The following is a 72,089-nucleotide window of genomic DNA, read 5'->3' on the forward strand; positions in this document are numbered from 1 at the left end:
TGGATACATGTAGTTGGAACTCTAAATCAAACACGGTTTGTGCTAGCTCTTTGAAACTTGACACAATAAAGTAGTTCCAAGTTCTATCTCTATGGTTTGTTTCCTATTAATGTAGCCCTAAGCAGAGACTGGCGCAAATCACTTTCATAAAAATGGGTTGCGAAGATTACAAAAAACTACGAGTTTCCTGAAATCTCAGCACACATTTTTTCACCCAATCTTGATGACACTTTCAGGTAATGATCAGTACCCCAATCCCACTTCCCTCACCAAATTTTGTTCTTCTATGTTAAACCATTCGTTGGCCGTAACAGTTTTAATTTTTAGGTTTCACTCTGTTTTCTCCTATATAGATACATGTTGTTGGAAATGTAAATCAAACACGGTTTGTGCTAGCTCTTTGAAACTTGACACAATAAAGTAGTTCCAAGTTCTATCTCTATGGTTTGTTTCCTATTGATGTAGCCCTAAGCAGAGACTGGCGCAAATCACTTTCATGGTAAGGGGTTGCCAATCTTCCAAGAAACTACGATTTTCTGAAATCTCAACACACATTTTTTCACCCAATCTTGATGACACTTTCAGGTAATGATCAGTACCCAAATCCCACTTTGCTCTCCATATTTAATTCTTCTAGGTTAAACCGTTCGTTGGCAGTAACAGTTTTAATTTTAGGTTTCACTCTGTTTTATCCAATATGGATACATGTATTTGGAACTCTAAATCAAAGACGGTTTGTGCTAGTTCTTTGAAACTTGACACAATAAAGTAGTTCCAAGTTCTATCTCTATGGTTTTTTTTTCTATTCCTGTAGCCCTAAGCAGAGACAGGCGCAAATGACTTACATGGAAAGGGGTTGCCAAGCTTCCAAAAAACTACGAGTTTCCTGAAATCTTAGCACACATTTTTTCACCCAATCTTGATGACACTTTCAGGTCAAGATCAGTACCCCAATCCCACTTGGCTCACCAAATTTCGTTCTTCTAGGTTCAACCGTTCGTTGGCAGTAACAGTTTGAATTTTTAGTTTTCACTCTGTTTTCTCCTATATGGATACATGTAGTTGGAACTCTAAATCAAACACGGTTTGTGCTAGCTCTTTAAAATTGACACAAGAAAGTAGTTCCAAGTTTTGTGTCTATGGTTTGTTTCCTATTGATGTAGCCCTAAGCACAGTCTGGCGCAAATCACTTTCAGGAAAGGGGTTGCCAAGCTTCCAAAAAACTACGAGTTTCCTGAAACCTCAGCTTACATTTTTTCACCCAATCTTCATGTCACTTTCAGGAAATGATCAGTACCGCAATCCCACTTGGCTCACCAAATTTCGTTCTTCTAGGTTAAACCGTTCGTTGGCAGTAAAAGTTTAATTTTTAGGTTTCACTCTCTTTTCTCCTATATGGATACATGTAGTTGGAACTCTAAATCAAAGACTTTTTATGCTAGCTCTTTGAAACTTGACACAATAAAGTAGTTCCACGTTCTATCTCTATGGTTTGTTTCCTATTGATGTAGCCTAAGGAGAGACTGGCGCAAATCCCTTTCGTGGATAGGGGTTGCCAAGCTTCCAAAAAACTACCAGTTTCCTTAAATCTCAGCACCCATTTTTTCACCCAATTTGATGACACTTTCAGGTAATGATCAGTACCCCAATCCCACTTGGCTCACCAAATTCCATTCTTCTAGGTTAAACCGTTCGTTGGCAGTAACAGTCTTAATTTTTATGTTTCACCGTTTTCTCCTTATGGATACATGTAGTTGGAACTCTAAATCAAACACGGTTTCTGCTAGCTCTTTGAAACTTGACACAATAAAGTAGTTCCATGTTCTATCTCTATGGTTTGTTTCCTATTGATGTAGCCCTAAGCAGAGACTGGCACAAATCACTTTCATGGAAAGGGGTTGCCAATCTTCCAAGAAACTACGAGTTTCCTGAAATCTCAGCACACATTTTTTTCACCCAATCTTGATGACACTTTCAGGTAATGATCAGTACCCCAATCCCACTTGGCTCACCAAATTTCGTTCTTCTAGGTTAAACCGTTCGTTTCCAGTAACAGTTTTAATTTTTAGGTTTCACTCTGTTTTCTCCTATATGGATACATGTAGTTGGAACTCTAAATCATACACGGTTTGTGTTAGCTTTTTGAAATTGACACAAGAAAGTAGTTCCAAGTTCTATATCTACGGATTGTTTCCTATTGATGTAGCCCTAAGCAGAGACTGGCGCAAATCACTTTCATGGAAAGGGGTTGCCAATCTTACAAGAAACTACGAGTTTCCTGAAATCTCAGCACACATTTTTTCACCCAATCTTGATGACACTTTCAGGTAATGATCAGTACCCCAATCCCACTTGGCTCTCCATATTTAATTCTTCTAGGTTAAACCGTTCGTTGGCAGTAACAGTGTTAATTTTTAGGTTTCACTCTGTTTTATCCAATATGGATACATGTATTTGGAACTCTAAATCAAAGACGGTTTGTGCTAGTTCTTTGAAACTTGACACAATAAAGTAGTTCCAAGTTCTATCTCTATGGTTTTTTCCTATTCCTGTAGCCCTAAGCAGAGACAGGCGCAAATGACTTACATGGAAAGGGGTTGCCAAGCTTCCAAAAAACTACGAGTTTCCTGAAATCTTAGCACACATTTTTTCACCCAATCTTGATGACACTTTCAGGTCAAGATCAGTACCCCAATCCCACTTGGCTCACCAAATTTCGTTCTTCTAGGTTCAACCGTTCGTTGGCAGTAACAGTTTGAATTTTTAGGTTTCACTCTGTTTTCTCCTATATGGATACATGTAGTTGGAACTCTAAATCAAACACGGTTTGTGCTAGCTCTTTAAAATTGACACAAGAATGTAGTTCCAAGTTTTGTGTCTATGGTTTGTTTCCTATTGATGTAGCCCTAAGCACAGTCTGGCGCAAATCACTTTCATGGAAAGGGGTTGCCAAGCTTCCAAAAAACTACGAGTTTCCTGAAATCTCAGCTTACATTTTTTCACCCAATCTTCATGTCACTTTCAGGAAATGATCAGTACCGCAATCCCACTTGGCTCACCAAATTTCGTTCTGCTAGGTTAAACCGTTCGTTGGCAGTAACAGTTTTAATTTTTAGGTTTCACTCTCTTTTCTCCTATATGGATACATGTAGTTAGAACTCTAAATCAAAGACTTTTTGTGCTAGCTCTTTCAACTTGACACAATAAAGTAGTTCCACGTTCTATCTCTATGGTTTGTTTCCTATTGATGTAGCCTAAGGAGAGACTGGCGCAAATCCCTTTCGTGGATAGGGGTTGCCAAGCTTCAAAAAAACTACCAGTTTCCTTAAATCTCAGCACCCATTTTTTCACCCAATTTGATGACACTTTCAGGTAATGATCAGTACCCCAATCCCACTTGGCTCACCAAATTTCGTTCTTCTAGGTTAAACCGTTCTTTTCCAGTAACAGTTTTAATTTTTAGGTTGCACTCTGTATTCTCCTATATGGATACATGTAGTTGGAACTCTAAATCATACACGGTTTGTGTTAGCTCTTTGAAATTGACACAAGAAAGTAGTTCCAAGTTCTATATCTATGGATTGTTTCCTATTGATGTAGCCCTAAGCAGAGACTGGCGCAAATCACTTTCATGGAAAGGGGTTGCCAAGGTTAAAAAAAACCACGAGTTTCCTGAAATCTCAGCACACATTTTTTCACCGAATCTTGATGACACTTTCAGGTAAAGATAAGTACCCCAATCCCGCTTGGCTCTCCAAATTTCGTACTTCTAGTTTAAATCGTTCCTTGGCATTAACAGTTTAAATTTTTAGGTTTCACTCTGTTTTCTCCTATATGGATACATGTAGTTGGAACTCTAAATCAAAGACGGTTTGTGCTAGCTCTTTCAAACTTGACAGAATAAATTAGTTCCAAGTTTTATCTCTATGGTTTGTTTCCTATTGATGTAGCCCTAAGCAGAGACTGGCACAAATCACTTTCATGGAAAGGGGTTGCCAAGCTTCCAAAAAACTACGAGTTTCCTGAAATCTCAGCACACATTTTTTCACCCAATCTTGATGACACTTTCAGGTAATGATCAGTACCCAATCCCACTTGGCTCACCAAATTTCGTTCTTCTAGTTTAAACCGTTTGTAGGCAGTAACAGTTTTAATTTTTAGGTTTCACTCTGTTTTCTCCTATATGGATACATGTATTTGGAACTCTAAATCAAACACGGTTTCTGCTAGCTCTTTGAAAGTTGACACAATAAAGTAGTTCCAAGTTCTATCTCTATGCTTTTTTTCCTATTGATGTAGCCCTTAGCAAAGACTGACGCAAATCACTTTCATGGAAAGGGGTTGGCAAGCTTCCAAAAAACTACGAGTTTCCTGAAATCTCAGCACACATTTTTTCACCCAATCTTGATGACACTTTCAGTTAATGATCAGTACCCCAGTCCCACTTGATTCACCAAATTTCGTTCTTCTAGTTTAAACCGTTCAGTTGCAGTAACAGTTTTAATTTTTAGATTTCACTCTGTTTTCTCCTATATGGATACATGTAGTTGGAACTCTAAATCAAACACGATTTGTGCTAGCTCTTTGAAACTTGACACAATAAAGTAGTTCCAAGTTCTATCGCTATGGTTTGTTTCCTATTGATGTAGCCCTAAGCAGAGACTGGCGCAAATCACTTTCATGGAAAGGGGTTGGCAAGCTTCCAAAAACTTACGAGTTTCCTGAAATATCAGCACACATTTTTTCAACCAATCTTGATGACACTTTCAGGTAATGATCAGTACCACAATCCCACTGGGCTCACCAAATTTCGTTCTTCTAGGTTAAACCGTTCGTTGGCAGTAACAGTTTTAATTTTTAGGTTTCACTCTGTTTTCTCCTATATGGATACATGTAGTTGGAACTATAAATCAAAGACGGTTTGTGCTAGCTCTTTTTAACTTGACACAATAAAGTAGTTCCTAGTTCTATCTCTATGGTTTGTTTCCTATTGATGTAGCCCTATGCAGAGACTGGCGGAAATCACTTTCATGGAAAGGGGTTGCCAAGCTTCCAAAAAACTAGGAGTTTTCTGAAATCTCAGCATACATTTTTTCACACAATTTTGATGACACTTTCAGGAAATGATCAGTACCCCAATCCCACTTGGCTCACCAAATTTCGTTCTTCTAGGTTACACCGTTCGTTGGCAGTAACAGTTTTAATTTTTTAGGTTTCACTCTGTTTTCTCCTATATGGATACATGTAGTTGGAAGTCTAAAACAAAGACGGTTTGTGCTAGCTCTTTGAAACTTGACACAAGAAAGTAGTTCCAAGTTCTATCTCTATGCTTTGTTTCCTATTGATGTAGCCCTAAGCAGAGACTGGCGCAAATCACTTTCATGGAAAGGGGTTGCCAAGCTTCCCAAAACTTTCGAGTTTCCTGAAATATCAGCACACATTTTTTCAACCAATCTTGATGACACTTTCAGGTAATGATCAGTACCACAATCCCACTGGGCTCACCAAATTTCGTTCTTCTAGGTTAAAAGGTTCGTTGGCAGTAACAGTTTTAATTTTTAGGTTTCACTCTGTTTTCTCCTATATGGATACATGTAGTTGGAACTATAAATCAAAGACGGTTTGTGCTAGCTCTTTTTAACTTGACACAATAAAGTAGTTCCTAGTTCTATCTCTATGGTTTGTTTCCTATTGATGTAGCCCTATGCAGAGACTGGCGCGAATCACTTTCATGGAAAGGGGTTGCCAAGCTTCCAAAAAACTAGGAGTTTCCTGAAATCTCAGCATACATTTTTTCACACAATTTTGATGACACTTTCAGGAAATGATCAGTACCCCAATCCCACTTGGCTCACCAAATTTCGTTCTTCTAGGTTACACCGTTCGTTGGCAGTAACAGTTTTAATTTTTTAGGTTTCACTCTGTTTTCTCCTATATGGATACATGTAGTTGGAAGTCTAAAACAAAGACGGTTTGTGCTAGCGCTTTGAAACTTGACACAAGAAAGTAGTTCCAAGTTCTATCTCTATGGTTTGTTTCCTATTGCTGTATCCCTAAGCAGAGACTGGCGCAAAATACTTTCATGGATAAGTGTTGCCAAGCTTCCAAAAAACTACGAGTTTCCTGAAATCTCAGCGCACATTTTTTCACCCAATCTTGATGACAGTTTCGGGTAATGATCAGTACCCCAATCCCACTTGGCTCACCAAATTTTGTTCTTCTAGGTTAAACCGTTCGTTGGCAGTAACAGTTTTAATTTTTAGGTTTCACTCTGTTTTCTCCTATATGGATACATGTAGTTGGAACTCTAAATCAATGACAGTTTGTGCTAGCTCTTTGAAACTTGACACAATAAAGTAGTTCCAAGTTCTATATTGATGATTTGTTTCCTATTGATGTAGCCCTAAGCAGAGACTGGCACAAATCTCTTCCATGGAAAGGGGTTGCCAAGCTTCCAAAAATCTACGAGTTTCCTGAAATCTCAGCACACATTTTTTCACCCAATCTTGATGACACTTTCAGTTAATGATAAGTACCCCAGTCCCACTTGACTCACCAAATTTCGTTCTTCTAGTTTAAACCATTCAGTTGCAGTAACAGTTTTAATTTTTAGATTTCACTCTGTTTTCTCCTATATGGATACATGTAGTTGGAACTCTAAATCAAACACGATTTGTGCTAGCTCTTTGAAACTTGTCACAATAAAGTAGTTCCAAGTTTTATCACTATGGTTTGTTTCCTATTGATGTAGCCCTAAGCAGAGACTGGCGCAAATCACTTTCATGGAAAGGGGTTGGCAAGCTTCCAAAAACTTACGAGTTTCCTGAAATATCAGCACACATTTTTTCAACCAATCTTGATGACACTTTCAGGTAATGATCAGTACCACAATCCCACTGGGCTCACCTAATTTCGTTCTTCTAGGTTAAACCGTTCGTTGGCAGTAACAGTTTTAATTTTTAGGTTTCACTCTGTTTTCTCCTATATGGATACATGTAGTTGGAACTATAAATCAAAGACGGTTTGTGCTAGCTCTTTTTAACTTGACACAATAAAGTAGTTCCTAGTTCTATCTCTATGGTTTGTTTCCTATTGATGTAGCCCTATGCAGAGACTGGCGGAAATCACTTTCATGGAAAGGGGTTGCCAAGCTTCCAAAAAACTAGGAGTTTTCTGAAATCTCAGCATACATTTTTTCACCCAATCTTGATGACACTTTCCGGTAATGATCTGTACCCCAATCCCACTTGGCTTACCAAATTTATTTCTTCTAGGTTAAACCGTTCATTGGCAGTAACAGTTTTAATTTTTAGGTTTCACTCTGTTTTCTCCTATATGGATACATGTAGTTGGAAGTCTAAAACAAAGATGGTTTGTGCTAGCTCTTTGAAACTTGACACAAGAAAGTAGTTCCAAGTTCTATCTCTATGCTTTGTTTCCTATTGATGTAGCCCTAAGCAGAGACTGGCGCAAATCACTTTCATGGAAATGGGTTGCCAAGCTTCCAAAAAACTACGAGTTTCCTCAGTTCTCAGCACACATTTTTTCACCCAATCTTGATGACACTTTCCGGTAATGATCAGGACCCCAATCCCACTTGGCTCACCAAATTTCTTTCTTCTAGGTTAAACCGTTCGTTTGCAGTAACAGTTTTAATTTTAAGATTTTACCCTGTTTTCTCCTATATGGATACATGTATTTGGAACTCTAAATCAAACACAATTTGTGCTAGCTGTTTGAAACTTGACACAATAAATTAGTTCCAAGTTCTATCTCTATGGATTGTTTCCTATTGATGTAGCCCTAAGCAGAGACTGGCGCAAATCACTTTCATGGAAAGGGGTTGCCAAGCTTCCAAAAAACTACGAGTTTCCTGAAATCTCAGCACACATTTTTTCAGCCAATCTTGATGACACTTTTTGGTAATGATCAGTACCCCAATCCAAGTTGGCTCACCAAATTCCGTTCTTCTAGGTTAAACCGTTCGTGGCAGTAAAAGTTTTCATTTTTAGATTTCACTCTGTTTTCTCCTATATGGATACATGCAGTTGGAACTCTAAATCAAACACGGTTTGTGCTAGCTCTTTGAAACTTGACACAAGAAAGTAGTTCCAAGTTCTATCTCTATGGTTTGTTTCCTATTGCTGTATCCCTAAGCAGAGACTGGCGCAAAATACTTTCATGGAAAAGTGTTGCCAAGCTTCCAAAAAACTACGAGTTTCCTGAAATCTGAGCACACATTTTTTCACCCAATCTTGATGACACTTTCAGGTAATTATCAGTACCCCAGTCCCACTTGGCTCTCCAAGTTTCGTTCTTCTAGGTTAAACGGTTCGTTGGCAGTAACAGTTTAAATTTTTAGGTTTCTCTATGTTTTCTCCTATATGGATACATGTAGTTGGAACTCTAAATCAAAGACGGTTTGTACTAGCTCTTTGAAACTTAACACAATAAAGTAGTTCCAAGTTCTATCTCTATGGTTTGTTTCCTATTGATGTAGCCCTAAGCAGAGACTGGCACAAATCACTTTCATTGAAAGGGGTTGGCAAGCTTTCAAAAACCTACGAGTTTCCTGAAATCTCAGCACATATTTTTTCAACCAATCTTGATGACACTTTCAGGTAATGATCAGTACCCCAATCCCACTGGGCTCACCAAATTTCGTTCTTCTAGGTTAAACCGTTCATTGGCAGTAACAGTTTTAATTTTTAGGTTTCACTCTGTTTTCTCCTATATGGATACATGTTTTGGAAGTCTAAATCAAAGACGGTTTGTGCTAGCTCTTTGAAACTTGACAAAAGAAATCAGTTCCAAGTTCTATCTCTATGGTTTGTTTCCTATTGATGTATGTTGAATTCGATCCCCCACTCACTGTCTTGACAGGGTCACAGTGAGAAAAAGTGTTGGCAAAGCCGCTCTCCCACTGTCTTGACAGGGTCACAGTGAGGATGAATGCTGGCAAAGCCACACTGGTTGGTGGGTAGCCGAAACCATGAGACCCTTTTTTATGTAATTGGGACTTTGCATTTTCATGCTTATGTTTCTCACAGGAGGCATGAGTATGTTAAATGCCAAACAATTAAATTTCAGATGGCTAGAACAGAACAGGTAGTTCATGCCTTGGAAGCTGTTCTGCTACCCACCCCTCAGCATATCAAGGACAAAATAAAAGGCTATTCTTCTATCTTAGTACATTGTGGACAAACCTAATAACAGACAACAATCATCCTCTGAAAAACAAACTCTTTGAGAACTAGCGTACCTTCACTGAGAAACAAATTCTTTGAGAACTAGTGTACCTTGACTGAGAAACAAAAGAAACTCTCTGAGAAAGCAGCTCAACCAGTTTTATGAGAATAAATTTAGGAATTAATTAAAATAGCTTTATAAGACACAGTTTTAGAATAATGTTAAAAATATTATTTAGATTCTTAAGTTTAGAAATTATTAAGTCTTTAGTTATATAGGTTTCTGATATACTTTAAGGATGATTCATAAACTTTAGGACATTTTAAATATAAGATTTAAAGGGACTTTTTTAGATGGGAATTTTAGATTAAAAATAAAGTGCAGGTGTACTTTAGGTTAATGATTAATTAGGAGACTTAGAGTCTGGTTACGTAGCTTGACGTTAGTTAATAAGGAAATAACATCTTGGGAAAAATAGTAAATCTTGGGAAAATCTGAAGGATGTAAATTGGTGACATGTTTTATTGATGAATCTGTACTTTGATGATTGTATGGCTGGGGGTCATATCCTGGAAGAATGTAGATCGGTGTGCTCTCAATCATGGTTAAGGAAATGTCATATCTTGGCAAAGTTTTAAGTTATATAATCAATGACGTATTGTGAATCTATAATGATGAGAAAAATTGTAATAAAAAGGGGACCCAGAGAAAAGCTGCTTTAGCTCTCTCTCTGAAGATTGCTTAAAGGGAACGACTCCTGTCTCATCATTTCGCCGACGCCACTCCTCCTTCGGGACTCCCTGGACCCCGCCGGGGCTGGCCCCCGGCAATTGGCGCCCGAGCCAGGGACCTGAAGTTAATCCCCTCGGCACCTGAAGGTGAGCCCCCTGGGCACCTGAAGGTAAGCCCCCTCGGCACCTAAAAGGTAAGCCCCCTCGGCATTTGCCCCCTTGTTTTCGGAGTGGATAGGACATTACCCATGGGTTTCACGAGCCCCCTGTTAGTAGAACAGGTGAGAGTGGGTAATTAGGTAAAAGAAAAATGGGAAGTACAGAATCCAAGGAACGAGGATTATTCATTGATATTGTTAAACATATGCTTAGAAAAAAAGGAGTTCAGGTTCCCACTTCACAATTACAGAGGTTTTTTTCATTTTATTCAGGAATGTTGTCCTTGGTTCCCAGAAGAGGGAACCCTAGATCTAAAAACATGGATGAAAATAGGAGAAGCTTTAAGAGCATTTTACTCTAATTATGGACCAGAAAATATGCCTGTAGATACTATAGCATTATGGAATCTCTTAAAAGATATGTTAGATCCAACTCAAGAAGCTGAAATCCTAAATAAGATTAACTTAACTGTCCCTACTGAAGAAACTCCCCTAAGGAAGGACTCTAGAAGTGAAACTTATGTCCTAAAAAAAGATGAGGAAGAGGATCAGTCTTGTTTAGAAAATAAAGATAATTTAGAAGAAGCAACTACTAAATATTATAATGAAGAATTCTTTGCCCCCATAAGTACACATTCTTGTGGATCTTCTACCAAAAATAAATTGGGTCCCAAAATGAAAAATACTTTACCACCTCCTCCACGGAATGTAGGATTTAAAGGAGCTATGAAAGAGGCTCTACAATCTGGAGATTTAAGTTTTACTTTCCCTATCACTTTTGATTCAAATGATGAAAATTATATGCCTCAATGGGAGCCCCTTCCTTTAAAACTTTTAAAAGAATTAAAACAGTCTGTTCATGATTATGGGCCCACTTCTCCTTATACTTTACAGATAGTAGAAATTATTGCCACTAGATGGATGACTCCATATGATTGGTTTGCTACTGCAAGATCTTGTCTCCCTGGAGGAACATTCTTATTATGGAAAACAGATTATGAAGATAGAGCTAAAGAACGCTCTCGATATAATAAATCTATAAATAGTGAAGTCACTCTTGATATGTTAATGGGAGAAAATGATTGGGCTCAACCAAGTGATCAATTACATCTGCTTCATCCTGCCTTGATCCAGTGCTCAGATTTAGCAGTTAATGCTTGGAGACAATTAGAAAATAAAGGAGTTAAAACTTCTGGCTTAAGTACTATAAAACAAAAGCCTGAAGAACCTTTTGAGGAATTCTTGTCTCGATTAAAAGAATCAGTGGAAAAAATTATAACAAATAATGAAGCTGCACAAATTATAATTAAACAATTAGCTTTTGAAAATGCAAATACTACATGTCAGACACTCCTAAGACCTATTAGAAAGACAGGAAATTTATCTGATTTTGTTAAGGTTTGTGCTGATGTATCACCCTCATATTTGCAAGGTGTAGCCATAGCTGCAGCATTACGGGGACAAACAAATTCTCAGTTTTTTAAAGGGCTTCAAAACAGAGAACAAAATAAAGAAAATCAAAGCTGTTTTTCTTGTGGACAGACAGGTCATTTTAGTAAAGTTTGTCCCAATAAAAATTCTCAAAATAAAGGAAACATAGCTTCTAATCAGATACCTAGACCCAAAACTTTATGCCCACGTTGCAATAAGGGTTTTCACTGGGCAAAGGACTGTCGCTCTAAATTTCATAAAGATGGGAGACTTTTGGAGGATGGACCAATGCCTCAAAAATTTCCACAAATGAATGCCAATCCATTGCCGGGAAACTGGTAATGGGGCCCTCCTCAGGCCCCTTAAATAATAGAGGTCATCAACAATCTTTTTCAACAGGATATGCTATAAGGGCTTTATTAAGAGCCACACCAGGTTCAGCAGGATTAGATTTGACATCTTCAGAATCAGTAGTTATTCCCTCAGATTCTTCTGTTCTAGCTATACCTACTAAAATTTATGGACCTTTACCTAAAGGAACTTTTGGTCTTATTCTAGGAAGAAGCTCTGCTTCCCTACAGGGAGTCAGAGTTATTCCTGAAGTTGTTGATTCTGATTTTATTGGAGAAATTAAGATTTTAATAGAACCCTCATCTCAGAAGACTTTGATTATTCATAAAGGACAAAAAATTGCTCAAATTTTGCTACTCCCATATTTATCTATCGGAAACCGAGCTATTTCAAATAAACAAAGACAAACAAAAGGATTTGGCTCTAGTGATATGACATTTTGGGTTCAAAAAATTCAAAATTCTCGTCCTATGAAAAAATTAGAGATTCAAGGAAAAATAATTGATGGTTTATTAGATACAGGAGCAGATGTAACTTGTATAGCTGGAAAAGATTGGCCTTCAACCTGGCCTACAACAGTAACTCCCTCAACACTTATGGGGCTTGGAACTGCTACTAATGTAGCAAAAAGCACTCAAATACTTAAATGGGCTGATGACAAAAATTCAGGAACTTTTCAGCCATATGTTATTCCTTCTCTTCCTTTTACTTTATGGGGCCGAGATATAATGCTTAAAATGGGAGTTTCTCTCTGTACTGCTCTTGTAGAAGAAGCTCAACAGGATTTTTAATTGGGGCCATTGTTGAAACAGCAGATAAAATAACTTGAAAAAATGATGAGCCTGTATGGATAGAACAATGGCCCTTAACAACAGAAAAATTACAGGCTGTAGACTTGTTGGTTAAGGAACAACTTAATCTAAAACACATAGAACCTTCTAATAGTCCATGGAACACTCCTATATTTGTTATTAAAAAGAAATCAGGTAAATGGAGATTATTACAAGATTTAAGAGCTATAAATGCTACCATGGAGGATATGGGTTCCTTACAACCAGGACTCCCCTCTCCAGTAGCTGTCCCTAAAGGATTTCATGTTATGGTAATAGACTTACAAGATTGCTTTTTTACTATTCCATTACATCCTGATGATCGCAAAAGGTTTGCTTTCAGCCTTCCCTCTGTAAATTTAAAACGGCCATATCAACGTTTTCAATGGAAGGTGTTACCTCAAGGTATGAAAAATAGTCCTACTCTCTGTCAAAAATATGTTACATTAGCAATACAACCAATAAGAGATAAATATAAAGATGCCTATATCATTCATTATATGGATGATATATTAATTGCTCATAAAGATGTCCAGTTGCTTCATCATATATTATTAATGCTGACACAGTCTTTACAAAATTTTGGTCTAATCATTGCCCCAGATAAAATTCAGCAATCACCTCCTTACAATTATTTGGGTAGAATTATAAATACTCAAACTGTTTCCCATCAAAATTTAAAATTACGGATTGATCATTTACAAACTTTAAATGATTTTCAAAAACTTTTAGGAGATATTAATTGGATTCGTCCTTTTTTAAAACTTACTACTGCAGATCTTAAACCCTTATTTGATATTTTAAAAGGAGACTCTAACCCACGTTCTTCTCGTATTTTGACACAAGAAGCTAAATTGGCTTTAAATAAGGTAGAAGAAGCTATTAATAAACAACAATTGCAAAGAGTTGATTATACTCAAACTTGGAATTTTCTTATTTTACCTACTCCTCATACACCCACAGGAGTATTATGGCAGTCAGGTCCTTTAGAATGGATTCATATGCCAGTTACTTCTAAAAAGGTTATTTGCTCATACCCTACCATGATTACTTTATTAATAATAAAAGGAAGACATAGAAGTAAAGAGTTATTTGGAAAAGAAATGCATAATTTGGTGATTCCTTATTCCAGAGATCAATTAAATACACTTATGGAACATTCTGAAGATTGGCAAATAGCTTTACAGGGATATTGTGGTCATATTAAATTTCATCTGCCATCTCACCCTTTGTTATATTTAGTTAAAAATAACCCTGTTATTTTTCCAAAATTATTTTCTTCTGAACCTTTACCTCAACCAGCAGCTTTGGTTTTCACTGATGGATCCTCAAATGGACTAGCATCTTTAGTTATTAATGATAAAACCTATGTTCAACAGACAGAAGAAACCTCTGCTCAGAGAGCAGAAATAATAGCTGTAATTATGGCTTTTACCCAATTAAAAGATCAAATGTTTAACTTATATACTGATTCTCAGTATATTGTGAAAATTTTTCCTCATATAGAAACAGCTTCTCTTCCTCAACATAAGACTACAATTTTTCATCATTTAAATTCTTTACAAAAGTTAATTTTAGATAGACAACATTCTTATTTTATAGGACATATTCGAGGACATTCTAACTTACCAGGAAAATTGTCACAAGGCAATGCACTGGCAGATTCATTAACCAGACCCCAAATTCTTACTGTTCAGGAAGCTACAGCTAGTCATGCTTTACATCATCAAAATGCTTCTGCCCTTCGACAACAATTTCATATCCCTAGGGAATCAGCTAGAACTATTGTCAAAAATTGTCAAACCTGTCCATCATTATTGCCAACTCTACCCATGGGAGTTAATCCTCGTGGTTTAAGACCTAATGATTTATGGCAAATGGATGTTACTCATATTCCTTCATTTGTAAAATTAAGTTATGTTCATGTTGTTGTTGATACTTTTTCTCATGTGATTATTGCCTCAGCAAGAACTGGAGAAACATACAAAGACGTAGTGCAACACTTGTTTATTTGTTTCTCATATTTGGGAGTGCCTAAAACATTAAAAACAGATAATGCACCAGCTTACACTTCAAATGCTTTTAAAAAATTTTGTGATATGTTTAAAATTTCTCATTCTACAGGAATTCCTTATAATCCTCAAGGACAAGCTATAGTTGAGAGAGCTCATCAAACATTGAAAGCTCAAATTACTAAACTTCAAGAAGGAGAATATAAATATAGTTCTCCTCATCATGTTTTACAACATGCTTTGTTTGTGATTAATTATCTTAATTGTGGTTATAAAGGAGTATCTCCCATGTTAAGACATTGGGAAAATGAAAAAATATCAGCAAAACCCTTGGTAAAATGGAAAGATCTTTTGACAGGTAAATGGAAAGGACCTGATGTATTACTAACTTGTGGGCGAGGATATGCTTGTGTCTTCCCACAGGACGCTGATTCCCCCATTTGGATTCCTGACAGACTGATTCGACCCTATGTCCAGCCTCCGGACCAGAAAGCGGAACAGATCGTGCCCTCCGAGTCTCCGACACGCCTCACCATTGACCACGGTTCCTGAGGAAGATTTGATGACTACCTTGATTCCATCTTTCTCCCGAATGAGCTTTGATGACCCTCAATCCTTGTTCAGACGATCATCTTCTACAAGATTTGCAGAATTACCAACTTGGGGACAATTAAAACAATTGACTCATCAAGCTCGAGAACTTATCTCTACTCAGTCAAACCCCTGCACTCCTGAAAAAATGTTTGTTGCTATGCTAGCTATCCTTGCCTGTCAGGTAGCCAATGTGTCTTCTGAATATTATTGGGCATATTATCCTGATCCACCTTTATTTCATCTCACTACTTGGGGAAAAGGAAATATTAAGGTATTTACCAATAATACTAATCTCCTGGGGGGTGAATCTAATTCTTTTATTACTCCTATATCAACTCATAATTTTAATTTTAAGGGTCATAGTCATTTACCTCCTCTGTGTTTTAGTTATAATATTACTCCAATTGTGGGCTGCATACCACTTAATTATAGAATTTTTATGACATTTTCTCCAAATGAGGAAAATGATATAATGGATCCTTGGATGCTTTCTATTTTAACTTTAGATTTTCCCGATTTTAAACAAAATTTGCCATCAGTAAAGCCCCCTCCTACGTTTCAAGATTGTGAAGAACCTGATCGTTCACGGGTATAAATAGATAGACAATTTGGATTTCCAATGTGGCATACATGTATGTTTATTAAAGGAGGATTTAAAATCTTTCCAAAAATTCTTATTTTCCAATATATAATTTTTTTATTTCTAAATCTGAATATGAGCCTCCTAAAATTTTATCATCACCTTCATGGAATACTCCTCAAATACGAATTATTAGGAGCGTTCCACTTGAACCCACAGATAAATGGTTCACAGATGGATGGATTGCCCCTTTATATTTTACTAAAATTAAACAACATTATCAGATTTATACAGAACTTTATAGATTATTGGCTTCTTTAGACATAATATATATGAGTAGGCCTTCTTTAATATCTGAGAGTCATTTTGTTACAGCTTGTGTAGGATCTCCTTATGCAATATTACTTAAAAATCAAGGAACACTAAAGATTTCAAAATTAGAAGATGAAACTTATGATGTTGTTTGTAAAGGTTGTACGTTAACAAATTGTATTAATTCTAGCATATCAACATCCAATCATATTTTAATTGTACATCAACCTTCTTATGTTATGTTGCCTGTTAAATTAGATTCTATTTGGTATGATGATCCTGGGTTACAAACATTAGATTTAGTTAATCAAGCCTTAATTAGACCTAAACGTTTTATAGCTACCTTAATTTTAGGAATTTCAGCATTAATTGGTATAATAGGGTCCATAGTTGCTTCCACCACTGCATTAGTTAAAGAAGTTCATACTGCTCATCATGTAAATCAGTTGTCAAAAAATATTTCTACTGCACTTATGATTCAGGAACATATAGATAGGAAGTTAGAAGCTAGAGTTAATGCTTTAGAAGAGGCTGTCCTTTACATTGGTAATCAAATTCAAAACATAAAAACTCGAATGACAACTAGATGTCATTCTCAATATAAATGGATTTGTGTTACTCCTCACACATATAACTATTCTAAAGAAACATGGTCTCAGATACAATGTCATTTACGAGGGTTATGGAAAAACACTAATTTAACTCTAGATATAGATGAATTACAGGAAAAAATTAAAGACATTAGCCAGACACATATTTCAGAAACAACCATTCCAGAATTAGCTAACACTTTTGTTTCCAAATTAAATTCTTTAGTCTCCAACAAAACTTTATTTTCCATTTTAATTAATAGTGGTTTAAGTATTTTAATTATTCTTGTCCTTATTTCTGTCCTTCCACTCCTGTTCAGATTGCTGAGTCGTGGAATTCGTTCAGCCCATCTGGAACTAAAGTTACTTCATTTAAAAAATAAAAGAGGGGGAATTGGTGAAGGCGATCCCCCACTCACTGTCTTGACAGGGTCACAGTGAGAAAAAGTGTTGGCAAAGCCGCTCTCCCACTGTCTTGACAGGGTCACAGTGAGGATGAATGCTGGCAAAGCCACACTGGTTGGTGGGTAGCCGAAACCATGAGACCCTTTTTTATGTAATTGGGACTTTGCATTTTCATGCTTATGTTTCTCACAGGAGGCATGAGTATGTTAAATGTCAAACAATTAAATTTCAGATGGCTAGAACAGAACAGGTAGTCCATGCCTTGGAAGCTGTTCTGCTACCCATCCCTCAGCATATCAAGGACAAAATAAAAGGCTATTCTTCTATCTTAGTACATTGTGGACAAACCTAATAACAGACAACAATCATCCTCTGAAAAACAAACTCTTTGAGAACTAGCGTACCTTGACTGAGAAACAAATTCTTTGAGAACTAGTGTACCTTGACTGAGAAACAAAAGAAACTCTCTGAGAAAGCAGCTCAACCAGTTTTATGAGAATAAATTTAGGAATTAATTAAAATAGCTTTATAAGACACAGTTTTAGAATAATGTTAAAAATATTATTTAGATTCTTAAGTTTAGAAATTATTAAGTCTTTAGTTATATAGGTTTCTGATATACTTTAAGGATGATTCATAAACATTAGGACATTTTAAATATAAGATTTAAAGGGACTTTTTTAGATGGGAATTTTAGATTAAAAATAAAGTGCAGGTGTACTTTAGGTTAATGATTAATTAGGAGACTTAGAGTCTGGTTACATAGCTTGACGTTAGTTAATAAGGAAATAACATCTTGGGAAAAATAGTAAATCTTGGGAAAATCTGAAGGATGTAAATTGGTGACATGTTTTATTGATGAATCTGTACTTTGATGATTGTATGGCTGGGGGTCATATCCTGGAAGAATGTAGATCCGTGTGCTCTCAATCAAGGTTAAGGAAATGTCATGTCTTGGCAAAGTTTTAAGTTATATAATCAATGACGTATTGTGAAACTATAATGATGAGAAAAATTGTAATAAAAATGGGACCCAGAGAAAAGCTTCTTTAGCTCTCTCTCTGAAGATTGCTCAAAGCAAATGACTCCTGTCTCATCATTTCGCCGACGCCACTCCTCCTTCGGGACTCCCTGGAACCCGCCGGGGATGGACCCCAGCAGATGTAGCCATAAGGAGAGATTGGCGCAAATCACTTACATGGAAAGGGGTTGCCAAGCTTCCAAAAAACTACGAGTTTCCTGAAACCTCAGCATACATTTTTTCAACCAATCTTGATGACAGTTTCAGGTAACGATCAGTAGCCCAATCCCACTTGGCTCACCAAATTTTGTTCTTCTAGTTTAAACCGTTTGTAGGCAGTAACAGTTTTAATTTTTTAGGTTTCACTCTGTTTTCTCCTATATGGATACATGTAGTTGGAACTCTAAATCAAATACGGTTTGTGCTAGCTCTTTGAAACTTGACACAATAAATTAGTTCCAAGTTCTATCTCTATGGTTTGTTTCCTATTGATGTAGCCCTAAGCAGAGACTGGCGCAAATCACTTTCATGGAAAGAAGTTGCCAAGCTTCCAAAAAACTACGAGTTTCCTGAAATCTCAGCACACATTTTTTCACCCAATCTTGATGACACTTTCATGTAATGATCAGTACCCCAGTCCCACTTGTCTCACCAAATTTCGTTCTTCTAGGTTAAACCGTTCGTTGGCAGTAACAGTTTTAATTTTTAGGTTTCACTCTGTTTTCTCCTATATGGAAACATGTAGTTGGAACTCTAAAACAAACACGGTTTGTGCTAGCTCTTTGAAACTTGACACAATAAAGTAGTTCCAAGTTCTATCTCTATGGTTTCTTTCCTATTGATGTATCCCTAAGCAGAGACTGGCGCAAATCACTTTCGTGGAAAGGGATTGCCAAGCTTCCAATAACTACGAGTTTCATGAAATCTCAGCACACATTTTTTCACCCAATCTTGATGACACTTTCAGGTAATGATCAGTACCTCAATCCCACTTGGCTCATCAAATTTCATTCTTCTAGGTTAAACCGTTCGTTGGCAGTAACAGTTTTAAATTTTAGGTTTCACTCTGTTTTCTCCAATATGGATACATGTAGTTGGAACTCTAAATCAAAGATGGTTTGGGTTAGCTCTTTGAAACATGACACAATAAATTAGTTCCAAGTTCTATCTCTATGGTTTTTTTCCTATTGATGTAGCCCTAAGCAGAGACTGGCGCAAATCACTTTCATGGAAAGGGGTTGCCAAGCTTCCAATAACTATGAGTTTCCTGAAATCTCAGCACACATTTTTTCACCCAATCTTGATGACACTTTCAGGTAATGATCAGTACCCAAATCCCACTTGGCTCACCAAATTTCGTTCTTCTAGGTTAAAACATTCATTTGCAGTAACAGTTTTAAATTTTAGGTTTCACTCTGTTTTCTCCTATATGGATACAGGTTGTTGGAACGCTAAATCAAACACGATTTGTGCTATTTCTTTGAAACTTGACACAATAAAGTAGTTCCAAGTTCTATCTCTATGGTTTGTTTCCTATTGATGTAGCCCTAAGCAGAGACTGGCGCAAATCTCTTTCATGGAAAGGGGTTGCCAAGCATCCAAAAACCTATGAGTTTCCTGAAACCTCAGCACACATTTTTTCAACCAATCTTGATGACACTTTCTGGTAATGATCAGTACCCCAATCCCACTTGGCTAACCAAATTTCGTTCTTCTAGGTTAAACCGTTCGTTGGCAGTAACAGTTTTAATTTTTAGGTTTCACTCTGTTTTCTCCTATATGGATACATGTAGTTGGAACACTAAATCAAACACGGTTTGTGCTAGCTCTTTGAAACTTGACACAATAAAGTAGTTCCAAGTTCTATCTCTATGGTTTGTTTCGTATTTATGTAGCCCTAAGCAGAGACTGGCGCAAATCACTTTCATGGAAAGGGGTTGCCAAGCTTCCTAAAAACTACGAGTTTCCTGAAATCTCAGCACACATTTTTTCAACCAATCTTGATTACACTTTCTGGTAATGATCAATACCCCAATCCCAGTTGGCTCACGAAATTTTATTCTTCTAGGTTAAACCGTTCATTGGCAGTAACAGTTTTAATTTTTAGGTTTCACTCTGTTTTCTCCTATATGGATACATGTAGTTGGAACTCTAAATCAATCACAGTTTGTGCTAGCCCTTTGAAACTTGACACAATAAAGTACTTCCAAGATCTATCTCTATGGTTTTTATCCTATTGATGTAGCCCTAGGCAGAGACAGGCACAAATCACTTTCATGGAAAGGGGTTGGCAAGCTTCCAAAAAACTACGAGTTTACTGAAATCTCAGCACACATTTTTTCACCCAATCTTGATGACACTTTCAGGTAATTATCAGTACTTCAGTCGAACTTGGCTCACCAAATTTCGTTCTTCTAGGTTAAACCATTCGTTGGCATTAACAGTTTTAATTTTTACGTTTCACTCTGTTTTCTCCTATATGGATACATGCAGTTGGAACTCTAAATAAAACACGGTTTGTGCTAGCTCTTTGAAACTTGACACAATAAAGTAGTTCCAAGTTCTATCTCTATGGTTTGTTTCTTATTGATGTAGCCCTAAGCAGAGACTGGCGCAAATCACATTCATTATAAGGGGTTGCCAAGCTTCCAAAAAACTACGAGTTTCTTCAATTCTCAGGACACATTTTTTCACCCAATCTTGATGACACTTTCCAGTAATGATCAGTACCCCAATCCAACTGGGCTCACCAAATTTCGTTCTTCTAGTTTAAACCATTCATTGGCAGTAACAGTTTTAATTTTTTGGTTTCACTCTGTTTTCTCCTATGTGGATACATGTAGTTGGAACTCTAAATCAAAGACGGTTTGTGCTAGCTCTTTGAAACTTGACACAATAAAATCGTTCCAAGTTCTATCTCTATTGTTTGTTTCCTATTGATGTAGCCCTAAGCAGAGACTGGCGCAAATCACTTTCATGGAAAGAGGTTTCCAAACTTTCAAAAAACTACGAGTTTCCTGAAATCTCAGCACACCTTTTTTCAGCCAATCTTGATGACACTTTTCGGTAATGATCAGTACCCCAATCCCACTTGGCTCACCAAATTTCGTTCTTCTAGGTTAAACGGTTCGTTGGCCGTAACAGTTTTAATTTTTTGTTTTCACTGTTTTCTCCTATATGGATACATGTAGTTGGAACTCTAAATCAAACACAGTTTGTGCTAGCCCTTTGAAACTTGACATAATAAAGTAGTTCCAAGATCTATCTCTATTGTTTTTATCCTATTGATGTAGCCCTAAGAAGAGACAGGCATAAATCACTTTCATGGAAAGGGGTTGCCATGCTTCCAAAAAACTACGAGTTTCCTGAAATCTCAGCACACATTTTTTCACCCAATCTTGATGACACTTTCAGGTAATGATCAGTATGCCAATCCCACTTGGCTTACCAATTTTCGTTCTTCTAGATTAAACCCTTCATTGGCAGTAACAGTTTTAATTTTTAGGTTTCACTCTGTTTTCTCCTATATGGATACATGTAGTTGGAACTATAAATCAAACACGGTTTGTGCTAGCTCTTTGAAACTTGACACAATAAAGTAGTTCCAAGTTCTATCTCTATGGTTTGTTTCCTATTGATGTAGCCCTAAGCAGAGACTGGCGCAAATCACTTTCATGGAAAGGGGTTGTCAAACTTCCAAAAAACTACGAGTTTCCTGAAATCTCAGCACACATTTTTTCAACCAATCTTGATGACACTTTCCAGTAATGATCAGTACACCAATCCCACTTGGCTCACCAAATTTCGTTCTTCTAGGTTAAACCGTTCATTGGCAGTAACAGTTTTAATTTTTAGGTTTCACTCTGTTTTCTCCTATATAAATACATGTCGTTGGAACTCTAAATCATAGACAGTTTGTGCTCGCTCTTTGAAACTTGACACAAGAAATTAGTTCCAAGTTCTATCTCTATGGTTTTTTTCCTATTGATGTAGCCCTAAGCAGAGACTGGCACAAATCACTTTCATGGAAAGGGGTTGCCAAGTTTCCAAAAAACTACGAGTTTCCTGAAATCTCAGCACACTTTTTTTCACCCAATCTTGATGACACTTTCAAGTAATGATCTATACCCCAATCTCACTTGGCTAACCAAATTTCGTTCTTCTAGGTTAAACCGTTCTTTGGCAGTAACAGTTTTAATTTTTAGGTTTCACTCTGTTTTCTCCTATATGTATACATGTAGTTGGAACTCTAAATCATAGACGGTTTGTGCTAGCTCTTTGAAACTTGACACAATAAAGTAGTTCCAAGTTCTATCTCTATGGTTTCTTTCCTATTGATGTAGCCCTAAGCAGAGACTGGCGCAAATCACTTCCATGGAAAGGGGTTACCAAGCTTCCAATAACTACGAGTTTCCTGAAATCTCAGCACACATTTTTTCACCCAATCTTGATGACACTTTCAGGTAATGATCAGTACCCCAATCCCACTTGTCTCACCAAATTTCATTCTTCTAGGTTAAACCGTTCGTTGGCAGTAAGAGTTTTAATTTTTAGGTTTCACTCTGTTTTCCTCTATATGGATACATGTAGTTGGAACTCTAAATCAAAGACGGTTTGTACTAGCTATTTGAAACTTGACACAGTAAAGTAGTTCCAAGTTTTATCTCTATGGTTTGTTTCCTATTGATGTAGCCCTAAGCAGAGACTGGCGCCAATCACTTTCTTGGAAAAGGGTTGCCAAGCTTCCAAAAAACAACGAATTTCATGAAATCTCAGCACACTTTTTTTCAACCAATCTTGATGACACTTTCAAGTAATGATCAGTACCCCAATCCCACTTGGCTCACCAAATTTCGTTCTTCTAGATTAAACCGTTCATTGGCAGTAACAGTTTAAATTTTTAGGTTTCACTCTGTTTTCTCCTATATGGATACATGTAGTTGAAACTCTAAATCAAACACGGTTTGTGCTAGCTCTTTGAAACTTGACACAATAAAGAAGTGCCAAGTTCTATCTCTATGCTTTCTTTCCTATTGATATAGCCCTAAGCAGAGACTGGCGCAAATCACTTTCATGGAAAGGGGTTGCCAAGCTTCCAAAAAACTACGAGTTTCCTGAAATCTCAGCACACATTTTTTCAACCAATCTTGATGACACTTTCCAGTAATGATCAGTACACCAATCCCACTTGGCTCACCAAATTTCGTTCTTCTAGGTTAAACCGTTCATTGGCAGTAACAGTTTTAATTTTTAGGTTTCACTCTGTTTTCTCCTATATGGATACATGTAGTTGGAACTCTAAATCAAACACGGTTTGTGCTAGGTCTTTGAAACTTGACACAATAAAGTAGTTCCAAGTTCTATCTCTATGGTTTGTTTCCTATTGATGTAGCCCTAAGCAGAGACTGGCGCAAATCACTTTCAAGGAAAGGGGTTGCCAAGCTTCCAAAAAACTACGAGTTTCCTGAAATCTCAGCACACATTTTTTCAACCAATTTTGATGACACTTTCCGGTAATGATCAGTACCCCAATCCAACTTGGCTCACCAAATTTCGTTCTTCTAGGTTAAACCGTTCATTGGCAGTAACAGTTTTAATTTTTAGGTTTCACTCTGTTTTCCTCTATATGGATACATGTAGTTGGAATTCTAAATCAAAGACGGTTTGTGCTAGCTCTTTGAAACTTGACACAATAAAGTAGTTCCAAGTTCTATCTCTATGGTTTCTTTCCTATTGATGTAGCCCTAAGCAGAGACAGGCGCAAATCACTTTCATGGAAAGGGGTTGCCAAGCTTCCAATAACTACGAGTTTCCTGAAATCTCAGCACACATTTTTTCACCCAATCTTGATGACACTTTCCAGTAATGATCAGTACACCAATCCCACTTGGCTCACCAAATTTCGTTCTTCTAGGTTAAACCGTTCATTGGCAGTAACAGTTTTAATTTTTAGGTTTCACTCTGTTTTCTCCTATATGTATACATGTAGTTGGAACTCTAAATCATAGACGGTTTGTGCTAGCTCTTTGAAACTTGACACAATAAATTAGTTCCAAGTTCTATCTCTATGGTTTTTTTTCCTATTGATGTAGCCCTAAGCAGAGACTGGCGCCAATCACTTTCATGGAAAGGGGTTGCCAAGCTTCCAAAAAACTACGAGATTCCTGAAATCTCAGCACACTTTTTTTCACCCAATCTTGATGACACTTTCAAGTAATGATCAGTACGCCGATCCCACTTGGCTCACCAAATTTCGTTCTTCTAGATTAAACCGTTCATTGGCAGTAACAGTTATAATTTTTAGGTTTCACTCTGTTTTCTCCTATATGGATACATGTAGTTGGAACTCTAAATTATACACGGTTTGTGCTAGCTCTTTGAAACTTGACACAATAAAGTAGTGCCAAGTTCTATCTCTATGCTTTCTTTCCTATTGATATAGCCCTAAGCAGAGACTGGCACAAATCACTTTCAAGTAAAGGGGTTGCCAAGCTTCCAAAAAACTACGAGTTTCCTGAAATCTCAGCACACATTTTTTCAACCAATCTTGATGACACTTTCCGGTAATGATCAGTACCCCAATCCCACTTGGCTCACCAAATTTCGTTCTTCTAGGTTAAACCGTTCATTGGCAGTAACAGTTTTAATTTTTAGGTTTCACTCTGTTTTCCTCTATATGGATACATGTAGTTGGAATTCTAAATCAAAGACGGTTTGTGCTAGCTCTTTGAAATTGACACAGTAAAGTAGTTCCAAGTTCTATCTCTGTGGTTTCTTTCCTATTGAAGTAGCCCTAAGCAGAGACTGGCGCCAATCACTTTCATGGAAAGGGGTTGCCAAGCTTCCAATAACTACGAGTTTCCTGAAATCTCAGCACACATTTTTTCACCCAATCTTGATGACACTTTCAGGTAATGATCAGTACCCCAATCCCACTTGGCTCACTAAATTTCATTCTTCTAGGTTAAACCGTTCGTTGGCAGTAAGAGTTTTAATTTTTAGGTTTCACTCTGTTTTCTCCTCTATGGATACATGTAGTTGGAACTCTAAATCAAACACGGTTTGTGCTAGCTCTTTGAAACTTGACACAATAAAGTAGTTCCAAGTTCTATCTCTATGGTTTGTTTCGTATTTATGTAGCCCTATGCAGAGACTGGCGCAAATCACTTTCATGGAAAGGGTTTACCAAGCTTCCAAAAAACTTCGAGTTTCCTGAAATCTCAGCACACATTTTTTCAACCAATCTTGATGACACTTTCCGGTAATGATCAGTACCCCAATCCCACTTGGCTCACGAAATTTCGTTCTTCTAGGTTAAACCGTTCGTTGGCATTAACTGTTTTAATTTTTAGGTTTCACTCTGTTTTCTCCTATATGGATACATGCATTTGGAACTCTAAATCAAAGACGGTTTGTGCTAGCTCTTTGAAACTTGACACAATAAAGTAGTTCCAAGTTCTATCTCTATGGTTTGTTTCCTATTGATGTAGCCCTAAGCAGAGACTGGCGCATATCACTTTCAAAGAAAGGGGTTGCCAAGCTTCCAAAAAACTACGAGTTTCCTGAAATCTCAGCACACATTTTTTCAACCAAACTTGACGAAACTTTCCGGTAATGATCAGTACCCCAATCCCACTTGGCTCACCAAATTTCATTCTTCTAGGTTAAACCGTTCATTGGCAGTAACAGTTTTAATTTTTAGGTTTCACTCTGCTTTCCTCTATATGGATACATGTAGTTGGAATTCTAAATCAAAGACGGTTTGTGCTAGCTCTTTGAAACTTGACACAATAAAGTAGTTCCAAATTCTATCTCTGTGGTTTCTTTCCTATTGATGTAGCCCTAAGCAGAGACTGGCGCCAATCACTTTCATGGAAAGGGGTTGCCAAGCTTCCAAAAAATTACGAGTTTCCTGAAATCTCAGCACACATTTTTTCAACCAATCTTGATGACACTTTCCAGTAATGATCAGTACCCCAATCCCACTTGGCTCACCAAATTTCGTTCTTCTAGGTTAAACCGTTCATTGGCAGTAACAGTTTTAATTTTTAGGTTTCACTCTGTTTTCTCCTATATGTATACATGTAGTTAGAACTCTAAATCATAGACGGTTTGTGCTAGCTCTTTGAAACTTGACACAATAAATTAGTTCCAAGTTCTATCTCTATGGTTTCTTTCCTATTGATGTAGCCCTAAGCAGAGACTGGCGCAAATCACTTTCATGGAAAGGTGTTGCCAAGCTTCCAATAACTACGAGTTTCCTGAAATCTCAGCACACATTTTTTCACCCAATCTTGATGACACTTTCAGGTAATGATCACTAACCCAATCCCACTTGGCTCACCAAATTTCGTTCTTCTAGGTTAAACCGTTCGTTGGCAGTAAGAGTTTTAATTTTTAGGTTTCACTCTGTTTTCTCCTATATGGATACATGTAGTTGGAACTCTAAATCAAACACGGTTTGTGCTAGCTCATTGAAACTTGACACAATAAAGTAGTTCCAACTTCTATCTCTATCTTTTGTTTTCTATTGATGTAGCCCTAAGCAGAGACTGGCGCAAATCACTTTCATGGAAAGGGGTTGCCAAGCTTCCAAAAAACTACGAGTTTTTTGAAATCTCAGCACACATTTTTTCAACCAATCTTGATGACACTTTCCAGTAATGATCAGTACACCAATCCCACTTGGCTCACCAAATTTCGTTCTTCTAGGTTAAACCGTTCATTGGCAGTAACAGTTTTAATTTTTAGGTTTCACTCTGTTTTCCTCTATATGGATACATGTAGTTGGAACTCTAAATCAAAGACGGTTTGTGCTAGCTCTTTGAAACTTGACACAGTAAAGTAGTTCCAAGATCTATCTCTATGGTTTGTTTCCTATTGATGTAGCACTAAGCAGAGACTGGCACCAATCACTTTCTTGGAAAAGGGTTGCCAAGCTTCCAAAAAACTACAAATTTCATGAAATCTCAGCACACTTTTTTTTACCCAATATTGATGACACTTTCAAGTAATGATCAGTACCCCAATCCCACTTGGCTCATCAAATTTCGTTCTTCTAGATTAAACCGTTCATTGGCAGTAACAGTTTAAATTTTAAGTTTCACTCTGTTTTCTCCTATATGGATACATGTAGTTGGAACTCTAAATCAAACAGTGTTTGTGCTAGCTCTTTGAAACTTGACACAATAAAGTAGTTCCAAGTTCTATCTCTATGCTTTCTTTCCTATTGATATAGCCCTAAGCAGAGACTGGCGCAAATCACTTTCATGGAAAGGGGTGGCCAAGCTTCCAAAAAACTACGAGTTTCCTGAAATCTCAGCACACATTTTTTCAACCAATCTTGATGACACTTTCCAATAATGATCAGTACACCAATCCCACTTGGCTCACCAAATTTCGTTCTTCTAGGTTAAACCGTTCATTGGCAGTAACAGTTTTAATTTTTAGGTTTCACTCTGTTTTCTCCTATATGGATACATGTAGTTGGAACTCTAAATCAAACACGGTTTGTGCTAGCTCTTTGAAACTTGACACAATAAAGTAGTTCCAAGTTCTATCTGTATGGTTTTTTTCCTATTGATGTAGCCCAAAGCAGAGACTGGCGCCAATCACTTTCATGGAAAGGGGTTGCCAAGCTTCCAAAAAACTACGAGTTTCCTGAAATCTCAGCACACATTTTTTCAACCAATCTTGATGACACTTTCCAGTAATGATCAGTACACCAATACCACTTGGCTCACCAAATTTCGTTCTTCTAGGTTAAACCGTTCATTGGCAGTAACAGTTTTAATTTTTAGGTTTCACTCTGTTTTCTCCTATATGTATACATGTAGTTGGAACTCTAAATCATAGACGGTTTGTGCTAGCTCTTTGAAACTTGACACAATACATTAGTTCCAAGTTCTATCTCTATGGTTTTTTTCCTATTGATGTAGCCCTAAGCAGAGACTCTCACAAATCACTTTCATGGAAAGGGGTTGCCAAGCTTCCAAAAAACTACGAGTTTCCTGAAATCTCAGCACACTTTTTTTCACCCAATCTTGATGACACTTTCAAGTAATGATCAATACCCCAATCTCACTTGGCTCACCAAATTTCGTTCTTCGAGGTTAAACCGTTCGTTGGCATTAACAGTTTTAATTTTTAGGTTTCACTCTGTTTTCTCCTATATGGATACATGTGTTTGGAACTCTAAATCAAACACGGTTTGTGCTAGCTCCTTGAAACTTGACACAATAAAGTAGTTCCAAGTTCTATCTCTATGGTTTGTTTCCTATTGATGTAGCCCTAAGCAGAGACTGGCGCAAATCACTTTCAAGAAAAGGGGTTGCCAAGCTTCCAAAAAACTACGAGTTTCCTGAAATCTCAGCACACATTTTTTCAACCAATCTTGATGACACTTTCCGGTAATGATCAGTACCCCAATCCCACTTGGCTCACCAAATTTCGTTCTTCTAGGTTAAACCGTTCATTGGCAGTAACAGTTTTAATTTTTAGGTTTCACTCTGTTTTCTCCTATATGTATACATGTAGTTGGAACTCTAAATCATAGACGGTTTGTGCTAGCTCTTTGAAACTTGACACAATAAATTAGTACCAAGTTCTATCTCTATGGTTTTTTTCCTATTGATGTAGCCCTAAGCAGAGACTGGCACAAATCACTTTCAAGGAAAGAGGTTGCCAAGCTTCCAAAAAACTACAAGTTTCCTGAAATCTCAGCACACTTTTTTTCACCCAATCTTGATGACACTTTCAAGTAATGATCAATACCCCAATCCCACTTGGCTCACCAAATTTCGTTCTTCTAGGTTAAACCGTTCGTTGGCATTAACAGTTTTAATTTTTAGGTTTCACTCTGTTTTCTAATATATGGATACATGTATTTGGAACTCTAAATCAAACACGGTTTGTGCTAGCTCTTTGAAACTTGACACAATAAAGTAGTTCCAAGTTCTATCTCTGTGGTTTGTTTCCTATTGATGTAGCCCTAAGCAGAGACTGGCGCAAATCACTTTCAAGGAAAGGGGTTGCCAAGCTTCCAAAAAATTACGAGTTTCCTGAAATCTCAGCACACATTTTTTCAACCAATCTTGATGACACTTTCTGGTAATGATCAGTACCCCAATCCCACTTGGCTCACCAAATTTCGTTCTTCTAGGTTAAACCGTTCATTGGCAGTAACAGTTTTAATTTTTAGGTTTCACTGTGTTTTCCTCTATATGGATACATGTAGTTGGAATTCTAAATCAAAGATGGTTTGTGCTAGCTCTTTGAAACTTGACACAATAAAGTAGTTCCAAGTTCTATCTCTATGGTTTCTTTCCTATTGATGTAGCCCTAAGCAGAGACTGGCGCAAATCACTTTCATGAAAAGGGGTTACCAAGCTTCCAATAACTACGAGTTTCCTGAAATCTAAGCACACATTTTTTCACCCTATCTTGATGACACTTTCAGGTAATGATCAGTACCCCAATCCCACTTGGCTCACCAAATTTCATTCTTCTAGGTTAAACCGTTCGTTGGCAGTAAGAGTTTTAATTTTTAGGTTTCACTCTGTTTTCTCCTATATGGATACATGTAGTTGGAACTCTAAATCAAACACGGTTTGTGCTAGCTCTTTGAAACTTGACACAATAAAGTAGTGCCAAGTTCTATCTCTATGCTTTCTTTCCTATTGATATAGCCCTAAGCAGAGACTGGCACAAATCACTTTCATGGAAAGGGGTTGCCAAGCTTCCAAAAAACTACGAGTTTCCTGAAATCTCAGCACACATTTTTTCAACCAATCTTGATGACACTTTCCAGTAATGATCAGTACACCAATCCCACTTGGCTCACCAAATTTCGTTCTTCTAGGTTAAACCGTTCATTGGCAGTAACAGTTTTAATTTTTAGGTTTCACTCTGTTTTCTCCTATATGTATACATGTAGTTGGAACTCTAAATCATAGACGGTTTGTGCTAGCTCTTTGAAACTTGACACAATAAATTAGTTCCAAGTTCTATCTCTATATTTTTTTTTCCTATTGATGTAGCCCTAAGCAGAGACTGGCACAAATCACTTTCATGGAAAGGGGTTGCCAAACTTCCAAAAAACTACGAGTTTCCAGAAATCTCAGCACACTTTTTTTCACCCAATCTTGATGACACTTTCAAGTAATGATCAATACCCCAATCTCACGTGGCTCACCAAATTTCGTTCTTCGAGGTTAAACCGTTCGTTGGCATTAACAGTTTTAATTTTTAGGTTTCACTCTGTTTTCTCCTATATGGATACATGTATTTGGAACTCTAAATCAAACACAATTTGTGCTAGCTCCTTGAAACTTGACACAATAAAGTAGTTCCAAGTTCTATCTCTATGGTTTGTTTCCTATTGATGTAGCCCTAAGCAGAGACTGGCACAAATCACTTTCATGGAAAGGGGTTGCCAAGCTTCCAAAAAACTACGAGTTTCCTGAAATCTCAGCACACATTTTTTCAACCAATCTTGATGACACTTTCCGGTAATGATCAGTACCCCAATCCCACTTGGCTCACCAAATTTCATTCTTCTAGGTTAAACCGTTCATTGGCAGTAACAGTTTTAATTTTTAGGTTTCACTCTGTTTTCTCCTATATGTATACATGTAGTTGGAACTCTAAATCATACACGGTTTGTGCTAGCTCTTTGAAACTTGACACAATAAATTAGTTCCAAGTTCTATCTCTATGGTTTTTTTCCTATTGATGTAGCCCTAAGCAGAGACTGGCACAAATCACTTTCATGGAAAGGGGTTGCCAAGCTTCCAAAAAATTACGAGTTTCCTGAAATCTCAGCACACTTTTTTTCACCCAATCTTGATGACACTTTCAAGTAATGATCAATACCCCAATCCCACTTGGCTCACCAAATTTCATTCTTCTAGGTTAAACCGTTCGTTGGCATTAACAGTTTTAATTTTTAGGTTTCACTCTGTTTTCTCCTATATGGATACATGCATTTGCAACTCTAAATCAAACACGGTTTGTGCTAGCTCTTTGAAACTTGACACAATAAAGTAGTTCCAAGTTCTATCTCTGTGGTTTGTTTCCTATTGATGTAGCCCTAAGCAGAGACTGGCGCAAATCACTTTCAAGGAAAGGGGTTGCCGAGCTTCCAAAAAACTACGAGTTTCCTGAAATCTCAGCACACATTTTTTCAACCAATCTTGATGACACTTTCCGGTAATGATCAGTACCCCAATCCCACTTGGCTCACCAAATTTCGTTCTTCTAGGTTAAACCGTTCATTGGCAGTAACAGTTTAAATTTTTAGGTTTCACTGTGTTTTCCTCTATATGGATACATGTAGTTGGAATTCTAAATCAAAGACGGTTTGTGCTAGCTCTTTGAAACTTGACACAATAGAGTAGTTCCAAGTTCTATCTCTATGGTTTCTTTCCTATTGATTTAGCCCTAAGCAGAGACTGGCGCAAATCACTTTCATGGAAAGGTGTTGCCAAGCTTCCAATAACTACGAGTTTCCTGAAATCTCAGCACACATTTTTTCACCCAATCTTGATGACACTTTCAGGTAATGATCACTAACCCAATCCCACTTGGCTCACCAAATTTGATTCTTCTAGGTTAAACTGTTCATTGGCAGTAACAGTTTAAATTTTTAGGTTTCACTCTGTTTTCTCGTATATGGATACATATAGTTGCAACTCTAAATCAAAGACGGTGTGTACTAGCTCTTTGAATCTTGACACAATAAATAGTTCCAAATTCTATCTCTATGGTTTTTTTCCTATTGATGTAGCCCTAAGCAGAGACTGGCGCAAATCACTTTCATGGAAATGGGTTGCCAAGCTTCCAAAAAACTACGAGTTTCCTGAAATCTCAGCACACATTTTTTCAACCAATCTTGATGACACTTTCCGGTAATGATCAGTACCCCAATCCCAGTTGGCTCACGAAATTTCATTCTTCTAGGTTAAACCGTTCATTGGCAGTAACAGTTTTAATTTTTAGGTTTCACTCTGTTTTCCTCTATATGGATACATGTAGTTGGAACTCTAAATCAAAGACGGTTTGTGCTAGCTCTTTGAAACTTGACACAGTAAATAGTTCCAAGATCTATCTCTATGGTTTGTTTCCTATTGTTGTAGCCCTAAGCAGAGACTGGCACCAATCACTTTCTTGGAAAGGGGTGGCCAAGCTTCCAAGAAACTACGAGTTTCCTGAAATCTCAGCACACATTTTTTCAACCAATCTTGATGACACTTTCCAGTAATGATCAGTACACCAATCCCACTTGGCTCACCAAATTTCGTTCTTCTAGGTGAAATCGTTCGTTGGCATTAATAGTTTTAATTTTTAGGTTTCACTCTGTTTTCTCCTATATGGATACATGTAGTTGGAACTCTAAATCAAACACGGTTTGTGCTAGCTCTTTGAAACTTGACACAATAAAGTAGTCCAAGTTCTATCTCTATGCTTTCTTTCCTATTGATGTAGCCCTAAGCAGAGACTGGCGCAAATCACTTTCATGGAAAGGGGTTGCAAAGCTTCCAAAAAACTACGAGTTTCCTGAAATCTCAGCACACATTTTTTCAACCAATCTTGATGACACTTTCCAGTAATGATCAGTACACCAATCCCACTTGGCTCACCAAATTTCGTTCTTCTAGGTTAAACCGTTCAATGGCAGTAACAGTTTTAATTTTTAGGTTTCACTCTGTTTTCTCCTATATGTATACATGTAGTTGGAACTCTAAATCATACACGGTTTGTGCTAGCTCTTTGAAACTTGACACAATAAATTAGTTCCAAGTGCTATCTCTATGTTTTTTTTCCTATTGATGTAGCCCTAAGAAGAGACAGGCACAAATCACTTTCATGGAAAGGGGTTGCCAAGCTTCCAAAAAACTACGAGTTTCCTGAAATCTCAGCACACTTTTTTTCACCCAATCTTGATGACACTTTCAAGTAATGATCAATACCCCAATCTCACTTGGCTCACCAAATTTCATTCTTCGAAGTTAAACCGTTCGTTGGCATTAACAGTTTTAATTTTTAGGTTTCACTCTGTTTTCTCCTATATGGATACATGTATTTGGAACTCTAAATCAAACACGGTTTGTGCTAGCTCCTTGAAACTTGACACAATAAAGTAGTTCCAAGTTCTATCTCTATGGTTTGTTTCCTATTGATGTAGCCCTAAGCAGAGACTGGCGCAAATCACTTTCAAGGAAAGGGGTTGCCAAGCTTCCAAAAAACTACGAGTTTCCTGAAATCTCAGCACACATTTTTTCAACCAATCTTGATGACACTTTCCGGTAATGATCAGTACCCCAATCCCACTTGGCTCACCAAATTTCGTTCTTCTAGGTTAAACCGTTCATTGGCAGTAACAGTTTTAATTTTTAGGTTTCACTCTGTTTTCTCCTATATGTATACATGTAGTTGGAACTCTAAATCATAGACGGTTTGTGCTAGCTCTTTGAAACTTGACACAATAAATTAGTTCCAAGTTCTATCTCTATGGTTTTTTTCCTATTGATGTAGCCCTAAGCAGAGACTGGCACAAATCACTTTCATGGAAAGGGGTTGCCAAGCTTCCAAAAACCTACGAGTTTCCTGAAATCTCAGCACACTTTTTTTCACCCAATCTTGATGATACTTTCAAGTAATGATCAATACCCCAATCCCACTTGGCTCACCAAATTTCGTTCTTCTAGGTTAAATCGTTCGTTGGCATTAACAGTTTTAATTTTTAGGTTTCACTCTGTTTTCTCCTATATGGATACATGTATTTGGAACTCTAAATCAAACACGGTTTGTGCTAGCTCCTTGAAACTTGACACAATAAAGTAGTTCCAAGTTCTATCTCCATGGTTTGTTTCCTATTGATGTAGCCCTAAGCAGAGACTGGCGCAAATCACTTTCAAGGAAAGGGTTTGCCAAGCTTCCAAAAAACTACGAGTTTCCTGAAATCTCAGCACACATTTTTTCAACCAATCTTGATGACACTTTCCGGTAATGATCAGTACCCCAATCCCACTTGGCTCACCAAATTTCGTTCTTCTAGGTTAAACCGTTCATTGGCAGTAACAGTTTTAATTTTTAGGTTTCACTCTGTTTTCTCCTATATGTATACATGTAGTTGGAACTCTAAATCATAGACGGTTTGTGCTAGCTCTTTGAAACTTGACACAATAAATTAGTTCCAAGTTCTATCTCTATGGTTTTTTTCCTATTGATGTAGCCCTAAGCAGAGACTGGCACAAATCACTTTCAATGAAAGGGGTTGCCAAGCTTCCAAAAAACTACGAGTTTCCTGAAATCTCAGCACACATTTTTTCAACCAATCTTGATGACACTTTCCGGTAATGATCAGTACCCCAATCCCACTTGGCTCACCAAATTTCGTTCTTCTAGGTTAAACCGTTCATTGGCAGTAACAGTTTTAATTTTTAGGTTTCACTGTGTTTTCCTCTATATGGATACATGTAGTTGGAATTCTAAATCAAAGACGGTTTGTGCTAGCTCTTTGAAACTTGACACAATAAAGTAGTTCCAAGTTCTATCTCTATGGTTTCTTTCCTATTGATGTAGCCCTAAGCAGAGACAGGCGCAAATCACTTTCATGGAAAGGGGTTGCCAAGCTTCCAATAACTACGAGTTTCCTGAAATCTCAGCACACATTTTTTCACCCAATCTTGATGACACTTTCAGGTAATGATCACTACCCCAATCCCACTTGGCTCACCAAATTTCATTCTTCTAGGTTAAACCGTTCCTTGGCAGTAACAGTTTTAATTTTTAGGTTTCACTCTGTTTTCTCCTATATGGATACATGTAGTTGGAACTCTGAATCAAACACGGTTTGTGCTAGCTCTTTGAAACTTGACACAATAAAGTAGTGCCAAGTTCTATCTCTATGCTTTCTTTCCTATTGATATAGCCCTAAGCAGAGACTGGTGCTAATCACTTTCATGGAAAGGGGTTGCCAAGCTTCCAAAAAACTACGAGTTTCCTGAAATCTCAGCACACATTTTTTCAACCAATCTTGATGACACTTTCCAATAATGATCAGTACACCAATCCCACTTGGCTCACCAAATTTCGTTCTTCTAGGTTAAACCGTTCATTGGCAGTAACAGTTTTAATTTTTAGGTTTCACTCTGTTTTCTCCTATATGTATACATGTAGTTGGAACTCTAAATCATAGACGGTTTGTGCTAGCTCTTTGCAACTTGACACAATAAATTAGTTCCAAGTTCTATCTCTATGGTTTTTTTTCCTATTGATGTAGCCCTAAGCAGAGACTGGCACAAATCACTTTCATGGAAAGGGGATGCCAAGCTTCCAAAAAACTACGAGTTTCCTGAAATCTCAGCACACATTTTTTCAACCAATCTTGATGATTCTTTCCGGTAATGATAAGTACCCCAATCCCAGTTGGGTCACGAAATTTCGTTCTTCTAGGTTAAACCGTTCATTGGCAGTAACAGTTTTAATTTTTAGGTTTCACTCTGTTTTCCTCTATATGGATACATGTATTTGGAACTCTAAATAAAAGACGGTTTGTGCTAGCTATTTGAAACTTGACACAGTAAAGTAGTTCTAAGTTCTATCTCTATGGTTTGTTTCCTATTGATGTAGCCCTAAGCAGAGACTGGTGCCAATCACTTTCATGGAAAGGGGTTGCCAAGCTTCCAAAAAAATTACGAGTTTCCTGAAATGTCAGCACACTTTTTTTCACCCAATCTTGATGACACTTTCAAGTAAAGATCAGTACCACGATCCAACTTGGCTCACCAAATTTCATTCTTCTAGATTAAACCGTTCATTGGCAGTAACAGTTTTAATTTTTAGGTTTCACTCTGTTTTCTCCTATATGGATACATGTATTTGGAACTCTAAATCAAACACGGTTTGTGCTAGCTCTTTGAAACTTGACACAATAAAGTAGTGCCAAGTTCTATCTCTATGCTTTCTTTCCTATTGATATAGCCCTAAGCAGAGACTGGCGCAAATCACTTTCATGGAAAGGGGTTGCAAAGCTTCCAAAAACTACGAGTTTCCTGAAATCTCAGCACACATTTTTTCAACCAATCTTAATGACACTTTCCAGTAATGATCAGTACACCAATCCCACTTGGCTCACCAAATTTCGTTCTTCTAGGTTAAGCCGTTCATTGGCAGTAACAGTTTTAATTTTTAGGTTTCACTCTGTTTTCTCCTATATGTATACATGTAGTTGGAACTCTAAATCATAGACGGTTTGTGCTAGCTCTTTGAAACTTGACACAATAAATTAGTTCCAAGTTCTATCTCTATATTTTTTTTTCCTATTGATGTAGCCCTAAGCAGAGACTGGCACAAATCACTTTCATGGAAAGGGGTTGCCAAGCTTCCAAAAAACTACGAGTTTCCTGAAATCTCAGCACACTTTTATTCACCCAATCTTGATGACACTTTCAAGTAATGATCAATACCCCAATCTCACGTGGCTCACCAAATTTCGTTCTTCGAGGTTAAACCGTTCGTTGGCATTAACAGTTTTAATTTTTAGGTTTCACTCTGTTTTCTCCTATATGGATACATGTATTTGGAACTCTAAATCAAACACAATTTGTGCTAGCTCCTTGAAACTTGACACAATAAAGTAGTTCCAAGTTCTATCTCTATGGTTTGTTTCCTATTGATGTAGCCCTAAGCAGAGACTGGCACAAATCACTTTCATGGAAAGGGGTTGCCAAGCTTCCAAAAAATTACGAGTTTCCTGAAATCTCAGCACACATTTTTTCAACCAATCTTGATGACACTTTCCGGTAATGATCAGTACCCCAATCCCACTTGGCTCACCAAATTTCGTTCTTCTAGGTTAAACCGTTCATTGGCAGTAACAGTTTTAATTTTTAGGTTTCACTGTGTTTTCCTCTATATGGATACATGTAGTTGGAATTCTAAATCAAAGACGGTTAGTGCTAGCTCTTTGAAACTTGACACAATAAAGTATTCCAAGTTCTATCTCTATGGTTTCTTTCCTATTGATGTAGCCCTATGCAGAGACAGGCGCAAATCACTTTCATGGAAAGGGGTTGCCAAGCTTCCAATAACTACGAGTTTCCTGAAATCTCAGCACACATTTTTTCACCCAATCTTGATGACACTTTCAGGTAATGATCACTACCCCAATCCCACGTGGCTCACCAAATTTCATTCTTCTAGGTTAAACCGTTCCTTGGCAGTAACAGTTTTAATTTTTAGGTTTCACTCTGTTTTCTCCTATATGGATACATGTAGTTGGAACTCTGAATCAAACACGGTTTGTGCTACCTCTTTGAAACTTGACACAATAAAGTAGTGCCAAGTTCTATCTCTATGCTTTCTTTCCTATTGATATAGCCCTAAGCAGAGACTGGTGCTAATCACTTTCATGGAAAGGGGTTGCCAAGCTTCCAAAAAACTACGAGTTTCCTGAAATCTCAGCACACATTTTTTCAACCAATCTTGATGACACTTTCCAGTAATGATCAGTACACCAATCCCACTTGGCTCACCAAATTTCGTTCTTCTAGGTTAAACCGTTCATTGGCAGTAACAGTTTTAATTTTTAGGTTTCACTCTGTTTTCTCCTATATGTATACATGTAGTTGGAACTCTAAATCATAGACGGTTTGTGCTAGCTCTTTGAAACTTGACACAATAAATTAGTTCCAAGTTCTATCTCTATGGTTTTTTTTCCTATTGATGTAGCCCTAAGCAGAGACTGGCACAAATCACTTTCATGGAAAGGGGATGCCAAGCTTCCAAAAAACTACGAGTTTCCTGAAATCTCAGCACACATTTTTTCAACCAATCTTGATGATACTTTCCGGTAATGATAAGTACCCCAATCCCAGTTGGGTCACGAAATTTCGTTCTTCTAGGTTAAACCGTTCATTGGCAGTAACAGTTTTAATTTTTAGGTTTCACTCTGTTTTCCTCTATATGGATACATGTAGTTGGAACTCTAAATAAAAGACGGTTTGTGCTAGCTATTTGAAACTTGACACAGTAAAGTAGTTCTAAGTTCTATCTCTATGGTTTGTTTCCTATTGATGTAGCCCTAAGCAGAGACTGGTGCCAATCACTTTCATGGAAAGGGGTTGCCAAGCTTCCAAAAAAATTACGAGTTTCCTGAAATCTCAGCACACTTTTTTTCACCCAATCTTGATGACACTTTCAAGTAATGATCAATACCCCAATCTCACTTGGCTCACCAAATTTCGTTCTTCGAGGTTTACCCGTTCGTTGGCATTAACAGTTTTAATTTTTAGGTTTCACTCTGTTTTCTCCTATATGGATACATGTATTTGGAACTCTAAATCAAACACGGTTTGTGCTAGCTCTTTGAAACTTGACACAATAAAGTAGTTCCAAGTTGTATCTCTATGGTTTGTTTCCTATTGATGTAGCCCTAAGCAGAGACTGGCGCAAATCACTTTCAAGGAAAGGGGTTGCCAAGCTTCCAAAAAACTACGAGTTTCCTGAAATCTCAGCACACATTTTTTCAACCAATCTTGATGACACTTTCCGGTAATGATCAGTACCCCAATCCCACTTGGCTCACCAAATTTCGTTCTTCTAGGTTAAACCGTTCATTGGCCGTAACAGTTTTAATTTTTAGGTTTCATTCTGTTTTCTCCTATATGGATACATGTAGTTGGAACTCTAAATTATACACGGTTTGTGCTAGCTCTTTGAAACTTGACACAATAAAGTAGTGCCAAGTTCTATCTCTATGCTTTCTTTCCTATTGATATAGCCCTAAGCAGAGACTGGCACCTATCACTTTCAAGAAAAGGGGTTGCCAAGCTTCCAAAAAACTACGAGTTTCCTGAAATCTCAGCACACATTTTTTCAACCAATCTTGATGACACTTTCCGGTAATGATCAGTACCCCAATCCCACTTGGCTCACCAAATTTCGTTCTTCTAGGTTAAACCGTTCATTGGCAGTAACGGTTTTAATTTTTAGGTTTCACTCTGTTTTCCTCTATATGGATACATGTAGTTGGAATTCTAAATCAAAGACGGTTTGTGCTAGCTCTTTCAAATTGACACAGTAAAGTAGTTAAAAGTTCTATCTCTGTGGTTTCTTTCCTATTGATGTAGCCCTAAGCAGAGACTGGCGCCAATCACTTTCATGGAAAGGGGTTGCCAAGCTTCCAATAACTACGAGTTTCCTGAAATCTCAGCACACATTTTTTCACCCAATCTTGATGACACTTTCAGGTAATGATCAGTACCCCAATCCCAATTGGCTCACCAAATTTCATTCTTCTAGGTTAAACCGTTCGTTGGCAGTAAGAGTTTTAATTTTTAGGTTTCACTCTGTTTTCTCCTATATGGATACATGTAGTTGGAACTCTAAATCAAACACGGTTTGTGCTAGCTCTTTGAAACTTGACACAATAAAGTAGTTCCAAGTTCTATCTCTATGGTTTGTTTCGTATTTATGTAGCCCTAAGCAGAGACTGGCGAAATCACTTTCATGGAAAGGGGTTGCCAAGCTTCCAAAAAACTACGAGTTTCCTGAAATCTCAGCACACATTTTTTCAACCGATCTTGATGACACTTTCCGGTAATGATCAGTACCCCAATCCCACTTGGCTCACCAAATTTCGTTCTTCTAGGTTAAACCGTTCATTGGCAGTAACGGTTTTAATTTTTAGGTTTCACTCTGTTTTCCTCTATATGGATACATGTAGTTGGAACTCTAAATCAAAGACGGTTTGTGCTAGCTATTTGAAACTTGACACAGTAAAGTAGTTATAAGTTCTATCTCTATGGTTTGTTTCCTATTGATGTAGCCCTAAGCAGAGATTGGTGCCAATCACTTTCATGGAAAGGGGTTGCCAAGCTTCCAAAAAACTACGAGTTTCCTGAAATCTCAGCACACTTTTTTTCACCCAATCTTCATGACACTTTCAAGTAATGATCAGTACCCCGATCCCACGTGGCTCACCAAATTTCGTTCTTCTAGATTAAACCGTTCATTGGCAGAAACAGTTTTAATTTTTAGGTTTCACTCTGTTTTCTCCTATATGGATACATGTATTTGGAACTCTAAATCAAACACGGTTTGTGCTAGCTCTTTGAAACTTGACACAATAAAGTAGTGCCAAGTTCTATCTCTATGCTTTCTTTCCTATTGATATAGCCCTAAGCAGAGACTGGCGCAAATCACTTTCATGGAAAGGGGTTGCCAAGCTTCCAAAAACTACGAGTTTCCTGAAATCTCAGCACACATTTTTTCAACTAATCTTGATGACACTTTCCAGTAATGATCAGTACACCAATCCCACTTGGCTCACCAAATTTCGTTCTTCTAGGTTAAACTGTTCATTGGCAGTAACAGTTTTAATTTTTAGGTTTCACTCTGTTTTCTCCTATATGTATACATGTAGTTGGAACTCTAAATCATAGACGGTTTGTGCTAGCTCTTTGAAACTTGACACAATAAATTAGTTCCAAGTTCTATCTCTATGGTTTTTTTCCTATTGATGTAGCCCTAAGCAGAGACTGGCACAAATCACTTTCATGGAAAGGGGTTGCCAAGCTTCCAAAAAACTACGAGTTTCCTGAAATCTCAGCACACTTTTTTTCACCCAATCTTGATGACACTTTCAAGTAATGATCAATACCCCAATCCCACTTGGCTCACCAAATTTCGTTCTTCTAGGTTAAATCGTTCGTTGGCATTAACAGTTTTAATTTTTAGGTTTCACTCTGTTTTCTCCTATATGGATACATGTATTTGGAACTCTAAATCAAACACGGTTTGTGCTAGCTCCTTGAAACTTGACACAATAAAGTAGTTCCAAGTTCTATCTCTATGGTTTGTTTCCTATTGATGTAGCCCTAAGCAGAGACTGGCGCAAATCACTTTCAAGGAAAGGGGTTGCCAAGCTTCCAAAAAACTACGAGTTTCCTGAAATCTCAGCACACATTTTTTCAACCAATCTTGATGACACTTTCCGGTAATGATCAGTACCCCAATCCCACTTGGCTCACCAAATTTCGTTCTTCTAGGTTAAACCGTTCATTGGCAGTAACAGTTTTAATTTTTAGGTTTCACTCTGTTTTCTCCTATATGTATACATGTAGTTGGAACTCTAAATCATAGACGGTTTGTGCTAGCTCTTTGAAACTTGACACAATAAATTAGTTCCAAGTTCTATCTCTATGGTTTTTTTCCTATTGATGTAGCCCTAAGCAGAGACTGGCACAAATCACTTTCAAGGAAAGGGGTTGCCAAGCTTACAAAAAACTACGAGTTTCCTGAAATCTCAGCACACATTTTTTCAACCAATCTTGATGACACTTTCCGGTAATGATCAGTACCCCAATCCCACTTGGCTCACCAAATTTCGTTCTTCTAGGTTAAACCGTTCATTGGCAGTAACAGTTTTAATTTTTAGGTTTCACTGTGTTTTCCTCTATATGGATACATGTAGTTGGAATTCTAAATCAAAGACGGTTAGTGCTAGCTCTTTGAAACTTGACACAATAAAGTAGTTCCAAGTTCTATCTCTATGGTTTCTTTCCTATTGATGTAGCCCTATGCAGAGACAGGCGCAAATCACTTTCATGGAAAGGGGTTGCCAAGCTTCCAATAACTACGAGTTTCCTGAAATCTCAGCACACATTTTTTCACCCAATCTTGATGACACTTTCAGGTAATGATCACTACCCCAATCCCACGTGGCTCACCAAATTTCATTCTTCTAGGTTAAACCGTTCCTTGGCAGTAACAGTTTTAATTTTTAGGTTTCACTCTGTTTTCTCCTATATGGATACATGTAGTTGGAACTCTGAATCAAACACGGTTTGTGCTAGCTCTTTGAAACTTGACACAATAAAGTAGTGCCAAGTTCTATCTCTATGCTTTCTTTCCTATTGATATAGCCCTAAGCAGAGACTGGTGCTAATCACTTTCATGGAAAGGGGTTGCCAAGCTTCCAAAAAACTACGAGTTTCCTGAAATCTCAGCACACATTTTTTCAACCAATCTTGATGACACTTTCCAGTAATGATCAGTACACCAATCCCACTTGGCTCACCAAATTTCGTTCTTCTAGGTTAAACCGTTCATTGGCAGTAACAGTTTTAATTTTTAGGTTTCACTCTGTTTTCTCCTATATGTATACATGTAGTTGGAACTCTAAATCATAGACGGTTTGTGCTAGCTCTTTGAAACTTGACACAATAAATTAGTTCCAAGTTCTATCTCTATGGTTTTTTTTCCTATTGATGTAGCCCTAAGCAGAGACTGGCACAAATCACTTTCATGGAAAGGGGATGCCAAGCTTCCAAAAAACTACGAGTTTCCTGAAATCTCAGCACACATTTTTTCAACCAATCTTGATGATACTTTCCGGTAATGATAAGTATCCCAATCCCAGTTGGGTCACGAAATTTCGTTCTTCTAGGTTAAACCGTTCATTGGCAGTAACAGTTTTAATTTTTAGGTTTCACTCTGTTTTCCTCTATATGGATACATGTAGTTGGAACTCTAAATAAAAGACGGTTTGTGCTAGCTATTTGAAACTTGACACAGTAAAGTAGTTCTAAGTTCTATCTCTATGGTTTGTTTCCTATTGATGTAGCCCTAAGCAGAGACTGGTGCCAATCACTTTCATGGAAAGGGGTTGCCAAGCTTCCAAAAAAATTACGAGTTTCCTGAAATCTCAGCACACTTTTTTTCACCCAATCTTGATGACACTTTCAAGTAATGATCAATACCCCAATCTCACTTGGCTCACCAAATTTCGTTCTTCGAGGTTTACCCGTTCGTTGGCATTAACAGTTTTAATTTTTAGGTTTCACTCTGTTTTCTCCTATATGGATACATGTATTTGGAACTCTAAATCAAACACGGTTTGTGCTAGCTCTTTGAAACTTGACACAATAAAGTAGTTCCAAGTTGTATCTCTATGGTTTGTTTCCTATTGATGTAGCCCTAAGCAGAGACTGGCGCAAATCACTTTCAAGGAAAGGGGTTGCCAAGCTTCCAAAAAACTACGAGTTTCCTGAAATCTCAGCACACATTTTTTCAACCAATCTTGATGACACTTTCCGGTAATGATCAGTACCCCAATCCCACTTGGCTCACCAAATTTCGTTCTTCTAGGTTAAACCGTTCATTGGCCGTAACAGTTTTAATTTTTAGGTTTCATTCTGTTTTCTCCTATATGGATACATGTAGTTGGAACTCTAAATTATACACGGTTTGTGCTAGCTCTTTGAAACTTGACACAATAAAGTAGTGCCAAGTTCTATCTCTATGCTTTCTTTCCTATTGATATAGCCCTAAGCAGAGACTGGCACCTATCACTTTCAAGAAAAGGGGTTGCCAAGCTTCCAAAAAACTACGAGTTTCCTGAAATCTCAGCACACATTTTTTCAACCAATCTTGATGACACTTTCCGGTAATGATCAGTACCCCAATCCCACTTGGCTCACCAAATTTCGTTCTTCTAGGTTAAACCGTTCATTGGCAGTAACGGTTTTAATTTTTAGGTTTCACTCTGTTTTCCTCTATATGGATACATGTAGTTGGAATTCTAAATCAAAGACGGTTTGTGCTAGCTCTTTCAAATTGACACAGTAAAGTAGTTAAAAGTTCTATCTCTGTGGTTTCTTTCCTATTGATGTAGCCCTAAGCAGAGACTGGCGCCAATCACTTTCATGGAAAGGGGTTGCCAAGCTTCCAATAACTACGAGTTTCCTGAAATCTCAGCACACATTTTTTCACCCAATCTTGATGACACTTTCAGGTAATGATCAGTACCCCAATCCCAATTGGCTCACCAAATTTCATTCTTCTAGGTTAAACCGTTCGTTGGCAGTAAGAGTTTTAATTTTTAGGTTTCACTCTGTTTTCTCCTATATGGATACATGTAGTTGGAACTCTAAATCAAACACGGTTTGTGCTAGCTCTTTGAAACTTGACACAATAAAGTAGTTCCAAGTTCTATCTCTATGGTTTGTTTCGTATTTATGTAGCCCTAAGCAGAGACTGGCGAAATCACTTTCATGGAAAGGGGTTGCCAAGCTTCCAAAAAACTACGAGTTTCCTGAAATCTCAGCACACATTTTTTCAACCGATCTTGATGACACTTTCCGGTAATGATCAGTACCCCAATCCCACTTGGCTCACCAAATTTCGTTCTTCTAGGTTAAACCGTTCATTGGCAGTAACGGTTTTAATTTTTAGGTTTCACTCTGTTTTCCTCTATATGGATACATGTAGTTGGAACTCTAAATCAAAGACGGTTTGTGCTAGCTATTTGAAACTTGACACAGTAAAGTAGTTATAAGTTCTATCTCTATGGTTTGTTTCCTATTGATGTAGCCCTAAGCAGAGATTGGTGCCAATCACTTTCATGGAAAGGGGTTGCCAAGCTTCCAAAAAACTACGAGTTTCCTGAAATCTCAGCACACTTTTTTTCACCCAATCTTCATGACACTTTCAAGTAATGATCAGTACCCCGATCCCACGTGGCTCACCAAATTTCGTTCTTCTAGATTAAACCGTTCATTGGCAGAAACAGTTTTAATTTTTAGGTTTCACTCTGTTTTCTCCTATATGGATACATGTATTTGGAACTCTAAATCAAACACGGTTTGTGCTAGCTCTTTGAAACTTGACACAATAAAGTAGTGCCAAGTTCTATCTCTATGCTTTCTTTCCTATTGATATAGCCCTAAGCAGAGACTTGCGCAAATCACTTTCATGGAAAGGGGTTGCCAAGCTTCCAAAAACTACGAGTTTCCTGAAATCTCAGCACACATTTTTTCAACCAATCTTGATGACACTTTCCAGTAATGATCAGTACACCAATCCCACTTGGCTCACCAAATTTCGTTCTTCTAGGTTAAACCGTTCATTGGCAGTAACAGTTTTAATTTTTAGGTTTCACTCTGTTTTCTCCTATATGTATACATGTAGTTGGAACTCTAAATCATAGACGGTTTGTGCTAGCTCTTTGAAACTTGACACAATAAATTAGTTCCAAGTTCTATCTCTAAGGTTTTTTTCCTATTGATGTAGCCCTAAGCAGAGACTGGCACAAATCACTTTCATGGAAAGGGGTTGCCAAGCTTCCAAAAAACTACGAGTTTCCTGAAATCTCAGCACACATTTTTTCAACCAATCTTGATGACACTTTCCGGTAATGATCAGTACCCCAATCCCACTTGGCTCACCAAATTTCGTTCTTCTAGGTTAAACCGTTCATTGGCCGTAACAGTTTTAATTTTTAGGTTTCATTCTGTTTTCTCCTATATGGATACATGTAGTTGGAACTCTAAATTATACACGGTTTGTGCTAGCTCTTTGAAACTTGACACAATAAAGTAGTGCCAAGTTCTATCTCTATGCTTTCTTTCCTATTGATATAGCCCTAAGCAGAGACTGGCACCTATCACTTTCAAGAAAAGGGGTTGCCAAGCTTCCAAAAAACTACGAGTTTCCTGAAATCTCAGCACACATTTTTTCAACCAATCTTGATGACACTTTCCGGTAATGATCAGTACCCCAATCCCACTTGGCTCACCAAATTTCGTTCTTCTAGGTTAAACCGTTCATTGGCAGTAACGGTTTTAATTTTTAGGTTTCACTCTGTTTTCCTCTATATGGATACATGTAGTTGGAATTCTAAATCAAAGACGGTTTGTGCTAGCTCTTTCAAATTGACACAGTAAAGTAGTTAAAAGTTCTATCTCTGTGGTTTCTTTCCTATTGATGTAGCCCTAAGCAGAGACTGGCGCCAATCACTTTCATGGAAAGGGGTTGCCAAGCTTCCAATAACTACGAGTTTCCTGAAATCTCAGCACACATTTTTTCACCCAATCTTGATGACACTTTCAGGTAATGATCAGTACCCCAATCCCAATTGGCTCACCAAATTTCATTCTTCTAGGTTAAACCGTTCGTTGGCAGTAAGAGTTTTAATTTTTAGGTTTCACTCTGTTTTCTCCTATATGGATACATGTAGTTGGAACTCTAAATCAAACACGGTTTGTGCTAGCTCTTTGAAACTTGACACAATAAAGTAGTTCCAAGTTCTATCTCTATGGTTTGTTTCGTATTTATGTAGCCCTAAGCAGAGACTGGCGAAATCACTTTCATGGAAAGGGGTTGCCAAGCTTCCAAAAAACTACGAGTTTCCTGAAATCTCAGCACACATTTTTTCAACCGATCTTGATGACACTTTCCGGTAATGATCAGTACCCCAATCCCACTTGGCTCACCAAATTTCGTTCTTCTAGGTTAAACCGTTCATTGGCAGTAACGGTTTTAATTTTTAGGTTTCACTCTGTTTTCCTCTATATGGATACATGTAGTTGGAACTCTAAATCAAAGACGGTTTGTGCTAGCTATTTGAAACTTGACACAGTAAAGTAGTTATAAGTTCTATCTCTATGGTTTGTTTCCTATTGATGTAGCCCTAAGCAGAGATTGGTGCCAATCACTTTCATGGAAAGGGGTTGCCAAGCTTCCAAAAAACTACGAGTTTCCTGAAATCTCAGCACACTTTTTTTCACCCAATCTTCATGACACTTTCAAGTAATGATCAGTACCCCGATCCCACGTGGCTCACCAAATTTCGTTCTTCTAGATTAAACCGTTCATTGGCAGAAACAGTTTTAATTTTTAGGTTTCACTCTGTTTTCTCCTATATGGATACATGTATTTGGAACTCTAAATCAAACACGGTTTGTGCTAGCTCTTTGAAACTTGACACAATAAAGTAGTGCCAAGTTCTATCTCTATGCTTTCTTTCCTATTGATATAGCCCTAAGCAGAGACTGGCGCAAATCACTTTCATGGAAAGGGGTTGCCAAGCTTCCAAAAACTACGAGTTTCCTGAAATCTCAGCACACATTTTTTCAACCAATCTTGATGACACTTTCCAGTAATGATCAGTACACCAATCCCACTTGGCTCACCAAATTTCGTTCTTCTAGGTTAAACTGTTCATTGGCAGTAACAGTTTTAATTTTTAGGTTTCACTCTGTTTTCTCCTATATGTATACATGTAGTTGGAACTCTAAATCATAGACGGTTTGTGCTAGCTCTTTGAAACTTGACACAATAAATTAGTTCCAAGTTCTATCTCTATGGTTTTTTTCCTATTGATGTAGCCCTAAGCAGAGACTGGCACAAATCACTTTCATGGAAAGGGGTTGCCAAGCTTCCAAAAAACTACGAGTTTCCTGAAATCTCAGCACACTTTTTTTCACCCAATCTTGATGACACTTTCAAGTAATGATCAATACCCCAATCCCACTTGGCTCACCAAATTTCGTTCTTCTAGGTTAAATCGTTCGTTGGCATTAACAGTTTTAATTTTTAGGTTTCACTCTGTTTTCTCCTATATGGATACATGTATTTGGAACTCTAAATCAAACACGGTTTGTGCTAGCTCCTTGAAACTTGACACAATAAAGTAGTTCCAAGTTCTATCTCTATGGTTTGTTTCCTATTGATGTAGCCCTAAGCAGAGACTGGCGCAAATCACTTTCAAGGAAAGGGGTTGCCAAGCTTCCAAAAAACTACGAGTTTCCTGAAATCTCAGCACACATTTTTTCAACCAATCTTGATGACACTTTCCGGTAATGATCAGTACCCCAATCCCACTTGGCTCACCAAATTTCGTTCTTCTAGGTTAAACCGTTCATTGGCAGTAACAGTTTTAATTTTTAGGTTTCACTCTGTTTTCTCCTATATGTATACATGTAGTTGGAACTCTAAATCATAGACGGTTTGTGCTAGCTCTTTGAAACTTGACACAATAAATTAGTTCCAAGTTCTATCTCTATGGTTTTTTTCCTATTGATGTAGCCCTAAGCAGAGACTGGCACAAATCACTTTCAAGGAAAGGGGTTGCCAAGCTTACAAAAAACTACGAGTTTCCTGAAATCTCAGCACACATTTTTTCAACCAATCTTGATGACACTTTCCGGTAATGATCAGTACCCCAATCCCACTTGGCTCACCAAATTTCGTTCTTCTAGGTTAAACTGTTCATTGGCAGTAACAGTTTTAATTTTTAGGTTTCACTGTGTTTTCCTCTATATGGATACATGTAGTTGGAATTCTAAATCAAAGACGGTTAGTGCTAGCTCTTTGAAACTTGACACAATAAAGTAGTTCCAAGTTCTATCTCTATGGTTTCTTTCCTATTGATGTAGCCCTATGCAGAGACAGGCGCAAATCACTTTCATGGAAAGGGGTTGCCAAGCTTCCAATAACTACGAGTTTCCTGAAATCTCAGCACACATTTTTTCACCCAATCTTGATGACACTTTCAGGTAATGATCACTACCCCAATCCCACGTGGCTCACCAAATTTCATTCTTCTAGGTTAAACCGTTCCTTGGCAGTAACAGTTTTAATTTTTAGGTTTCACTCTGTTTTCTCCTATATGGATACATGTAGTTGGAACTCTGAATCAAACACGGTTTGTGCTAGCTCTTTGAAACTTGACACAATAAAGTAGTGCCAAGTTCTATCTCTATGCTTTCTTTCCTATTGATATAGCCCTAAGCAGAGACTGGTGCTAATCACTTTCATGGAAAGGGGTTGCCAAGCTTCCAAAAAACTACGAGTTTCCTGAAATCTCAGCACACATTTTTTCAACCAATCTTGATGACACTTTCCAGTAATGATCAGTACACCAATCCCACTTGGCTCACCAAATTTCGTTCTTCTAGGTTAAACCGTTCATTGGCAGTAACAGTTTTAATTTTTAGGTTTCACTCTGTTTTCTCCTATATGTATACATGTAGTTGGAACTCTAAATCATAGACGGTTTGTGCTAGCTCTTTGAAACTTGACACAATAAATTAGTTCCAAGTTCTATCTCTATGGTTTTTTTTCCTATTGATGTAGCCCTAAGCAGAGACTGGCACAAATCACTTTCATGGAAAGGGGATGCCAAGCTTCCAAAAAACTACGAGTTTCCTGAAATCTCAGCACACATTTTTTCAACCAATCTTGATGATACTTTCCGGTAATGATAAGTATCCCAATCCCAGTTGGGTCACGAAATTTCGTTCTTCTAGGTTAAACCGTTCATTGGCAGTAACAGTTTTAATTTTTAGGTTTCACTCTGTTTTCCTCTATATGGATACATGTAGTTGGAACTCTAAATAAAAGACGGTTTGTGCTAGCTATTTGAAACTTGACACAGTAAAGTAGTTCTAAGTTCTATCTCTATGGTTTGTTTCCTATTGATGTAGCCCTAAGCAGAGACTGGTGCCAATCACTTTCATGGAAAGGGGTTGCCAAGCTTCCAAAAAAATTACGAGTTTCCTGAAATCTCAGCACACTTTTTTTCACCCAATCTTGATGACACTTTCAAGTAATGATCAATACCCCAATCTCACTTGGCTCACCAAATTTCGTTCTTCGAGGTTTACCCGTTCGTTGGCATTAACAGTTTTAATTTTTAGGTTTCACTCTGTTTTCTCCTATATGGATACATGTATTTGGAACTCTAAATCAAACACGGTTTGTGCTAGCTCTTTGAAACTTGACACAATAAAGTAGTTCCAAGTTGTATCTCTATGGTTTGTTTCCTATTGATGTAGCCCTAAGCAGAGACTGGCGCAAATCACTTTCAAGGAAAGGGGTTGCCAAGCTTCCAAAAAACTACGAGTTTCCTGAAATCTCAGTACACATTTTTTCAACCAATCTTGATGACACTTTCCGGTAATGATCAGTACCCCAATCCCACTTGGCTCACCAAATTTCGTTCTTCTAGGTTAAACCGTTCATTGGCCGTAACAGTTTTAATTTTTAGGTTTCATTCTGTTTTCTCCTATATGGATACATGTAGTTGGAACTCTAAATTATACACGGTTTGTGCTAGCTCTTTGAAACTTGACACAATAAAGTAGTGCCAAGTTCTATCTCTATGCTTTCTTTCCTATTGATATAGCCCTAAGCAGAGACTGGCACCTATCACTTTCAAGAAAAGGGGTTGCCAAGCTTCCAAAAAACTACGAGTTTCCTGAAATCTCAGCACACATTTTTTCAACCAATCTTGATGACACTTTCCGGTAATGATCAGTACCCCAATCCCACTTGGCTCACCAAATTTCGTTCTTCTAGGTTAAACCGTTCATTGGCAGTAACGGTTTTAATTTTTAGGTTTCACTCTGTTTTCCTCTATATGGATACATGTAGTTGGAATTCTAAATCAAAGACGGTTTGTGCTAGCTCTTTCAAATTGACACAGTAAAGTAGTTAAAAGTTCTATCTCTGTGGTTTCTTTCCTATTGATGTAGCCCTAAGCAGAGACTGGCGCCAATCACTTTCATGGAAAGGGGTTGCCAAGCTTCCAATAACTACGAGTTTCCTGAAATCTCAGCACACATTTTTTCACCCAATCTTGATGACACTTTCAGGTAATGATCAGTACCCCAATCCCAATTGGCTCACCAAATTTCATTCTTCTAGGTTAAACCGTTCGTTGGCAGTAAGAGTTTTAATTTTTAGGTTTCACTCTGTTTTCTCCTATATGGATACATGTAGTTGGAACTCTAAATCAAACACGGTTTGTGCTAGCTCTTTGAAACTTGACACAATAAAGTAGTTCCAAGTTCTATCTCTATGGTTTGTTTCGTATTTATGTAGCCCTAAGCAGAGACTGGCGAAATCACTTTCATGGAAAGGGGTTGCCAAGCTTCCAAAAAACTACGAGTTTCCTGAAATCTCAGCACACATTTTTTCAACCGATCTTGATGACACTTTCCGGTAATGATCAGTACCCCAATCCCACTTGGCTCACCAAATTTCGTTCTTCTAGGTTAAACCGTTCATTGGCAGTAACGGTTTTAATTTTTAGGTTTCACTCTGTTTTCCTCTATATGGATACATGTAGTTGGAACTCTAAATCAAAGACGGTTTGTGCTAGCTATTTGAAACTTGACACAGTAAAGTAGTTATAAGTTCTATCTCTATGGTTTGTTTCCTATTGATGTAGCCCTAAGCAGAGATTGGTGCCAATCACTTTCATGGAAAGGGGTTGCCAAGCTTCCAAAAAACTACGAGTTTCCTGAAATCTCAGCACACTTTTTTTCACCCAATCTTCATGACACTTTCAAGTAATGATCAGTACCCCGATCCCACGTGGCTCACCAAATTTCGTTCTTCTAGATTAAACCGTTCATTGGCAGAAACAGTTTTAATTTTTAGGTTTCACTCTGTTTTCTCCTATATGGATACATGTATTTGGAACTCTAAATCAAACACGGTTTGTGCTAGCTCTTTGAAACTTGACACAATAAAGTAGTGCCAAGTTCTATCTCTATGCTTTCTTTCCTATTGATATAGCCCTAAGCAGAGACTGGCGCAAATCACTTTCATGGAAAGGGGTTGCCAAGCTTCCAAAAACTACGAGTTTCCTGAAATCTCAGCACACATTTTTTCAACCAATCTTGATGACACTTTCCAGTAATGATCAGTACACCAATCCCACTTGGCTCACCAAATTTCGTTCTTCTAGGTTAAACCGTTCATTGGCAGTAACAGTTTTAATTTTTAGGTTTCACTCTGTTTTCTCCTATATGTATACATGTAGTTGGAACTCTAAATCATAGACGGTTTGTGCTAGCTCTTTGAAACTTGACACAATAAATTAGTTCCAAGTTCTATCTCTAAGGTTTTTTTCCTATTGATGTAGCCCTAAGCAGAGACTGGCACAAATCACTTTCATGGAAAGGGGTTGCCAAGCTTCCAAAAAACTACGAGTTTCCTGAAATATCAGCACACATTTTTTCAACCAATCTTGATGACACTTTCCGGTAATGATCAGTACCCCAATCCCACTTGGCTCATGAAATTTCGTTCTTCTAGGTTAAACCGTTCGTTGGCATTAACAGTTTTAATTTTTAGGTTTCACTCTGTTTTCTCCTATATGGATACATGCATTTGGAACTCTAAATCAAACATGGTTTGTGCTAGCTCTTTGAAACTTGACACAATAAAGTAGTTCCATTTTCTATCTCTATGGTTTGTTTCCTATTGATGTAGCCCTAAGCTGAGACTGGCGCAAATCACTTTCAAGGAAAGGGGTTGCCAAGCTTCCAAAAAACTACGAGTTTCCTGAAATCTCAGCACACATTTTTTCAACCAATCTTGATGAAACATTCCGGTAATGATCAGTACCCCAATTTCACTTGGCTCACCAAATTTCGTTCTTCTAGGTTAAACCGTTCATTGGCAGTAACAGTTTTAATTTTTAGGTTTCACTCTGTTTTCCTCTATATGGATACATGTATTTGGAATTCTAAATCAAAGACGGTTTCTGCTAGCTCTTTGAAACTTGACACAATAAAGTAGTTCCAAGTTCTATCTCTGTGGTTTCTTTCCTATTGATGTAGCCCTAAGCAGAGACTGGCGCAAATCACTTTCATGGAAAGGGGTTGCCAAGCTTCCAATAACTACGAATTTCCTGAAATCTCAGCACACATTTTTTCACCCAATCTTGATGACACTTTCAGGTAATAATCAGTACCCCAATCCCACTTGGCTCACCAAATTTCATTCTTCTAGGTTAAACCGTTCGTTGGCAGTAAGAGTTTTAATTTTTAGGTTTCACTCTGTTTTCTCCTATATGGATACATGTAGTTGGAACTCTAAATCAAAGACGGTTTGTGCTAGCTCTTTGAAACTTTACACAATAAATTAGTTCCAAGTTCTATCTCTTTTTTTTTCCTATTGATGTAGCCCTAAGCAGAGACTGGCACAAATCACTTTCATGGAAAGGGGTTGCCAAGCTTCCAAAAAACTACGAGTTTCCTGAAATCTCAGCACACTTTTTTTCACCCAATCTTGATGACACTTTCAAGTAATGATCAATACCCCAATCTCACTTGGCTCACCAAATTTCGTTCTTCGAGTTTTAACCGTTCGTTGGCATTAACAGTTTTAATTTTTAGGTTTCACTCTGTTTTCTCCTATATGGATACATGTAGTTGGAACTCTAAATCAAACACGGTTTGTGCTAGCTCTTTGAAACTTGACACAATAAAGTAGTTCCAAGTTCTATCTCTATGGTTTGTTTCCTATTGATGTAGCCCTAAGCAGAGACTGGCGCCAATCAGTTTCATGGAAAGGGGTTGCCAAGCTTCCAAAAAACTACGTGTTTCCTGAAATCTCAGCACACATTTTTTAACCAATCTTGATGACACTTTCCAGTAATGATCAGTACACCAATACCACTTGGCTCACCAAATTTCGTTCTTCTAGGTTAAACCGTTCATTGGCAGTAACAGTTTTAATTTTTAGGTTTCACTCTGTTTTCTCCTATATGTATACATGTAGTTGGAACTCTAAATCATACACGGTTTGTGCTAGCTCTTTGAAACTTGACACAATAAATTAGTTCCAAGGTCTATCTCTATGGTTTTTTTCCTATTGATGTAGCCCTAAGCAGAGACTGGCACAAATCACTTTCATGGAAAGGGGTTGCCAAGGTTCCAAAAAATTACGAGTTTCCTGAAATCTCAGCACACTTTTTTTTACCCAATCTTGATGACACTTTCAAGTAATGATCAATACCCCAATCCCACTTGGCTCACCAAAATTCATTCTTCTAGGTTAAACCGTTCGTTGGCATTAACAGTTTTAATTTTTAGGTTTCACTCTGTTTCCTCTTATATGGATACATGCATTTGCAACTCTAAATCAAACACGGTTTGTGCTAGCTCTTTGAAACTTGACACAATAAAGTAGTTCCAAGTTCTATCTCTGTGGTTTGTTTCCTATTGATGTAGCCCTAAGCAGAGACTGGCGCAAATCACTTTCAAGGAAAGGGGTTGCCGAGCTTCCAAAAAACTACGAGTTTCCTGAAATCTCAGCACACATTTTTTCAACCAATCTCGATGACACTTTCCGGTAATGATCAGTACCCCAATCCCACTTGGCTCACCAAATTTCGTTCTTCTAGGTTAAACCGTTCATTGGCAGTAACAGTTTAAATTTTTAGGTTTCACTGTGTTTTCCTCTATATGGCTACATGTAGTTGGAATTCTAAATCAAAGACGGTTTGTGCTAGCTCTTTGAAACTTGACACAATAGAGTAGTTCCAAGTTCTATCTCTATGGTTTCTTTCCTATTGATATAGCCCTAAGCAGAGACTGGCGCAAATCACTTTCATGGAAAGGGGTTGCCAAGCTTCCAATAACTACGAATTTCCTGAAATCTCAGCACACATTTTTTCACCCAATCTTGATGACACTTTCAGGTAATGATCACTAACCCAATCCCACTTGGCTCACCAAATTTCATTCTTCTAGGTTAAACCGTTCGTTGGCAGTAAGAGTTTTAATTTTTAGGTTTCACTCTGTTTTCTCCTATATGGATACATGTAGTTGAAACTCTAAATCAAACACGGTTTGTGGTAGCTCATTGAAACTTGACACAATAAAGTAGTTCCAACTTCTATCTCTATCTTTTGTTTCCTATTGATGTAGCCCTAAGCAGAGACTGGCGCAAATCACTTTCATGGAAAGGGGTTGCCAAGCTTCCAAAAAACTACGAGTTTCCTGAAATCTCAGCACACATTTTTTCACCCAATCTTGATGACACTTTCAAGTAATGATCAGTACCCCGATCCCACTTGGCTCACCAAATTTCGTTCTTCTAGATTAAACCGTTCATTGGCAGTAACAGTTTAAATTTTTAGGTTTCACTCTGTTTTCTCCTATATGGATACATGTATTTGGAACTCTAAATCAAACACGGTTTGTGCTAGCTCTTTGAAACTTGACACAATAAAGTAGTCCAAGTTCTATCTCTATGCTTTCTTTCCTATTGATATAGCCCTAAGCAGAGACTGGCGCTAATCACTTTCATGGAAAGGGGTTGCCAAGCTTCCAAAAAACTACGAGTTTCCTGAAATCTCAGCACACATTTTTTCAACCAATCTTGATGACACTTTCCAGTAATGATCAGTACACCAATCCCACTTGGCTCACCAAATTTCTTTCTTCTAGGTTAAACCGTTCATTGGCAGTAACAGTTTTAATTTTTAGGTTTCACTCTGTTTTCTCCTATATGTATACATATAGTTGGAACTCTAAATCATAGACGGTTTGTGCTAGCTCTTTGAAACTTGACACAATAAATTAGTTCCAAGTTCTATCTCTATGGTTTTTTTTCCTATTGATGTAGCCCTAAGCAGAGACTGGCACAAATCACTTTCATGGAAAGGGGATGACAAGCTTCCAAAAAACTACGAGTTTCCTGAAATCTCAGCACACATTTTTTCAACCAATCTTGATGATACTTTCCGGTAATGATAAGTACCCCAATCCCAGTTGGGTCACGAAATTTCGTTCTTCTAGGTTAAACCGTTCATTGGCAGTAACAGTTTTAATTTTTAGGTTTCACTCTGTTTTCTCCTATATGTATACATGTAGTTGGAACTCTAAATCATAGACGGTTTGTGCTAGCTCTTTGAAACTTGACACAATAAAGTAGTTCCAAGTTCTATCTCTATGGTTTGTTTCCTATTGATGTAGCCCTAAGCAGAGACTGGTGCCAATCACTTTCATGGAAAGGGGTTGCCAAGCTTCCAAAAAAATTACGAGTTTCCTGAAATCTCAGCACACTTTTTTTCACCCAATCTTGATGACACTTTCAAGTAATGATCAGTACCACGATCCAACTTGGCTCACCAAATTTCGTTCTTCTAGATTAAACCGTTCATTGGCAGTAACAGTTTTAATTTTTAGGTTTCACTCTGTTTTCTCCTATATGGATACATGTATTTGGAACTCTAAATCAAACACGGTTTGTGCTAGCTCTTTGAAACTTGACACAATAAAGTAGTGCCAAGTTCTATCTCTATGCTTTCTTTCCTATTGATATAGCCCTAAGCAGAGACTGGCGCAAATCACTTTCATGGAAAGGGGTTGCCAAGCTTCCAAAAACTACGAGTTTCCTGAAATCTCAGCACACATTTTTTCAACCAATCTTAATGACACTTTCCAGTAATGATCAGTACACCAATCCCACTTGGCTCACCAAATTTCGTTCTTCTAGGTTAAACCGTTCGTTGGCATTAACAGTTTTAATTTTTAGGTTTCACTCTGTTTTCTCCTATATGGATACATGTATTTGGAACGCTAAATCAAACACGGTTTGTGCTAGCTCCTTGAAACTTGACACAATAAAGTAGTTCCAAGTTCTATCTCTATGGTTTGTTTCCTATTGATGTAGCCCTAAGCAGAGACTGGCGCAAATCACTTTCAAGGAAAGGGGTTGCCAAGCTTCCAAAAAACTACGAGTTTCCTGAAATCTTAGCACACATTTTTTCAACCAATCTTGATGACACTTTCTGGTAATGATCAGTACCCCAATCCCACTTGGCTCACCAAATTTCGTTCTTCTAGCTTAAACCGTTCATTGGCAGTAACAGTTTTAATTTTTAGGTTTCACTGTGTTTTCCTCTATATGGATACATGTAGTTGGAATTCTAAATCAAAGACGGTTTCTGCTAGCTCTTTGAAACTTCACACAATAAATTAGTTCCAAGTTCTATCTCTATGTTTTTTTCCTATTGATGTAGCCTAAGCAGAGACTGGCACGAATCACTTTCATGGAAAGGGGTTGCCAAGCTTCCAAAAAACTACGAGTTTCCTGAAATCTCAGCACACTTTTTTTCACCCAATCTTGAAGACACTTTCAAGTAATGATCAATACCCCAATCTCACTTGGCTCACCAAATTTCGTTCTTCGAGGTTTACCCGTTCGTTGGCATTAACAGTTTTAATTTTTAGGTTTCACTCTGTTTTCTCCTATATGGATACATGTATTTGGAACTCTAAATCAAACTCGGTTTGTGCTAGCTCTTTGAAACTTGACACAATAAAGTAGTTCCAAGTTGTATCTCTATGGTTTGTTTCCTATTGATGTAGCCCTAAGCAGAGACTGGCGCAAATCACTTTCAAGGAAAGGGGTTGCCAAGCTTCCAAAAAACTACGAGTTTCCTGAAATCTCAGCACACATTTTTTCAACCAATCTTGATGACACTTTCCGGTAATGATCAGTACACCAATCCCACTTGGCTCACCAAATTTCGTTCTTCTAGGTTAAACCGTTCATTGGCAGTAACGGTTTTAATTTTTAGGTTTCACTCTGTTTTCCTCTATATGGATACATGTAGTTGGAATTCTAAATCAAAGACGGTTTGTGCTAGCTCTTTGAAATTGACACAGTAAAGTAGTTCCAAGTTCTATCTCTGTGGTTTCTTTCCTATTGATGTAGCCCTAAGCAGAGACTGGCGCCAATCACTTTCATGGAAAGGGGTTGACAAAGCTTCCAATAACTACGAGTTTCCTGAAATCTCAGCACACATTTTTTCACCCAAACTTGATGACACTTTCAGGTAATGATCAGTACCCCAATCCCACTTGGCTCACCAAATTTCATTCTTCTAGGTTAAACCGTTCGTTGGCAGTAAGAGTTTTAATTTTTAGGTTTCACTCTGTTTTCTCCTATATGGATACATGTAGTTGGAACTCTAAATCAAACACGGTTTGTGCTAGCTCTTTGAAACTTGACACAATAAAGAAGTTCCAAGTTCTATCTCTATGGTTTGTTTCGTATTTATGTAGCCCTAAGCAGAGACTGGCGAAATCACTTTCATTGAAAGGGGTTGCCAAGCTTCCAAAAAACTACGAGTTTCCTGAAATCTCAGCACACATTTTTTCAACCAATCTTGATGACACTTTCCGGTAATGATCAGTACCCCATACCCACTTGGCTCACCAAATTTCGTTCTTCTAAGTTAAACCGTTCATTGGCAGTAACGGTTTTAATTTTTAGGTTTCACTCTGTTTTCCTCTATATGGATACATGTAGTTGGAACTCTAAATCAAAGACGGTTTGTGCTAGCTATTTGAAACTTGACACAGTAAAGTAGTTATAAGTTCTATCTCTATGGTTTGTTTCCTATTGATGTAGCCCTAAGCAGAGACTGGTGCCAATCACTTTCATGGAAAGGGGTTGCCAAGCTTTCAAAAAACTACGAGTTTCCTGAAATCTCAGCACACTTTTTTTCACCCAATCTTGATGACACTTTCAAGTAATGATCAGTACCCCGATCCCACGTGGCACATCAAATTTCGTTCTTCTAGATTAAACCGTTCATTGGCAGTAACAGTTTTAATTTTTAGGTTTCACTCTGTTTTCTCCTATATGGATACATGTATTTGGAACTCTAAATCAAACACGGTTTGTGCTAGCTCTTTGAAACTTGACACAATAAAGTAGTGCCAAGTTCTATCTCTATGCTTTCTTTCCTATTGATATAGCCCTAAGCAGAGACTGGCGCAAATCACTTTCATGGAAAGGGGTTGCCAAGCTTCCAAAAACTACGAGTTTCCTGAAATCTCAGCACACATTTTTTCAACCAATCTTGATGACATTTTCCGGTAATGATCAGTACACCAATCCCACTTGGCTCACCAAATTTCGTTCTTCAAGGTTAAACCGTTCATTGGCAGTAACAGTTTTAATTTTTAGGTTTCACTCTGTTTTCTCCTATATGTATACATGTAGTTGGAACTCTAAATCATAGACGGTTTGTGCTAGCTCTTTGAAACTTGACACAATAAATTAGTTCCAAGTTCTATCTCTATGGTTTTTTTCCTATTGATGTAGCCCTAAGCAGAGACTGGCACAAATCACTTTCATGGAAAGGGGTTGCCAAGCTTCCAAAAAACTACGAGTTTCCTGAAATCTCAGCACACTTTTTTTCACCCAATCTTGATGACACTTTCAAGTAATGATCAATTCCCCAATCTCACTTGGCTCACCAAATTTCGTTCTTCGAGGTTAAACCGTTCGTTGGCATTAACAGTTTTAATATTTAGGTTTCACTCTGTTTTCTCCTATATGGATACATGTATTTGGAAAGCTAAATCAAACACGGTTTGTGCTAGCTCCTTGAAACTTGACACAATAAAGTAGTTCTAAGTTGTATCTCTATGGTTTTTTTCCTATTGATGTAGCCCTAAGCAGAGACTGGCGCAAATCACTTTCAAGGAAAGGGGTTGCCAAGCTTCCAAAATACTACGAGTTTCCTGAAATCTCAGCACACATTTTTTCAACCAATCTTGATGACAATTTCCGGTAATGATCAGTACCCCAATCCCACTTGGCTCACCAAATTTCGTTCTTCTTGGTTAAACCGTTCATTGGCACTAACAGTTTTAATTTTTAGGTTTCACTCTGTTTTCCTCTATATGGATACATGTAGTTGGAATTCTAAATCAAAGACAGTTTGTGCTAGCTCTTTGAAATTGACACAGTAAAGTAGTTCCAAGTTCTATCTCTGTGGTTTCTTTCCTATTGATGTAGCCCTAAGCAGAGACTGGCGCCAATCACTTTCATGGTAAGGGGTTGCCAAGCTTCCAATAACTACGAGTTTCCTGAAATCTCAGCGCACATTTTTTCACCCAAACTTGATGACACTTTCAGGTAATGATCAGTACCCCAATCCCACTTGGCTCACCAAATTTCATTCTTCTAGGTTAAACCGTTCGTTGGCAGTAAGAGTTTTAATTTTTAGGTTTCACTCTGTTTTCTCCTATATGGATACATGTAGTTGGAACTCTAAATCAAACACGGTTTGTGCTAGCTCTTTGAAACTTGACACAATAAAGTACTTCCAAGTTCTATCTCTATGGTTTGTTTCGTATTTACGTAGCCCTAAGCAGAGACTGGCGAAATCACTTTCATGGAAAGGGGTTGCCAAGCTTCCAAAAAACTACGAGTTTCCTGAAATCTCTGCACACATTTTTTCAACCGATCTTGATGACACTTTCCGGTAATGATCAGTACCCCAATCCCAGTTGGGTCACGAAATTTCGTTCTTCTAGGTTAAACCGTTCATTGGCAGTAACAGTTTTAATTTTTAGGTTTCACTCTGTTTTCCTCTATATGGATACATGTAGTTGGAACTCTAAATCAAAGACGGTTTGTGCTAGCTATTTGAAACTTGACACAGTAAAGTAGTTATAAGTTCTATCTCTATGGTTTGTTTCCTATTGATGTAGCCCTAAGCAGAGACTGGTGCCAATCACTTTCATGGAAAGGGGTTGCCAAGCTTCCAAAAAACTACGAGTTTCCTGAAATCTCAGCACACTTTTTTTCACCCAAACTTGATGACACTTTCAAGTAATCATCAGTACCCCGATCCCACTTGGCTCACCAAATTTCATTCTTCTAGATTAAACCGTTCATTGCAAGTAACAGTTTTAATTTTTAGGTTTCACTCTGTTTTCTCCTATATGGATACATGTATTTGGAACTCTAAATCAAACACGGTTTGTGCTAGCTCTTTGAAACTTGACACAATAAAGTAGTGCCAAGTTCTATCTCTATGCTTTCTTTCCTATTGATATAGCCCTAAGCAGAGACTGGCGCAAATCACTTTCATGGAAAGGGGTTGCCAAGCTTCCAAAAACTACGAGTTTCCTGAAATCTCAGCACACATTTTTTCAACCAATCTTGATGACACTTTCCAGTAATGATCAGTACACCAATCCCACTTGGCTCAACAAATTTCGTTCTTCTAGGTTAAACCGTTCATTGGCAGTAACAGTTTTAATTTTTAGGTTTCACTCTGTTTTCTCCTATATGTATACATGTAGTTGGAACTCTAAATCATAGACGGTTTGTGCTAGCTCTTTGAAACTTGACACAATAAAGTAGTTCCAAGTTCTATCTCTATGGTTTGTTTCGTATTTATGTAGCCCTAAGCAGAGACTGGCGAAATCACTTTCATTGAAAGGGGTTGCCAAGCTTCCAAAAAACTACGAGTTTCCTGAAATCTCAGCACACATTTTTTCAACCAATCTTGATGACACTTTCCGGTAATGATCAGTACCCCATACCCACTTGGCTCACCAAATTTCGTTCTTCTAGGTTAAACCGTTCATTGGCAGTAACGGTTTTAATTTTTAGGTTTCACTCTGTTTTCCTCTATATGGATACATGTAGTTGGAACTCTAAATCAAAGACGGTTTGTGCTAGCTATTTGAAACTTGACACAGTAAAGTAGTTATAAGTTCTATCTCTATGGTTTGTTTCCTATTGATGTAGCCCTAAGCAGAGACTGGTGCCAATCACTTTCATGGAAAGGGGTTGCCAAGCTTTCAAAAAACTACGAGTTTCCTGAAATCTCAGCACACTTTTTTTCACCCAATCTTGATGACACTTTCAAGTAATGATCAGTACCCCGATCCCACGTGGCACATCAAATTTCGTTCTTCTAGATTAAACCGTTCATTGGCAGTAACAGTTTTAATTTTTAGGTTTCACTCTGTTTTCTCCTATATGGATACATGTATTTGGAACTCTAAATCAAACACGGTTTGTGCTAGCTCTTTGAAACTTGACACAATAAATTAGTTCCAAGTTCTATCTCTATGTTTTTTTTCCTATTGATGTAGCCCTAAGCAGAGACTGGCACAAATCACTTTCATGGAAAGGGGTTGCCAAGCTTCCAAAAAACTACGAGTTTCCTGAAATCTCAGCACACTTTTTTTCACCCAATCTTGATGACACTTTCAAGTAATGATCAATTCCCCAATCTCACTTGGCTCACCAAATTTCGTTCTTCGAGGTTACACCGTTCGTTGGCATTAACAGTTTTAATTTTTAGGTTTCACTCTGTTTTCTCCTATATGGATACATGTATTTGGAACGCTAAATCAAACACGGTTTGTGCTAGCTCCTTGAAACTTGACACAATAAAGTAGTTCCAAGTTGTATCTCTATGGTTTGTTTCCTATTGATGTAGCCCTAAGCAGAGACTGGCACAAATCACTTTCAAGGAAAGGGGTTGCCAAGCTTCCAAAAAACTACGAGTTTCCTGAAATCTCAGCACACATTTTTTCAACCAAACTTGATGACACTTTCCGGTAATGATCAGTACCCCAATACCACTTGGCTCACCAAATTTCGTTCTTCTAGGTTAAACCGTTCATTGGCAGTAACAGTTTTAATTTTTAGGTTTCACTCTGTTTTCCTCTATATGGATACATGTAGTTGGAATTCTAAATCAAAGACGGTTTGTGCTAGCTCTTTGAAACTTGACACAATAAAGTAGTTCCAAGTTCTATCTCTGTGGTTTCTTTCCTATTGATGTAGCCCTAAGCAGAGACTGGCGCAAATCACTTTCATGGAAAGGGGTTGCCAAGCTTCCAATAACTACGAATTTCCTGAAATCTCAGCACACATTTTTTCACCCAATCTTGATGACACTTTCAGGTAATGATCAGTACCCCAATCCCACTTGGCTCACCAAATTTCATTCTTCTAGGTTAAACTGTTCGTTGGCAGTAAGAGTTTTAATTTTTAGGTTTCACTCTGTTTTCTCCTATATGGATACATGTAGTTGGAACTCTAAATCAAACACGGTTTGTGCTAGCTCTTTGAAACTTGACACAATAATGTAGTTCCAAGTTCTATCTCTATGGTTTGTTTTCTATTGATGTAGCCCTAAGCAGAGACTGGCGCCAATCACTTTCATGGAAAGGGGTTGCCAAGCTTCCAAAAAATTACGAGATTCCTGAAATCTCAGCACACTTTTTTTCACCCAATCTTGATGACACTTTCAAGTAATGATCAGTACCCCGATCCCACTTGGCTCACCAAATTTCGTTCTTCTAGATTAAACCGTTCATTGGCAGTAACAGTTTTAATTTTTAGGTTTCATTCTGTTTTCTCCTATATGGATACATGTAGTTGGAACTCTAAATTATACACGGTGTGTGCTAGCTCTTTGAAACTTGACACAATAAAGTAGTGCCAAGTTCTATCTCTATGCTTTCTTTCCTATTAATATAGCCCTAAGCAGAGACTGGCACAAATCACTTTCAAGGAAAGGGGTTGCCAAGCTTCCAAAAAACTACGAGTTTCCTGAAATCTCAGCACACATTTTTTCAACCAATCTTGATGACACTTTCCGGTAATGATCAGTACCCCAATCCCACTTGGCTCACCAAATTTCGTTCTTCTAGGTTAAACTGTTCATTGGCAGTAACAGTTTTAATTATTAGGTTTCACTCTGTTTTCCTCTATATGGATACATGTAGTTGGAGTTCTAAATCAAAGACGGTTTGTGCTAGCTCTTTGAAATTGACACAGTAAAGTAGTTCCAAGTTCTGTCTCTGTGGTTTCTTTCCTATTGATGTAGCCCTAAGCAGAGACGGGCGCCAATCACTTTCATGGAAAGGGGTTGCCAAGCTTCCAATAACTACGAATTTCCTGAAATCTCAGCACACATTTTTTCACCCAATCTTGATGACACTTTCAGGTAATGATCAGTACCCCAATCCCACTTGGCTCACCAAATTTCATTCTTCTAGGTTAAACCGTTCGTTGGCAGTAAGAGTTTTAATTTTTAGGATTCACTCTGTTTTCTCCTATATGGATACATGTAGTTGGAACTCTAAATCAAACACGTTTTGTGCTAGCTCTTTGAAACTTGACACAATAAAGTATTTCCAAGTTCTATCTCTATGGTTTGTTTCCTATTGATGTAGCCCTAAGCAGAGACTGGCGCCAATCACTTTCATGGAAAGGGCTTGCCAAGCTTCCAAAAAACTACGAGATTCCTGAAATCTCAGCACACTTTTTTTCACCCAATCTTGATGACACTTTCAAGTAATGATCAGTACCCCGATCCCACTTGGCTCACCAAATTTCGTTCTTCTAGATTAATCCGTTCATTGGCAGTAACAGTTTTAATTTTTAGGTTTCATTCTGTTTTCTCCTATATGGATACAAGTAGTTGGAACTCTAAATTATACACGGTTTGTGCTAGCTCTTTGAAACTTGACACAATAAAGTAGTGCCAAGTTCTATCTCTATGCTTTCTTTCCTATTGATATAGCCCTAAGCAGAGACTGGCGCCAATCACTTTCATGGAAAGGGGTTGCCAAGCTTCCAAAAAACTACGAGTTTCCTGAAATGTCAGCACATATTTTTTCAACCAATCTTGATGACACTTTCCGGTAATGATCAGTACCCCAATCCCACTTGGCTCACCAAATTTCGTTCTTCTAGGTTAAACCGTTCATTGGCAGTAACAGTTTTAATTTTTAGGTTTCACTCTGTTTTCCTCTATATGGATACATGTAGTTGGAATTCTAAATCAAAGACGGTTTGTGCTAGCTCTTTGAAATTGACACAGTAAAGTAGTTCCAAGTTCTATCTCTGTGGTTTCTTTCCTATTGATGTAGCCCTAAGCAGAGACTGGCGCCAATCACTTTCATTGAAAGGGGTTGCCAAGCTTCCAATAACTACGAGTTTCCTGAAATCTCAGCACACATTTTTTCACCCAATCTTGATGACACTTTCAAGTAATGATCAGTACCCCGATCCCACTTGGCTCACCAAATTTCGTTCTTCTAGGTTAAACCGTTCATTGGCAGTAACAGTTTTAATTTTTAGGTTTCACTCTGTTTTCCTCTATATGGATACATGTAGTTGGAATTCTAAATCAAAGACGGTTTGTGCTAGCTCTTTGAAATTGACACAGTAAAGTAGTTCCAAGTTCTATCTCTGTGGTTTCTTTCCTATTGATGTAGCCCTAAGCAGAGACTGACGCCAATCACTTTCATGGGAAGGGGTTGCCAAGCTTCCAATAACTACGAATTTCCTGAAATCTCAGCACACATTTTTTCACCCAATCTTGATGACACTTTCAGGTAATGATCAGTACCCCAATCCCACTTGGCTCACCAAATTTCATTCTTCTAGGTTAAACCGTTCGTTGGCAGTAAGAGTTTTAATTTTTAGGTTTCACTCTGTTTTCTCCTATATGGATACATGTAGTTGGAACTCTAAATCAAATATGGTTTGTGCTAGCTCTTTGAAACTTGACACAATAAAGTAGTTCCATGTTCTATCTCTATGGTTTGTTTCCTATTGATGTAGCCCTAAGCTGAGACTGGCGCAAATCACTTTCAAGGAAAGGGGTTGCCAAGCTTCCAAAAAACTACGAGTTTCCTGAAATCTCAGCACACATTTTTTCAACCAATCTTGATGAAACTTTCCAGTAATGATCAGTACCCCAATTTCACTTGGCTCAACAAATTTCGTTCTTCTAGGTTAAACCGTTCATTGGCAGTAACAGTTTTAATTTTTAGGTTTCACTCTGTTTTCCTCTATATGGATACATGTAGTTGGAATTCTAAATCAAAGACGGTTTCTGCTAGCTCTTTGAAACTTGACACAATAAAGTAGTTCCAAGTTCTATCTCTGTGGTTTCTTTCCTATTGATGTAGCCCTAAGCAGAGACTGGCGCCAATCACTTTCATGGAAAGGGGTTGCCAAGCTTCCAATAACTACGAATTTCCTGAAATCTCAGCACACATTTTTTCACCCAATCTTGATGACACGTTCAGGTAATGATCAGTACCCCAATCCCACTTGGCTCACCAAATTTCATTCTTCTAGGTTAAACCGTTCGTTGGCAGTAAGAGTTTTAATTTTTAGGTTTAACTCTGTTTTCTCCTATATGGATACATGTAGTTGGAACTCTAAATCAAAGACGGTTTGTGCTAGCTCTTTGAAACTTTACACAATAAATTAGTTCCAAGTTCTATCTCTTTTTTTTTTCCTATTGATGTATCCCTAAGCAGAGACTGGCACAAATCACTTTCATGGAAAGAGGTTGCCAAGCTTCCAAAAAACTACGAGTTTCCTGAAATCTCAGCACACTTTTTTTCACCCAATCTTGATGACACTTTCAAGTAATGATCAATACCCCAATCTCACTTGGCTCACCAAATTTCGTTCTTCGAGTTTTAACCGTTCGTTGGCATTAACAGTTTTAATTTTTAGGTTTCACTCTGTTTTCTCCTATATGGATACATGTATTTGGAACTCTAAATCAAACACGGTTTGTGCTAGCTCTTTGAAACTTGACACAATAAAGTAGTTCCAAGTTGTATCTCTATGGTTTGTTTCCTATTGATGTAGCCCTAAGCAGAGACTGGCGCAAATCACTTTCAAGGAAAGGGGTTGCCAAGCTTCCAAAAAACTACGAGTTTCCTGAAATCTCAGCACACATTTTTTCAACCAATCTTGATGACACTTTCCGGTAATGATCAGTACCCCAATCCCACTTGGCTCACCAAATTTCGTTCTTCTAGGTTAAACCGTTCATTGGCAGTAACAGTTTTAATTTTTAGGTTTCACTGTGTTTTCCTCTATATGGATACATGTAGTTGGAATTCTAAATCAAAGACGGTTTGTGCTAGCTCTTTGAAACTTGACACAATAAAGTAGTTCCAAGTTCTATCTCTGTGGTTTCTTTCCTATTGATGTAGCCCTAAGCAGAGACTGGCGCAAATCACTTTCATCGAAAGGGGTTGCCAAGCTTCCAATAACTACGAATTTCCTGAAATCTCAGCACACATTTTTTCACCCAATCTTGATGACACTTTCAGGTAATGATCAGTACCCCAATCCCACTTGGCTCACCAAATTTTATTCTTCTAGGTTAAACTGTTCGTTGGCAGTAAGAGTTTTAATTTTTAGGTTTCACTCTGTTTTCTCCTATATGGATACATGTAGTTGGAACTCTAAATCAAACACGGTTTGTGCTAGCTCTTTGAAACTTGACACAATAATGTAGTTCCAAGTTCTATCTCTATGGTTTGTTTTCTATTGATGTAGCCCTAAGCAGAGACTGGCGCCAATCACTTTCATGGAAAGGGGTTGCCAAGCTTCCAAAAAACTACGAGATTCCTGAAATCTCAGCACACTTTTTTTCACCCAATCTTGATGACACTTTCAAGTAATGATCAGTACCCCGATCCCACTTGGCTCACCAAATTTCGTTCTTCTAGATTAAACCGTTCATTTGCAGTAACAGTTTTAATTTTTAGGTTTCATTCTGTTTTCTCCTATATGGATACATGTAGTTGGAACTCTAAATTATACACGGTTTGTGCTAGCTCTTTGAAACTTGACACAATAAAGTAGTGCCAAGTTCTATCTCTATGCTTTCTTTCCTATTGATATAGCCCTAAGCAGAGACTGGCACAAATCACTTTCAAGGAAAGGGGTTGCCAAGCTTCCAAAAAACTACGAGTTTCCTGAAATCTCAGCACACATTTTTTCAACCAATCTTGATGACACCTTCCGGTAATGATCAGTACCCCAATCCCACTTGGCTCACCAAATTTCGTTCTTCTAGGTTAAACCGTTCTTTGGCAGTAACAGTTTTAATTTTTAGCTTTCACTCTGTTTTCCTCTATATGGATACATGTAGTTGGAATTCTAAATCAAAGACGGTTTGTGCTAGCTCTTTGAAATTGACACAGTAAAGTAGTTCCAAGTTCTATCTCTGTGGTTTCTTTCCTATTGATGTAGCCCTAAGCAGAGACTGGCGCCAATCACTTTCATGGAAAGGGGTTGCCAAGCTTCCAATAACTACGAATTTCCTGAAATCTCAGCACACATTTTTTCTCCCAATCTTGATGACACTTTCAGGTAATGATCAGTACCCCAATCCCACTTGGCTCACCAAATTTCATTCTTCTAGGTTAAACCGTTCGTTGGCAGTAAGAGTTTTAATTTTTAGGTTTCACTCTGTTTTCTCCTATATGGATACATGTAGTTGGAACTCTAAATCAAACACGTTTTGTGCTAGCTCTTTGAAACTTGACACAATAAAGTAGTTCCAAGTTCTATCTCTATGGTTTGTTTCCTATTGATGTAGCCCTAAGCAGAGACTGGCGCCAATCACTTTCATGGAAAGGGGTTGCCAAGCTTCCAAAAAACTACGAGATTCCTGAAATCTCAGCACACTTTTTTTCACCCAATCTTGATGACACTTTCAAGTAATGATCAGTACCCCGATCCCACTTGGCTCACCAAATTTCGTTCTTCTAGATTAAACCGTTCATTGGCAGTAACAGTTTTAATTTTTAGGTTTCATTCTGTTTTCTCCTATATGGATACATGTAGTTGGAACTCTAAATTATACACGGTTTGTGCTAGCTCTTTGAAACTTGACACAATAAAGTAGTGCCAAGTTCTATCTCTATGCTTTCTTTCCTATTGATATAGCCCTAAGCAGAGACTGGCACAAATCACTTTCAAGGAAAGGGGTTGCCAAGCTTCCAAAAAACTACGAATTTCCTGAAATCTCAGCACACATTTTTTCAACCAATCTTGATGACACTTTCCGGTAATGATCAGTACCCCAATTCCACTTGGCTCACCAAATTTCGTTCTTCTAGGTTAAACCGTTCATTGGCAGTAACAGTTTTAATTTTTATGTTTCACTCTATTTTCCTCTATATGGATACATGTAGTTGGAATTCTAAATCAAAGCCGGTTTGTGCTAGCTCTTTGAAATTGACACAGTAAAGTAGTTCCAAGTTCTATCTCTGTGGTTTCTTTCCTATTGATGTAGCCCTAAGCAGAGACTGGCGCCAATCACTTTCATGGAAAGGGGTTGCCAAGCTTCCAATAACTACGAGTTTCCTGAAATCTCAGCACACATTTTTTCACCCAATCTTGATGACACTTTCAAGTAATGATCAGTACCCCGATCCCACTTGGCTCACCAAATTTCGTTCTTCTAGGTTAAACCGTTCATTGGCAGTAACATTTTTAAATTTTAGGTTTCACTCTGTTTTCCTCTATATGGATACATGTAGTTGGAATTCTAAATCAAAGACGGTTTGTGCTAGCTCTTTGAAATTGACACAGTAAAGTAGTTCCAAGTTCTATCTCTGTGGTTTATTTCCTATTGATGTAGCCCTAAGCAGAGACTGGCGCCAATCACTTTCATGGAAAGGGGTTGCCAAGCTTCCAATAACTACGAATTTCCTGAAATCTCAGCACACATTTTTTCACCCAATCTTGATGACACTTTCAGGTAATGATAAGTACCCCAATCCCACTTGGCTCACCAAATTTCATTCTTCTAGGTTAAACCGTTCGTTGGCAGTAAGAGTTTTAATTTTTAGGTTTCACTCTGTTTTCTCCTATATGGATACATGTAGTTGGAACTCTAAATCAAACACGTTTTGTGCTAGCTCTTTGAAACTTGACACAATAAAGTAGTTCCAAGTTCTATCTCTATGGTTTGTTTCCTATTGATGTAGCCCTAAGCAGAGACTGGCGCCAATCACTTTCATGGAAAGGGGTTGCCAAGCTTCCAAAAAACTACGAGATTCCTGAAATCTCAGCACACTTTTTTTCACCCAATCTTGATGACACTTTCAAGTAATGATCAGTACCCCGATCCCACTTGGCTCACCAAATTTCGTTCTTCTAGATTAAACCGTTCATTGGCAGTAACAGTTTTAATTTTTAGGTTTCATTCTGTTTTCTCCTATATGGATACATGTAGTTGGAACTCTAAATTATACACGGTTTGTGCTAGCTCTTTGAAACTTGACACAATAAAGTAGTGCCAAGTTCTATCTCTATGCTTTCTTTCCTATTGATATAGCCCTAAGCAGAGACTGGCACAAATCACTTTCAAGGAAAGGGGTTGCCAAGCTTCCAAAAAACTATGTTATTCCTGAAATCTCAGCACATATTTTTTCAACCAATCTTGATGACACTTTCCGGTAATGATCAGTACCCCAATCCCACTTGGCTCACCAAATTTCGTTCTTCTAGGTTAAACCGTTCATTGGCAGTAACAGTTTTAATTTTTAGGTTTCACTCTGTTTTCCTCTATATGGATACATGTAGTTGGAATTCTAAATCAAAGACGGTTTGTGCTAGCTCTTTGAAATTGACACAGTAAAGTAGTTCCAAGTTCTATCTCTGTGGTTTCTTTCCTATTGATGTAGCCCTAAGCAGAGACTGGCGCCAATCACTTTCATGGAAAGGGGTTGCCAAGCTTCCAATAACTACGAGTTTCCTGAAATCTCAGCACACATTTTTTCACCCAATCTTGATGACACTTTCAAGTAATGATCAGTACCCCGATCCCACTTGGCTCACCAAATTTCGTTCTTCTAGGTTAAACCGCTCATTGGCAGTAACAGTTTTAATTTTTAGGTTTCACTCTGTTTTCCTCTATATGGATACATGTAGTTGGAATTCTAAATCAAAGACGGTTTGTGCTAGCTCTTTGAAATTGACACAGTAAAGTAGTTCCAAGTTCTATCTCTGTGGTTTCTTTCCTATTGATGTAGCCCTAAGCAGAGACTGGCGCCAATCACTTTCATGGAAAGGGGTTGCCAAGCTTCCAATAACTACGAATTTCCTGAAATCTCAGCACACATTTTTTCACCCAATCTTGATGACACTTTCAGGTAATGATCAGTTCCCCAATCCCACTTGGCTCACCAAATTTCATTCTTCTAGGTTAAACCGTTCGTTGGCAGTAAGAGTTTTAATTTTTAGGTTTCACTCTGTTTTCTCCTATATGGATACAAGTAGTTGGAACTCTAAATCAAACACGTTTTGTGCTAGCTCTTTGAAACTTGACACAATAAATTAGTTCCAAGTTCTATCTCTATGGTTTGTTTCCTATTGATGTAGCCCTAAGCAGAGACTGGCGCCAATCACTTTCATGGAAAGGGGTTGCCAAGCTTCCAAAAAACTACGAGATTCCTGAAATCTCAGCACACTTTTTTTCACCCAATCTTGATGACACTTTCAAGTAATGATCAGTACCCCGATCCCACTTGGCTCACCAAATTTCGTTCTTCTAGATTAAACCGTTCATTGGCAGTAACAGTTTTAATTTTTAGGTTTCATTCTGTTTTCTCCTATATGGATACATGTAGTTGGAACTCTAAATTATACACGGTTTGTGCTAGCTCTTTGAAACTTGACACAATAAAGTAGTGCCAAGTTCTATCTCTATGCTTTCTTTCCTATTGATATAGCCCTAAGCAGAGACTGGCACAAATCACTTTCAAGGAAAGGGGTTGCCAAGCTTCCAAAAAACTACGAGTTTCCTGAAATCTCAGCACATATTTTTTCAACCAATCTTGATGACACTTTCCGGTAATGATCAGTACCCCAATCCCACTTGGCTCACCAAATTTCGTTCTTCTAGGTTAAACCGTTCATTGGAAGTAACAGTTTTAATTTTTAGGTTTCACTCTGTTTTCCTCTATATGGATACATGTAGTTGGAATTCTAAATCAAAGACGGTTTGTGCTAGCTCTTTGAAACTTGACACAATAAAGTAGTTCCAAGTTCTATCTCTATGGTTTGTTTCCTATTGATGTAGCCCTAAGCAGAGACTGGCGCAAATCACTTTCATGGAAAGGGGTTGCCAAGCTTCCAATAACTACGAATTTCCTGAAATCTCAGCACACATTTTTTCACCCAATCTTGATGACACTTTCAGGTAATGCTCAGTACCCCAATCCCACTTGGCTCACCAAATTTCATTCTTCTAGGTTAAACCGTTCGTTGGCAATAAGAATTTGAATTTTTAGGTTTCACTCTGTTTTCTCCTATATGGATACATGTTGTTGGAACTCTAAATCAAACAGGGTTTGTGCTAGCTCTTTGAAACTTGACACAATAAAGTAGTTCCAAGTTCTATCTCTATGGTTTGTTTCCTATTGATGTAGCCCTAAGCAGAGACTGGCGCCAATCACTTTCATGGAAAGGGGTTGCCAAGCTTCCAAAAACTACGAGTTTCCTGAAATCTCAGCACACATTTTTTCATCCGATCTTGATGACACTTTCCGGTAATGATCAGTACCCCAATCCTAGTTGGGTCACGAAATTTCGTTCTTCTAGGTTAAACCGTTCATTGGCAGTAACAGTTTTAATTTTTAGGTTTCACTCTGTTTTCCTCTATATGGATACATGTAGTTGGA

This window comes from Spermophilus citellus, assembly GCF_964194105.1.
Source record: "Spermophilus citellus genome assembly, chromosome: 8".
Lineage (NCBI taxonomy): Eukaryota > Metazoa > Chordata > Mammalia > Rodentia > Sciuridae > Spermophilus > Spermophilus citellus.